General features: G+C 38.6%; 3 protein-coding genes across 4 annotated transcripts in view; 1 reads left to right on the forward strand and 2 right to left on the reverse strand.

Annotated features, from left to right (window-relative positions):
- Positions 1 to 1,331: 1,331 nt before the first annotated feature.
- On the forward strand, positions 1,332 to 42,226 carry LOC127635323 (vacuolar protein sorting-associated protein 41 homolog). 2 transcript variants are annotated; one of them, XM_052115259.1, is made up of 29 exons: positions 1,332 to 1,525; positions 1,993 to 2,031; positions 6,194 to 6,301; positions 10,145 to 10,222; positions 10,503 to 10,577; positions 14,886 to 14,948; positions 15,356 to 15,421; positions 29,717 to 29,836; positions 30,972 to 31,118; positions 31,284 to 31,350; positions 32,107 to 32,204; positions 32,323 to 32,452; positions 32,655 to 32,770; positions 32,925 to 32,981; positions 33,124 to 33,185; positions 33,644 to 33,725; positions 33,820 to 33,912; positions 34,344 to 34,471; positions 35,574 to 35,718; positions 35,946 to 35,987; positions 36,069 to 36,119; positions 36,246 to 36,383; positions 38,697 to 38,751; positions 39,919 to 40,059; positions 40,390 to 40,526; positions 40,692 to 40,791; positions 40,907 to 40,951; positions 41,469 to 41,548; positions 41,721 to 42,225. In XM_052115259.1, the coding sequence occupies exons 1-29, from the start codon at positions 1,505 to 1,507 to the stop codon at positions 41,799 to 41,801; spliced, it is 2,565 nt and encodes an 854-aa protein (XP_051971219.1). In that variant the 5' UTR covers positions 1,332 to 1,504; the 3' UTR covers positions 41,802 to 42,225. The 2 variants fall into 2 exon arrangements, with proteins under 2 accessions (XP_051971219.1, XP_051971218.1); XM_052115258.1 differs by lacking the exon at positions 1,332 to 1,525 and adding an exon at positions 4,083 to 4,186 and having other exon boundaries at positions 41,721 to 42,226.
- A 1,353-nt stretch (positions 42,227 to 43,579) lies between these two features.
- On the reverse strand, positions 43,580 to 54,659 carry cdv3 (carnitine deficiency-associated gene expressed in ventricle 3). Its single transcript, XM_052114383.1, has 5 exons — positions 54,269 to 54,659; positions 50,511 to 50,587; positions 49,479 to 49,606; positions 49,201 to 49,366; positions 43,580 to 45,204 (listed from the first exon to the last, which is right to left on the reverse strand). The coding sequence occupies exons 1-5, from the start codon at positions 54,461 to 54,463 to the stop codon at positions 45,078 to 45,080; spliced, it is 693 nt and encodes a 230-aa protein (XP_051970343.1). The 5' UTR covers positions 54,464 to 54,659; the 3' UTR covers positions 43,580 to 45,077.
- A 6,207-nt stretch (positions 54,660 to 60,866) lies between these two features.
- The window catches only part of LOC127635391 (transmembrane protein 108-like), a 66,100-nt gene continuing 64,654 nt past the window's right edge, over positions 60,867 to 62,312 (reverse strand). The window contains exon 6 of the mRNA XM_052115385.1: positions 60,867 to 62,312. This exon is cut by the window's right edge and continues 175 nt beyond it. The gene's annotated coding sequence lies outside the window, so the exon portion shown is untranslated.

Here is a 62,312-nt window from a genome sequence, read left to right on the forward strand (position 1 = left end):
GATGTACAGCGAAAAAGGAAACACATTTTAGTCTGTTCTCTTCCAAAACTGACTGGTTCACTTCAGAACATATTTAACCACTGAAGTTGTATGGATTACTTTTATGCTGCCTTATTTTGGAGCTTCAAAGTTTTGGTCACCATTCACTTGCATTGTATGTGTAACGGTAGCCAGCTGGTATGTGATAGCGTGCAGTATGTGTTAACCTCACTCCCCTTGCCTCAAGAGACGCACTAGCGACTGACGCTGGGGGCTGTAGCCTTTAGCCTCCTCATTAGTGTGCCTGCCTCCCATGCAGGGGATCCCAGTTCAAATACAACTCGGAGCAGATTGGTTACAGTGGTGCCATGATCCGTATGGGTCTGAGGTTTAGGAGGGTGAGTGTAACAGGAGCCAGCTTAATTGAAGACATTTAGATATGTGCTATTAAAATCTGTTTAAATGTGCATTCAGTCTTTTTTGTCATTAAATAATTTTACCTCAAATGAGATGAGATGACAAAGCATTATACCAGAAGCCTTAAGGCTTTTTAACACTGAGAATGTAAACATGTTGAAACTATATGACCTTAATGCTTACTTCATCTCTGAAGCCCCCTTGTTATTAACGGACATTTGGAATAAAGTGTCATGTAATAAATTAATCATGGTCGACTACGAAAGCACATTTCTATAATGGAGCTAGTTATCGAAAACTACACTGCCTGGCCAAAAAAAGCGACATACTCCATTTCGTTGGACCTCCTTTAGCTTTGATTAAAATGCGCATTCATCGAGGATTTGACAAACCACTCCATAAAGTGTTCTCCAGCGCATCCCTTTCAATAGGGTTGAAGTCAGGATTCTGTGGTGGCCAATTCATGTGTAAAATTTCAGCAATCATCCTAGATGTTTTCTTTGCTTGATGCTGGCCAATAATTTTCCCCTTCTGAAACACAGTAACATCTTTTCCACGACCACGGGATACATCTTCCAACATGATTGTTTAAGAAATGAGAAGCTACACACTGCATCGGTTAGGGTTAAAATAATTGTTCCCAGCTGAAACATATTAATCACTGCAATAATGATCAAATCATAGGCTCTTAAGTATCTGCTTATTTAAATCCACACAATGACTTAATATACGGAATGCAAGCAAAGATTACTGAGTTCACATTTAATTAGGATGAATATGATTTAATATTAAATAAAAAAAACAAACAAAAAAAACATGAAAATAAAAATTATTAACTTATCTTTGAGGAAAAAGCAGAACGTAGTCGAAAGAGTCCGCTTAAACTACATTTCCCATGATGCTCGAGAATCACTTCCTGTTGCTGTCATGTGATTTTCCTCAGCGTCTGTAATGAGCAATGCATGAGTAGCTGCGCTGGTTCACAAACGTTTTATTGTACAAAACAACGTATTTTAGTGTATGTAAAATTATTAACACTGGAGAAACGCAGTAGATTAATACAATACGACGAAATTTGGCTTATTTCTGCACATCTAGAGCCTGAATCATGGCGGATTTGGGGCATCAGGTAGGATTCTAAATGAAGAAAAAATCGGTTTCAAATGACAGTGTACTGTATATTATACGTGTGTTTATTTGTGCATGTTTTATTTTGAATGCATGTAGGCTAATTTAGATGTGAATGGTCTTTGTAAAGTATATGAACGAAATAAAGACGTGTTATTTGAGCTTGCAAGCTAACAGTATAGTTTGACACTTGCCAATATCATTGCTACAGCATCAAGAGTACTTTATAACAAATACATTGTAAGTAATATATAGTCTTATTCGATCATGGGCGTAACACCTTTTTGTTATCACAAGTATTTCTGTTTGACAGAAGCATTGGAATATTTGTTTCCTGTTAATACAATAGGCTTAGCAATAATAACAATGCATTGCTTTTTTCTTACTTTGAAATCACTATATTGAAAATCTGTCAGCACGTAAGATCAGTAAAATAATTTTAAAACTTGAATATGTTTTATTTTACAGGACAGAAAACCAAGTGAAGAGTCCACAGATGACTCTGAGGTAATTTCAAGATCGGGACATTGAGATCGGGACAGGCAGGACAGTAATTCAGATTTTTACTTAATCTGCTTTACTGCCATCACTACAGAATATCGTTTTACTTAAATAAGTAAAAAATTACATGTATAATATTTATGTTTTTCCTTAAATGTTTCCTTTACAAAAACAATTAGATAAATATATTTTTTTAATAATAACTGGAAAATATACAGCTGTTAATGTAACTCCATAGCAGTAATATTTATATACACACTTTTGCTGGGGGAAAAAAATACCTTATGGTACATTATCATTGATTGATTATTGATCATTGATGTTTGTCATTTTTAACCCATTCTTATTGATGCTTCTAAGACTTTCAAAAGTCATTCTCACAATTTCAACAAAACCTTGTCTGTGATAGTCAGTTTAATAACTTTACCATGGTGATTGATTCAAACTAAGTTTAAATTAGCAGAATTTGCAACATTATTCAACACCGAAAACATAAAATTTGCATTGCATGAAAAAACCCGTACTAGACCAGCGAATGTAAGATTTTGTGAAAACACAGGCAATCATATCAGTTAAAAACATGTTTTACTGGAAATCATTTGAGATTAAAGGTGTCATTATTTGATTATTCTCTCATCATTTACTCCCCCTCATGCCATCCCAGATGTGTGACTTTCTTTAATATATTTCAGTTCTGTTGGTCCAGTCAATGGAAATAATTGAGTATCAGAACTTTGAAGCTCCATACATAAAGACAGCATAAAAGTAATCCATACGACTCTAGTGATTAAATCCACATCTTCTGAAGCTATATGATAGGTGTGGGTGAAAAACTAATAAATATTTAAGTCCTTTTATTTTTTTTTACTATAAATTCTCCTCCCTGCCCAGTAGGTGGCTATATGCTATATATATTTGAAAAATCAAAAGAATGTGAAAGTGGAGATTTATAGGAAAAAAAGGACATGTCTATTTATCTGTTTCTCACCCACACCTATAATATCACTGAAGATATAGATTTAGGTGGTTTTCAAACTGGGTGCATTTGCTGCGGTCTGAAACGGGCGTGATTGTTCCTGGTGCCCCCCATCAGCTTTGGCCTGGTTTCAGAAATCTGTATGATTCGGTGGAATCCTGGTGCTTTTACGTCATCAACTTGTGTCATCACAAATGTGCACATGATGGAAAGCACAGCGCGGGTTGCTATAGTTGTGTGTTTGTTATTAATTTTGTGTCATTATGCACAACTGAGTGAGTAACGCTTGCACCTCTGTGCTTCAGTTGGACATGTCCAGAGGAAGAAGACTATATCTGAACCTCACTAACGATCTTTTTTGAGGACACAGGTGTTTGCATGCTCACTCACACATCTAAGGCACTTCACCTTTTCTGTGTCCTGCAACATTTTCCTGCCACTCATGATGGACCTGTGTTTGTTTTTGTGCAACTGATGATGTCATTATGCTTTATTCGGCAAAAACGCATGCGTAAGTCATTTTACTTCCTGAACAAGTGCAGACCCGAATACAGGTTGCTTTCTCACTCATGCGAACCGAACCACAGTCCCAGTGCAACCGAATGCAGACCACCTCCTACAGGTAGTCTCGGGTCGGTACAGTGGTGCACTTCCCGGTACGCATGACAGCTTTCACATAACCAACTTTTCATGCAAACCATGCTGTTTTGGACTAAACTGCCAGTGTGAAAGCACCCTAAACCACTGGAGTCATATGAATTACTTTATTTCCCTTTATGTGCTTTTTGGAGCTTCAAAGTTATGGCCACTATTCACTTGCGTTGTATGGACCTACAGAGCTGAGATATTCATCTAAAAATTGTGTGTTCTGCAGAAGAAAGTCATACATCTGGGATGGCATGAGGGTGAGTAAATGATGAGAGAATCTTCATTTTTGGGTGAACTATCCCATATCCCATGTAGCCTAATTGTATAGGAATCTGGTTGTCATATAAATACCCAGTGTACCATGAGTGACAATCAGCTTTAATTGTTTAAATTGTCACTAATAACTCCCTTGTCCCTCTCCTGTTCTGTCCAGATGTGAAATTTCTAATGCCTGAGCATTTGTCATGGTCTACAGAGCCATTACAGACAGGGATGGAGAGAAAGAGAGAGAGAAATCTAGACAAACTTTCTACATGGGTAGGGGTGGATAATATCACTCCTGTTTTATATCCCATAATTTCTTCCTCTTGTTAGTGTTTGCCATCGCCAAGCCGATGTGGTGGATGAGTGTTGTGCCTCATTCCCTGCTGCTCCTAATTGGTGCCCTGGGGAGCTTGGGATGAAGGGAAGTCTGTCTTTAATTGCTCCTTTTCTAGAGTGGTGTGACCATCCACACAAACTATTTTTTGTTCATCCCTCATTCTCTTCCTCTGTCTAGTTACAAACTATACTGAAGCATCGATTCTCAAAACCACAGATTAATGTCAAACCCCGCCAGCATCCTTTCTCATTTCAATGTGTGACATCACATTAAAAGGCTGTGACGTGTTCCCTACAGTTTTGAGAGGTGCATTCTTTTCTTCATGGGCCTAAATAGACCTGTGTTTGATTGTGGGGTATTGCGGGGTATAAGAAATGGAAGAATGCTTAAATCTACAACAATCTTTTTTATGAGGGCTTCTCAAATCGTTCTTTGAACTGACTGTGAATGCCCCGGCCCCAAGGCAAAATATAATGCACTACAAAAAGTGAGATGCCCTAGAGAGAGCTGCATAATTTGGATTACATAATTGCATATGGCAGATAGAAATTGTACCTTTTAGGACACGCAGACCATGAGAAGCAAGGTGTTAAATAATAGTATTCTTCTGTAGAAGATTTGAGATTCAACTTTATTGTCATTGTGCAGAGTACAGGTACAGAGCCAATGAAATGCAGTTGTTTTCGCATATCCCAACTAAGCTGGGGTCAGAGTGCAGGGTCAGCCATGAAACAGCGCCTCTGGAGCTGATAGGTTAAGGGCCTTGCTCAAGGGCCCAACAGTGGTATCTTGGCGGTGCTGGGGCTTGAACCCCCAACCTTTCGGTCAGTAACCCAGACCCTTAACCGCTGAACCACCACTGGCCCATAATCAGTGCAAATTAGTTAAATAAAATTGAATTTAACTCAAATAAAATCCGTCAGAGAATATAACATCTTCATTATGTCTATGATAACATCAGGAAGTTATAAGCTATGGGGAAGGTAGAGAGACATGCTCTACAATTATTAACTGAACAGACTGTGGCTTCTGGTGATTCCAAAGGAAAACAAAATCATGCTCTTCAAGGTGAACGGGTGCGTGCAGAAGACAGTTTGTGATTTCATTTGTGAAGTTCTTTAGGTTGATTATTTCAGTGTTAAAGCCACGATACAGCATTAGAACATGTTAGAACTGCTTATGAGAGTGATGCAGGTTCAAGTCAAAAGTAACACTTTCCAATAATACATGCAAACAAAACGCCCCAAAAAATTGCTAATTAAAACTCTTATAGTACGAGTCTTGTAATACAATACATTTACATTTTCCAATTTGAGTATACAACTTTTATTCAAAACAAGAACATTGCAGTTATTCTGTTGCAAATATAAGTAGAATTATATACTATAATAAGTCCCAACCAAGTAGTACAAAGAATAAGATAAGTTAAGATTCATCAACAGACTGAAGGTATGGGTAGAGTTTCATTTTAGCAAACATTTTCTGGTAACACTTTATTTTAGAGTGTCCTTCTGTATTGACTATAGTAATAACAGTAAATTATGCATAATGACAAAACCTAATCCAAACCATAACCCTAGAGTAAATATATGTTGTTAATTAATATTTCTCAGTACTTGGTTGTCTAATTACACTGTAAAATAAAGTTTAAGCAAAAGGTCATGCAGGTCATCAGAATTCAGTATGAAGCATTATCCCATTCGCGTTCGTGCTTGCTTTAAGTTATCTCTATTCGTTTAGGTCTTTATTTTATGAGACAGTGTTCCATTTCTAACAGTTTATAAAGAAGAGTCAACAAAATGCTAATTTGATATTTTTTGATAACTGTGAGTAGTTATGCGAACTAGTGAATCAGTCTTGCACTCTGGTACCTCTGACTAAAAGTTGAATTGAAGATGCAAAACTAATAATGTACATGCGTCTATGTTTGTGTGCTTCATCAGGAGGAGGACGCAGAGGAGGAGCCTAAACTCAAGTATGAGCGGCTGACCAATGGGGTGACAGAGATCTTGCAGAAGGATGCGGCCAGCTGCATGACCGTGCATGACAAGGTCTTTAGAACTCTTTTGCATGAATTATATAAAAACAAGAGACATTAGGTATTATGTACATTATGTATGTGTTTGTATGCCTTTCATATGGTTCATATAAAACATCTAAAATAAATCGAACTGTCAATTATAAACTTAAATCCTGGAATTTCAACTTGTATTATATATTAAGAGTTAGAATTCATAATCAGATTCCAAAATTTTTAACCACAAAACAAGGCTTACATATTTCTTTTACAATCTGAATTCTAAATACACAGCTTACCAGTTACAATTCCATGATTCATGAATTATTGAAAATACAATTATTATAGAATTATTTGTGTATCTCAGGATTTAAATGTATCATATTCCAAATGAAAACCCTTTTCAGATATTTTAAGATGTATTGATGTCTGGGATCAGTTGCATGGGATCAGTTGCATATTACCTGGTCACAGATTGGTTAAAAATAGATTTATTGCTTTTACTCTAGCACCGTATCAGAAATGAGACTCTGACCTCTCCCTTCCACACCATACCTCTCTCAGAGAATAGCTCATGCACAAACATTCACAGGCCACCAGCCTTTCACTGCTTCCTTTTCATTTCCTCTACTTTTAGATTTCTATGCCTTTTTTGCCTGTCCTCTTTCAGTTTTTCCCGGGCTTGATATTTTTGTTGGTGGAACATTCTACATGGACTGGTTAATCATCATGGCAGCCGGTTCACTCATGCAAGGACGCTGTAGACGAATAGTCATACCTAGTTATGTCTCCTCACCTGATGTTTTATTAACTGCTATTGATTTTTCCTGCTTTTTCCCTGGGGACGTCCTCCTCCCCTTCCATCTCTCCAAAAAAAGCTCTCTTTCTCTTGCATCTCTTTCTCTTTAGACTCTTCCCTTTAGTCTTTTATACATGCGTTCCTATGTACATTCTCTTACCCAGACATACATACACACTCTAGGACATGCCAGCAGCCCACCTGCCTAATGTTGCCTCATACTATAAGTGCCAGGAATCCACATTTCATTTCATTAATTTCAATTTGATAAATCCGTTTAAGAACCATTGAGGCTGGTGCGTCCACCCCTTTTATTTATTTATTTTTGGCTGATTATATTTTGGGGGATTGTGGGAGGTTCTGTTGGACATGCTCTGTTGTGCCTGTAAATATAAGCATTTCATTATAGACTGCAGTGATGCATGGGGTGGCTTGGTGTGCTGTGACAGGGAAAGGTCTGCACATGTTTAAGAAGAGGTGCATGTGTGTTTGGACACAGGCTAATCTCAGTTTAAAAGAAGAGCTCATTCTGTGTGTGTGTGTGTGTGTGTGTGTTATAGTGTGACAGGGTTTGCTAAATCAACCCTATTTGCGTTCTTAATTTATAATGTTTATCGAAAATATAATAACTTTTTCCACCTGTAAGATATCTAATGGATAAAATCAGGTCCTGTTCTACTTTTGTCTTATTGAATATACTGTTTCAGACCAGACTTGTCTCACAGTGAAATCAGAAACATTAGGTTGACTTTTCTTTAGTTAAATTTGGTCCATGCTTACCATAATGTGAAACACTCCCCCAGTTGCCAAAGCAGTAAGTGTTGTTGGGCGAATAGGCACATGTGAATGCAATTTACCGTGTGTAATGTCCATGGAGAGGCTCCAAAAGCGAGTTGTGAAGTGTTTTGTTTTCGGCTGTACAGGCTGTAATACAGTGAAGATTTTTTTTCATAGACTGAAACCCCCCAACCCAGTCCCCAAACCTAAACCTAACTATCAGTGGAGTAAAATGTAATGTTAGAGGGGAGGGGGGGTAGCAACCTCAGAATTGCACTTGTCAGTGATTATGTAAATATGATTACTTCCTGGTTTCAATGTGGTTATGAACATGGGTCTCCCATGCTGCTGACACAACTTGCTTTTAGTTGCGCCATAGGGGAACATAATCACGCTGGAGACAATGCAAGGATGTCTGATGGGAGATGCCGCTTGTCAGTAAGTTGGCATAATGTATCTGAACCTAGGGTACTGGAAGTATCAGAAACAACATGCCGATCTCCCATGTAATCACCATGATTGCTCAAATATGTCACAAACAACTCTGAAATATGGCTGGGCGATATGACGGTATATGTCGTGGCAATGATATAAAGTGTCAATCGACAGAGATTTCGCTATATCGTGAAATGTAGATATTCATGTGCGCAGCGTGACCATATCTATCAGTGGGCACACTTCACGTGAAACTGAAACCATGCTTGAGCGGGGAATGAATTCGATGGTTATTTGCCCATGCTGGTTTAAAGCCAGATTCACTACAGGAATCATGCAGATCAGGCAATGGCGCAAATGTGCCCACAAACTTGTGGCTGATTATTAGCTATTCTGATTTCCGCTCTACCAACTGAGCCACAGCTGCCCCAGGGGTGTGCTGAGTGACTCCAGCCAGGTCTCCAAAGCAACCAAATTGGCCCGGTTGCTAGGGAGGGTAGTGTCACATGGGGTAACCTCTTAATGGTCACAATTAGTGGTTCTCACTTTCAATGGGGCACATGGTAAGTTGTGTGTGCATCATGGAGAGTAGCATGAGCCTCCACATGCTGTGAGTCTCCGCGGTGTCATGCACAATGAACCAAGTGATAAGATGCATGGATTGACTGTCTCAGAAGCAGAGGCAACTGAGGCTTGTCCTCTGCCACCCGGATTGAGTTGAGTAATCACACCACCACAAGGACCTACTTAGTAGTGGGAATTGGGCATTCTAAATTGGGAAGAAAAAGCGGATTTAAATATATATATAAAAAAAAAAAAAAACGGATGCAACCTCTGGTTCACAAAAGCCGAAACCGATTAGAAAATGTTTATCCACAAACCGTCACGTGACTATAATCACTTCTGGTAATACAAACAATGTTTTAATGCCTTAAAATAAAGCATCCTGAAGAATGTTATGAAAGCCAAAAGATTTTAATTAATTAATTTTGCATTAATTCCATCTTTTTTTAATAATACGTTTTTATAAATTTATTTTACATTTATTTTCTGCAAGACGTGTTATTTTCGTTGTGTATTATCTACCAAAGTCATGTAATATTTTCTTTGTTACTTTGCTTTGAAAAGATTAGATAAGTTTATAATAAAACTGGTCCAGAACATTTTAGCATTTTGGCATAATGTGAAATTTTGTATTATGGTAAGGTTGATTTTAAAACAGAGTGTTTATTTTATTTATAACTTTGTTTGTCAAGTTCTAAATAAAGAGAAAATTATGTAAGAGGAAGTAGTTTTCATTAAAAAGTATTTATTTCACTGACTATTTCCAAAAATAGGCATTAAAATATGTGTTATTTATTATGTTAACTGATTTTTATTGGCTTTCCAGAATAAAAATTACTATATATAGTGATATATATTGTTATCGTGATATAAAATTAGTGATTTGATATATTATTTTGGTCATAATGCCCACCCCTACTCTGAAATATAATTGCATTAGTCTGACAGGAGTAGAGATGTGTGATCTGTGGCGCATATATTATGTTGAAGCATTTTGATATGTTGGGGAAAAAAATGCTATTTCACACTGGGGCGCTCTGATAAAGAAGCTTTTCTGTCCTTCAGCAATTTCATACTGTTTGCCCTCGAGGGGACCGGTCGAAAACACACACACACACACACACACACTCACTCTCTCTCTCTCTCTCTCTCTCTCTCGTACAAGCACAAACACCTCACAGCCATGCCTGGTAAAAATCATTTTAAATACCTCCGCCACAGCTTTTAAGTCCATATAAGTGCAGGGTGTCCTGTGGTTTTGACTTGTATGTCTGGCATGTTTGTGTCCCCCGTTGCTTTCAGTTCCTGGCTCTTGGGACACACTTCGGGAAGGTTTACCTCCTGGATATCCAAGGAAATGTTACACAGAAGTTTGAAATTGTAAGTCTGAAGTCATGTCAGGGTGATGGTTATCCACTTGTTATCTATGTTTGAAGTTTAAAGCAGGAAGCAAATTATATTGTGACACTTTTATTTGAAATTGTAACGTAACCCTTTCTAAACATATTTGTTCAGTAATTTCTTGTAAATTGTTGTTTTTATATGTCTGTTTATAATATATTTTATAAGCATTTTAACCTTGTATCATAATTTATAAGTAGTTATTACTATGTTACTGCATTGCTGTAACAGTTTTTAATGTTTTGCCCCCACCGCCTAGAGTCCAGTGAAGATAAATCAGATCAGTTTGGATGAGAGCGGTGAGCATGTTGGCATCTGCTCTGAGGATGGAAAGGTAAGAATTCCACGGTCACTTTCAGATCCTAATACAACAATACTATCAACCAAAAATTGCCCTAACCTAAATCTAGGGGTCGCGATTTGTTGTTATGTTGTGCTGGGGTTCGGCCACTTCGGCCTTGGTTGCCTGTTTATATGTGGCCGAACCCTCACACAAATCTCCTGTCTTGTCTGCCATTTGGCACGAGCGCATGTTGCCATTGTCTCTAGCGATATGCGCTCGGGTCATTCGGGTGTTGTGTCTGTGTGAGCGAGGGGCACTGATACCCCCACGTGGCTGCATTTTCTATTTCCCTTTTTGATTTGTAACTAGTATCAACTAATAAACAAGCCCAAAAAAAACAAATATATATATATACACTACCTTTCAAAAGTTTTGAAACACTTGCCTGAAATGTTTCTCATGATCTTAAAAATCTTTTGATCTGAAGGCATGCTTAAATGTTTGAAATTAGTTTTGTAGACAAAAATATAATTGTGCCACCATATTAATTTATTTCATTATAAAACTAAAATTGTATTAAAAAAAAAAAAAAAGTTTTTGAAATCGATGACTTGGACCAAATAATAAAGAAAAGCAGCCAACAATTGCCTTCAATACTGTTTAAAAAGCATCCCAGGGTGATACCTCAAGAAGTTGGTTGAGAAAATGTCAAGAGTACATGTCTGCAAATTCTAGGCAAAGGGTGACTACTTTTAAGATGCTAAAATATAACCCAGTTTTTATTTTTTTATTTTTAGTCACAAAATAATTCCCATAGTTCCATTTATGTTATTCCTAGTTTTGTTGACTTGAAAAAAAATTATAAAAAAGAATAAATGTGTTTCAAAACTTATCAGATTATTTTAAGTAATACCAAGCTATAGAATGTCTTTCTTCATGATATAGTTTGTTTTCCAGGAGTGCTGTTATTATTAATTATTACATTAGTCATGTTTTTGAGATGTTACAGACATTACAGCTGATTTTCTATAAATCTGAATAAATATTTCTTATTTAAGTAATGGCCAGCATCATCAAATCACTGCCAACCATGTTAAAATAAAATTAAGCATTATAAATTCTGAATCTATGTATTGACTATCATTGTCTTATGTCTGCCGAACCTGTTGAGTTGTAACTGAACTTTGGGTTGGATTTTTGGATTGAATGCATTTAGCTGCATTGAAAGCTATAGGGTGTACCCTTGCTACCTTACTCCCTATTTAGGGAATTATTTAACCTCATGTGTGCTGTCTGTCTGCACTGATCTCAGTACAGTTCAAAATGCACCTTATTGTTATCCTTATATAAAACCTCTGAAATCAAAATCTTTCAGTTTTTGGATGAATACATTTATTCTTGTGAATCTGAAAATGCACAGTAAATATACAGGAATGCATTTATTAATTTTAATGAATAGAACAGTATTGTACAGTGATAACAAAATAAAATATAACAACATTTATATTAAAATGAAGTGAAATGACCCACAGATGTATTAATGTTGAAAATTATTCAAAATAACAAACATGTTTTTGCAACTTTTGTTTGAACACGATCCTAATTTATCATTTATCAGCACCCTGATGCCCGGGAAAATGAATGGATTTTTTAAAGTGGCATATCAAACTAAACTAGAGACGCTAATCTTTACAACCAAATAGGTTTCTATCAAAAAACTTTTTTTGGGCCATTTTTTTTGGCCATTCGCCGGTAGTAGTTTTAATTCATTTAAATTATACATTGCGTATAGCGAAGCCACAATACAACAAGTGTGGACGTGGAGTCACACAAGGATAAAGCAGCCCATACGACGCGTACGACATATTCCAATCTTGAATGCATCCGATCCCGTTATGTAATTTTTCTGTGAAAGTTTTAACGTCCGTTGCATGTCATGGGCGATACAAGAGAAGCCATTTACATTTCCTGTCTGACTATCATTGATCATGAGCTGGCTGTTATCAGTTCATGGAGGCTAATCATCAGCACCTTGTGGGGTTTCTCAGTCTGATCTGTGCTCTGATAAACTGTGCCTTCCTCTGTTCCTACGGCAAAAGCAAGATCTTGTCTCGCTTGCAGCACTACACCAATTAAAATCGATGCAGAGGCCATTGTTTGCTCCTGTGCACCGTTAATCCCATATCCACTTACCGGCTGCTTTGGTACCAATGTTACGCAAAATATGTCTCGTATCTTGTGAGGTTAAGTCTTTGATGTGTTGAGAGCATCGTTTTTTTGTTGTTGTGAAAAACATGGCATAACTTTGGTGTCATGATTTACTCACCCTCATGTTGTTCCAACCCTGTATAACTTTCTTCCTTCTTTGGAACACAAAGGGAGATTGTTTCCAGACTGTCCGAGCTTTCACACAATAAATTAAGGCGCTGTCAAGCTCCTAAAAGTTTTAAAAATGCATTATTATGCATCATAATTGTAGTCCATATGACTTTTCCACTGTATTCAAGGTCTACAGAAGATGGCACTGTGTGAGGAGCTGACTGAATTCTGTCATTATTCACTGAAAATCTTGCTTGACAGTCGTGAACACTTTTAACTTTCATTGTATGAAAAAGAATAGCCTGAACATTCTGCTATAAATAAGTTATTTTGTGTTCCATGAAAGACATAGGGGCTTGGAATGACATGAGAATGAGTAAATGATGACCAGATTTTTTTATTTCTGAAGTGTTATTTTCTATGCTGCCTCTCCAGAAAAGGTAACATATACAGTTATAATTTAGATACGCTTAGTTTGAAGTCATTAAAACTCGTTTTTTTAACCAATCCACAGATTTCATATTAGCAAATTATAGTTTTGGCAAGTCGTTTAGGACATCTACTTTGTGCATGTTTAACTTTTAATTGACTATCACAATTCCAGTGGGTCAGAAGTTTAAATACACCAAGTTACCGGTAACTGTGCCTTTTAAGTAGCAAGGAAAATTCCAGACAATTATGTAAAACCTTTAGATAATTAGCCAATTAGCTTCTGATAGGGGGTTTACTGAATTGGAGGTGTACCTGTGGATGTATTTTAAGGCCTACCTTAAAGGCCAAACTCAGTGCCTCTTTGCTTGACAGCATGGGAAAATCAAAAGAAAGCCCTCAAAAAAACAATTGTGGAATTCCACAAGTCTGATTCTCCTGGGGAGTCATTTCCAAATGCCTGAAGGTACCATGTTCATCTGTACAAACAAAAGTACGCAAGTATAAGCACCATGGAACAATGCAGCCATCATAATGCTCAGGAAGGAGACAGATTCTGTCTCCTGGATATGAACATAGTTTGGTCCCAGAACAACAGCAAAGGACCTTGTGAAGATGCTGGAGGAAACTGGTAGACTAGTATCTATATCCACAGTAAAATGAGTCCTGTATCGACATAACCTGAAAGGCTGTTTGGCAAGGAAGAAGCCACTGCTCCAACGCTGCCATAAAATGCCAGACTACAGATTGCAAGTGCACATGGGCATAAAGATCTTACTTTTTGGAGAAATTAGGAAAAGGGGTGAGGCTTGCAAGCTGAAGAACACCATCCCTACTGTGAAGCATGGGGGTGGCAGTATCATGTTGTGGGGTGTTTTGCTGCAGGAGGGGCTGGTGCACTTCACAAGATAGATGACATCATGAGGATGGAAAATGATGTGGATATATTGAAGCAACATCTCAAGACATCAGCTAGGATGTTAAAGCTCAGTCGCAAATGGGACTTCCAAATGGACAAGACCCCAAGCATACCTCCAAATTTGTGGCAAGGACAACAAAGTCTACTATTCTGACATTTCACATTCTTAAAATAAAGTAGTGATCCTAACTGACCTACGACAGGGAATGTTTTCTATGATTAAATGTCGTCAATTATGAAAAATGTATTTGGCTAAGGTGTATGTAAACTTCTGACTTCAACTGTATACAGTTTGAACTGTATAGTTTTCTTACAGCCACCATCACCGGAATACTTAACTTTCAGGTAGTGTTCTACTAGAGACCTCACACTCATTTTAAGTTCATCTTGTTTCACTCAGACTGGTGTAGGTGAAATGTTTTGCCAAGGCTTGTTTTTAGCTACAGCGCATCTAAAGATTAAGTCAGTAGCATAAAGGCATACAAGTGTAGAGTGAGTTGATCTTTCCACTAATTGGGAGTCTGGCAGTTGGTTAACTAGCCGACTGGAAGACCTGATGCTTTTGTGATACTTTGCCCGAGTCAACTGTTATCACCGAAATGTACCTCCAGACCACAGTGGTTTTAGCATTAAAAGACATCTCTGTTTGTCAGCTTCACTCTCTCTCCATTTCTCTTTCTCTTGTTTTACAGGTGCAAGTGTTTGGTCTGTACACCAGGGAGGGCTTCCATGAAAACTTTGACTGCCCCATCAAGGTAACTTATTGCCAATAATACGAGTGTTCCCTATATTTTTGCTGCCTGATGGGAAGTAGCCCTTTGATTTCGATTTCATGTCAGAACAAGCATTGATAATTCTCAAAAAAAAAAAAGTAATTTCTGCCTGCTAGTCTTAATTGATTTCTCTTGGGCATTTCATATCATGCATGAGCCGCCTGTTTGTTGAGCATGAGTGGTGTCACCTATGCCACACATTAAAGAGAACCAGTGCTGTGAGGATCAATACTTTAACTTTTCCTGGGTTAAAAGGAACTTATGTTTTCAGATTGGATGCTGGCAAACCTCATCTGAGCCATGATATGCCGCTAGAAATACTGTTGATTCAATTTATGTTAAATTGGATATTGCCACAAATCTGAATTGAATCTCTTGTTTAATCCCAGGTTGTGGCGCTACACCCTCAGTTCAGCAAATCCAGCAATAAACAATTTGTGACTGGAGGAAATAAGGTGAGTTTGGATTCTAAAGCATCCAATATTTTAAACGCACATCTTTGTGTTGAAGCTGTGTTCTAGTGCACTTTCTAAGTTAATATTGAGCCTTGGCGATCATGTGGGACACTCAGAGTTCGAGTCCGGTCTGCACTATTTCCGAATCCCATTCCTATTTCCTCTCTCTTCCCAAAAAGCCCACAAAACAAAAAGCTTGGTTAGTCCTTTTTCTTTTTTGCCCAGAGAACACGATGGCTGTTTTTTCCAAAAGCAATTTGAAATGTGGACTTGTCTGACCACAAAAGACTATTCCGCTGTTGTACTTTCCATCTCAGGTGCGACCGAGTGCATGGAAGTCATCTGCACTTCTGGACAGTGTTGATGTATGGCTTCTGCTTTGCACAGATAAGTATTAACTTGCATCTGTGAATGCAGCAGCAAATAGTGTTGACTGATAAAGGTTTACCAAAGTATTCCCGAGCCCATATCAAGATATCAATTGCTGACTTATGATGGTTTTTAAGACTATGACGTCTAAGGGATCAGAGATGACGTGCATTCAGAAGTGGTTTTTGGTCTTGCCCTTTTCACACCGAGGTTTGACTGGATTCCTTGATTCTTTTAACTATGTTGTGCACTGAAGAGCATGAAATGTCCCAAAAAGTGTCTTTGGGGAGCATTATTCTCAAAGTGCTGGATTATTTGGTGACGCATTTGTTGGCAAATTGGCGAACATTGACTCATCCTTGCACTTGAAGGACTAGGCTGTTTTTTTTTTGGAGGCTCCATATATATATACTGATATGGTAATGATGGAAAGTAGGTGCAGAACTAAGAAAATGCTACAACAAAGTACTCACTGAGATGTTGAAGTTGCATGCCACGATGGAAGCTAAAATCCCGGATGTAGAAGGCTGCCTCAGCTGCAACAACATCAGAAAATCTTGAGTTCCTGAAGGCGTAGAGAAAGACTTTCTGACGATGGCCATGTTTTAGTTTTTTTTAAGGAAATCTCGACATACCAGGTGATGTGACTTTTCAAATTGAGAGAGCTCACCAGGCTCTTGGCCTACAGCCACTGGCGGATGCAAAATCAAGATCAATCTTGATTAAATTCCTCAGATTCATAACCAAAGAACAGATACTTTGGCAGACCTGGCAAAAAAGAGGGTTAACTTGGCAGGGAAAACAAATCGGTTTTGACAACGATTATGCTCCCTGAGTCCTTCAGATGAGGAGGGAGTATGCTGAAGTACGGAAACCTCTTGAAAGACGGAGAAGTGAAGTTTAAAACGTTATATCCCGAATCGGGACAAGTAAAGGTTGTGCGTATAAATTGATCACTGCCTCGATGCTGTCCTCAAGGGCCCCTTCTACAGTTCCAGGGAGATGGGTTTTTCCCTTTGGTGCAAAAATGTGCTAGCTCATTTATGGTCAAGGGACCATATTGGAATTTTGGAAGTTCAATTTGCATTTTTCTTAATGTTTGTTAATTCTTTTGAGTATTTTGTGTTTGTTGCTGTTCGTTAAAAGGAAGGGGAATCTACTAGCAGCTAAGATGTCTTTATTAATATCACTTTGCAACAACGTAATTGCAGAGCATGATTCTATCCAAATTAAAGAAGGGAAGAGCAGATGGAGATATCTGAATAATTCTGAACATTCAAAATAATACAAAATGGGCTTCAAATATGTATGCTTGGCATATTTCAAATATGGGCATAAGAGGGGTGTGGCCATACTTGTATCAAGAAAAGTAAATTATGAGCATATTACAGAATTTAAGGACAAATTAGGAAGATTTGTAATGATAACAAGGAAAATATAGGGATATAATGTGAGTTTTCTGAATGTTTATGCCCCGCCTGGTAGTGACTGGAAGTTTTATAGACGACATGATCGACTTGATGGTAACCAAAGCACAAGGGAATATCATTTGCGTAGGAGATTTTAATATACGCTTAAATATAAGATTGGGCTGTTCTGAATTAAAACCAGTAAGTAAAAAAGGCACGATGATGGAAATGGGAATTATAGATTTTTTTTAATCCCTTACGTTTATATAGCAAATTTCTAGCCACTCAAAGCGCTTTACATAGTATAGGTGGAATCCACTCAACCATCACCAGTGTGCAGCATCCACCTGGATGATGCGACGGCACCCATTGTGCACCAGAATGCCACCAAACACCAGCTATTGGTGGAGAGGAGAGAGGAGAGCTATAGACCCAATTAATGAATGGGGATTATTAGGAGGCCATGATTGAGAAGGGCCAATGGGGTGATTTTTAATGACCACAGAGAGTCAGGACCTCTGTTTAACATCTCATCCAAAAGACTGTGCTTTTTTACAGTACTGTCCCCGTCACTATACAGGGGCATTATGACCCACACAAACCTCAGGGTGAGCAGGGTGATGTGTGGAGAGTAATGAACCTGACAGGTCGGGATTATACTCATTCTCATCCTCATACAATGTATTCTATAATTGATTACTCTTATTTTCTTATATTATTTTTATTTTCAGTAGAAATCTACATTTGGTTGTACATAGTGATATTGGACTTCAGTTTAAACAAGGTTTAAAAAGTGAGATGACAATGGAGAGGTTGCACCGTCGATGCTTTGGGATGCACTTAAAGCAGTAATGAGGGGTGAAATTATTGCCATCACATCTTGTTTAAAAAAAAATGTAGGAGACTGGGATTGCAGCAGTTGGAAACTAAATTTAAGAGGTTACAGAGTGAACACATGGATATATGGAGCTGCAATGTGAAGCAAGAAATAAATCAAATAAGAACAGTACGAGAGAGAGACTAAATATATGCACAAGAAATGCAAAAGAGACTATTATTCTTGAAACAACAATATTATGTAGCAGGTGGGAAATCTTTAAAATTGTTATCCTATACTGTAGATTAAGGAAATAACAAGCAGATAGGGCCATTTAAAAAATTAGGAATTCTGATATCGAATGTAGATTAGACAAATACAGCAGAATTGTGAAAAATGTTATGATTAATTAATTTTACCCCCTGTCTCAGAGGAACAAAAGAAAAATGTAATTGCTGAAATTACAATGGAGGAGCAGAATGTAGCAGTTTTAAAGGCATGTAATTAGGCATGTAATTGGGTATTACAAAAAAGGGAAATTTTACCTTCATTGAGAGAAGCGATCATTTCAGTCATGCCAAAGGTGGGAAAAATAAATTGGATTGTGGTAATTATTGGCCAATCATTGTCAATTCAAAATTATTTACTTCCATTTTGGCACAAATACTGGAAAAAATCCTCCCTGGTCTCATTCATTTAGACCAGAGAGGCTTCATTCGTCAAAGGCAAACACAAGAAAGTATTAGAAGAACTTGTTATTGGACACATTTCAGAGCACAGAGTGGAGGCAGCCCTGCTGAGTTTGAATGCAGAAAAATCTTTTGACTCGGTCAGGTGGAGGGTTCTGTACAAAGTGTCAGCTAAACTTGGTTTTCATGAGAGTTTTACTTAAGTAATCAAAGCTATATACAATAGGCTATTCGCAAGAATAAAAATGAATGGTGACCTATCAGATTCCTTTGAACTGGAATGTGGAACTAGGCAGGGATGCCCTATTTCCCCCATGCTTTTTGCCCTGTTAATTGAGCCAATGGATTAGACAAAATCATTTAGATAAAGCAAAAACTAGATCGATTTGCTGATGATATACTGATGTATCTGGGCCAACCGAAACGAATCGGTTACCTTACGTAACCTCGGTTCTCTCTAGAAGAGGGAAAAGATTCATCTTTTCTGAGATATTGAAGCCAAAAAATTATCCTTAATTTTGTATCCATTGTCAACGCAGTGCAGCAACTGCATACCTTGAGCGGGCTAGCTAGCTCCTTCCCTCTTCTTCTAGAGAGAACCGAGGTTACGTAAGGTAACCGATTCGTTCTCTTACGAGAGGTTCTCTCGTATTGCGTAAGCTAGCTTACGCTACGGGAACCCATTGTCAACGCCGTGCGCGCCAAGCATCCACTGCATGAGCCCCGGGGGTGGGGGGACCCGGGGGAACCCTTGTGAGTGGGGGAATAATATTTGGCCGGCAAGAGTGCGGGCCAGTGTGTGTGTGTAATACATAAGCACATAGTGGGAAGGAAAAGACAGAGCGGCGGTGCCGGTCTGTGTGGAATGTGTCCCATCAGTGCAGCTCACCAGGGGAGCTGTAGCGTATTAAACCGCTAGTAGTTTCGCCTGCAGGGCAGGCACTTCCAGATTGTAAAATCTGACAAAGGTGGAGGGGGAAGCCCAGCCCGCTGCCACACATATGTCGTGAATGGAAATCCTGCTGGACCATGCCCACGAGGAGGCCATGCCTCTAGTGGAGTGAGCCCTAATGCCTAACGGGCATGGTAGGTCCTTTGACGCGTACGCGGCAGCAATAGCGTCCACTATCCATCTAGACAGTGTCTGTTTCGAGGTGGCAAAACCCTTGGTGCGCCCTCCGAACGAAACGAAAAGCTGCTCAGAGTGTCTGAAAGAGGCGGAGCGCGCAGTATACAATCTCAGTGCTCTGACTGGGCAAAGGAGATTGGCGTCGCGTTCGCTATTGGATGCTGGCAGCGCCGATAGGGAAATGATTTGTGCTCTGAAAGGAGTACCGATCACCTTGGGGACATAGCCGTGTCTAGGCTTTAAAATGACCTTGGAGTCACTTGGTCCAAACTCAAGACACGCAGCGCTGACAGACAGCGCGTGAAGGTCTCCCACACGTTTAAATGATGACAGGGCAGTCAGAAAAACGGTTTTGAGTGAAAGGTATTTCAAATCCACGGATTGAAGCGGTTCGAAAGGGGGGGCTTTCATAGCTTCGAGAACTACGGAAAGATCCCAGATAGGAACCGATGGGGGGCACGGGGGGTTCATCCTTCTAGCTCCCCTGAGGAAGCGGATGACCAGCTCGTTTTTTCCCAGTGACTGGCCGTGCAGGGGTTCAGCGAACGCCGCGATGGCCGCCACGTACACTTTGAGCGTGGATGGGGATCTGCCCTTATCCAGCAGCTCTTGTAAAAACACGAGCAGCGAAGACACCCCACATGTCCGTGGGTCCAGGTCTCTGTCGGTGCACCATTTTGAAAACACAGACCATTTGGACGCATAGAGTCTTCTCGTGGAAAGGGCTCTAGCGTGTATGATAGTGTTTATTACTCCTTCTGGCAAAGCGACGGGTAGTCGTTGATCACCCACCGTGCAGCGCCTAGCGCTCTGGGTGGGGATGCCAGATCGTGCCGCGAGCTTGAGAGAGGAGATCTACTCTCACTGGAATGGGCCACGGGGCTGTCAGTGACAGCCGCGTAAGCTCCGGGAACCATGTCTGATTCTCCCAGCGCGGGGCTATGAGGAGCACCGAGTGACGCGTTTCCCTGATCCTCTGCATTACCTGTGGCAATAGCGAGACGGGAGGGAAGGCGTAAAGTGGGCGGTTGGGCCAGTCCTGGGCCAGCGCGTCCTCGCTTTTCGAGAAAAATACTGGGCAGTGAGAGTTCTCTTCTGACGCAAAGAGGTCTATCTCTGCTCTGCCGAATATACTCCATAACTTCTGGACTGTTTGAGGGTGCAGGGACCATTCCCCTGGGGAAATATTGTCTCTGGACAGTCTGTCTGGGCCGTCGTTCAGGTGGCCTGGCACGTGCGTCACCCTCAGCGAGCGCAGGTGGCACTGGGACCAACTCAGTATGCATTTTGTCAGATGGAAGAGGTTCCTGGATCTGACACCGCCCTGACGGTTTAGATAAGATACCACAGATCTGTTGTCCGAACGGACCAGGACGTGGTGACCCTGAATGACCGGGAGGAAGCGCACGAGCGCGTACTCGACCGCTATCATTTCCAGACAATTTATGTGAAGGAGCTTTTGATACCATTCGGCCACTGCCCAGCGCTGCAGAGCTGAGATACAGGTCTGAGTCACTCTGATCGGCTGGCGGCCCGTGGCCCAAGCCCGGCGAGACGCCGGGTGTTTAGCCAATGCTGAAGCGGGCGATGCACAGTAAGCCCAGCTGAAGTACTGCTGCGGCTGAAGCCATGTAACCTAGCATTCTCTGAAATTTTTTCAGAGGCGTGAGGCTGTTCATCTGAAAGGACGCGGCTAGTCGCTGAACACGGCGCGTGCGCTGTGTAGATAAGCGAGCCGTCATCGCCATGGAGTCTAGTTCTATTCCAAGGAAGGAAATTGCCTGACTGGGCTGTAGTGAGCTCTTGGTCCAATTGACTGCAAGGCCCAAACTGTTCAGATGACTGAGGAGAACTGTCCTGTGAGACAGAAGCTCCGTATGTGACTGTGCCAAAATCAGCCAATCGTCCAAATAGTTCAGAATTCGTGAAAGTACGGGGTGCTAAAGACAGGCCGAACGGAAGGACGGTGTATTGATAAACCTGGCCGTCGAAGGCGAATCTCAAGAATGGCCTGTGACGGGGATTTATCTGAATCTGAAAGTAGGCATCTTTCAGATCGAGAGAAATAAACCAGTCCCCCTGGCGCACATGCGCGAGGAGTTTCCTGATTGTAAGCATTTTGAACGGTCTTTTTGCAAGCGCTTTGTTCAAAACCCTGAGATCTAATATTGGTCTGAGGCCGCCATCTTTCTTGGGGACAAGAAAATAACGGCTGTAAAACCCCGACTCGCTCCGAGAAGGTGGCACTCTCTCTATGGCCCTTTTGCACAGAAGGTTTGCTATTTCTGAACGAAGCATGCAGGCTGCCTCCGTGTTCACAGTAGTTTCGAGCCGCGCTCTGAAGCGGGGAGAGCGGCGATCGAACTGTAGCAAATAGCCCTGTTTTATTGTGCTTAACACCCATTTGGATATCCCTGGGATAGCTTTCCACGCTTTGAAGCGTAACGCTAGAGGGTGAATGGCCAAGTCGCCCTGATTGCCGCACACAGCGAGCTGAACAGAATGTGTGAGCGCGCTTACTGTGCTTATGCATGACTGCTCGCAGACAGCAGGGACAGGCTGTTCTGTGAGTGACTTCCCGATTGAGGTGAATGGGGAAAGAGTCACATCTGTGAAGTGATGCGCGAGCATAGTCACGGGCATGGGACTTACATACAGAGAGGTGTTTGCTGGCCGTGTGACAGAGCGGGCAGAGAAGGGGCACGCACACGGATTCGTGGGCGCGTTTATTGACTAACACTCGAGCTGGCTGTGCCTGCTTTATGTGAGTGGGCTCTGATAGGGACACGGGAAGTGTAATGCTTGTGTGTAGGGGTGAACACTGGATTGTGGGCACATTTTCTACACATAAGGCATGTTTGCTTTTCACAAAATTTCTTTTGTTCGCCGTGAAAACGGCATTTGAGTGCAGGCAAGCGGGCAGTATCACCGGCTTGTTGGCTGCTGAATCCACCACTGCAGTAGCCTGAGAGAAGGGGACTGACAGGGGGCGAAGCTTTTACGGTGGTTTTTACTGAGCCGTAGTTTCCTTAACAAAGCTAGGAGGACTTCGGTTGCTCAGGTTTCAGCGCAATCTTAGGCCGAGGCCCGCAGGGGGGCGGCGGTCTGCGGCGGCTGTCTGAGCGCGTTCTAGGGCGGCCGTCCTGTCGACGCTGAGAAGTCTGGCTTTGCTGAGCTGGGCGCTGTGAAGAGGCTCGTGCAGGAGGCTGGTCACGTGGGCGGCCTGCAGAGGAGCTAGCGCGACGAGGCAGGGAGAGATTCATGGCTTGGGTGGCTTTCTGGACTTCCGAAAAACGGTCAACAATGCCACTCACCGCGGAACCGAAGAGACCGGACGGAGAGAGCGGCGCGTTGAGGAACGTGGAGCGCTCAGCTTCTCCCATATCGGCTAGTGTTAGCCATAGGTGTCTCTCGGTCACAGTCAGCGCGGCCATGCACTTCCCTTGGGCTTGAGCTGCAGCTTTGGTGGCGCGAAGGGCGAGATCCGTCGCGCTCCTTAGATCTGAAACAGCCTCTGGGTGCCTGCCTTTCTCATCCCATTCTCGGAGAAGGTCCGCTTGGAGGATCTGTAAAACGGCCTTGGAATGCAGAGCAGATGCGGCTTGGCCGGCGGCGGCATAGGCGCGGCCAACACAGGTGGAAGTAGTTCTGCAGGCCTTAGACGGGAGCACTGGCTTAGACCGCCATCTCACGGAGGGCGGGCAAAGGTGTGCTGCTACCGAATCCTCGACCGGGGGGATGGAAGAGTAGCCCCTCTCGGTGGCCCCGTCCACCAGAGCAAGAGAGGTGGAGACGTGGGATCGGTTCCTGGCCAAGAGAGGCGCGTTCCACGATTTAGAGAGCTCGGCGTGGAGTTCCGGCAGAAAGGGCGCGGCCCGGGCCGCGTGCACCGCGCGGCGACGGCTCTGAAGAAAGCAGCCGTCGAGTCTGTTGGGAGCCTGCTCAGAGGGCGGTGACCACTCGAGCCCGAGGCGGTCGACGGCCTGTGTGAGGAGGCGCGTTAGTTCTTCCTCGACTCCGACGCGGGTCCTGCTGGATTCCTGGGCCGAGGAGGAGGCTTGGGAGCCTGACCACTCCTCGCTGTCCGAAGCCATGATGGAACAGCAGCCCTTATCCTCCGCCTCGTCATCCGAGATGGCAACAGTGCGGCCGCTCGGCGGCAACTGCGCGTCCCGGGAGGGCGGGGAGGGTGAAAGCGAGGCTCGAGGGAGAGGCTCCGGCGAGGTAGTTGCTTCTAACACCGGTTCCGGCAGCCTTTGGGAGCGGCACTTCTTTCTGCGCGGCGAAACGAAAGGTGGCGCGGCGGCTTCGGTTTTGAGTGCTTCGAGTCGAGCCCGCAGGGTCGACATCGGAAGCTCCTCGCAGAGGTCGCATCCGCCGTCAGCGAGGGCGAGCTCTGCATGTTCCAGTCCCAGGCAGAGAGCGCAGATGAGGTGGCGGTCTCCGGCGCTGAGAGGGGCGCGGCATGAGGCGCAGGTGGTGCGAGGCATCTTAAAAAAGACGCTCGTTGCTCTTTTTGTGAAGTTCGCTGAGGAACTTGCTTGCTCTAAAAAGGATACTTCGCCGGATGGCGTAGCTCGCTGGATGGCTGAAGGTGGCGAAGACCGCCGGCTTCTTCGAGCGCTGTCCAAGCTTGCTAGATGCCCCTCGAACGGCGACGCAGCTTCTGCAGTTCAGAGATGCGAAGAGCTTCGCTGAATAGATGAAAATCAGGGTTCCAGCCTACGAACTTACGCTTATATGCACTCTAGCCACGGCCATTATGGCGGGCTTTGATGCAGTGACGGCGCGGGCGCCTGTCATTGGACGCAAGTTCACTCAAGTTTGTCTATAGGCTGCAGCAGTTGCCGCAGAGCAACCTATGAGCTCGCTAGCTAGCCCGCTCAAGGTATGCAGTTGCTGCACTGCGTTGACAATGGATACAAAATTAAGGATAATTTTTTGGCTTCAATATCTCAGAAAAGATGAATCTTTCCCGTAGCGTAAGCTAGCTTACGCAATACGAGAGAATCTCTCGTAAGAGAACTGTTGCTACCAATATGATTTGAATATCTAGATGTTATAGGGCTTTTTCTGGTTATAATGTTAACGTATCAAAGATTCGATTATGAACCACCTTTACAAATGAAAGGGAAATACACTTTGGATTGGGATGCAGGATCAGTTAAATATTTGGGAGTCAATTTGTCTAAGGAAGTTTCAAAATTAATTGATCTGAATTATTGTAAACCTAATTCCCTTTTTAAGTTTAAGTTCTAGATTTGAATCAGTTCAAATGAATATTCTGCCTAGATTGTTATATCTTTTCCAGACACTTCCAGAACAAATATTGACTCAACAATTCATGGAATGGGCTAAATTAATATCTAGATTGTAGGCAGGGTAAAAAAACAAGAATAAGATATAAAACAATATAATTAAAAAAGAAAATAGTGGATTAGGTATTCCTTGCTTGCAACATATCATTATGCAGCCCAATTAAGGCCTTTAGTCTGCTGGAGTTGCCCAACATATTCAGCTAGATGGAAGGACATTGAAAGCGCAATGATAGAAGGAGTTCCTTGAGCAGCTTTAATTGCAGATAATAAATTAAAGAATAGATTGCTTGATGAAACAAATCCATGGATTAACATATCATTACATGAGACCGTGAAATAGAAGATGCATCTAGAATTTTAAGATGGTGTGCATTTGACACTGATTTTGTCCCAAATAGAACAGATGATAGATTTCGTACCTGGGTTAGAGAAGGCATTTCAAATTATTTGACATTTTTGTATTAGGAAGTATTTCAAAGCGTTGAATCTTTTAAGGAACTTTATGCACTAAATCAAATTGATTTCTATAGATACCTTAAAGTATGATATTATTTCAATCAGGATGATAGTTCATTATTAGAAACAGCCATGAGAGGAATACTGAATGTGTATATATATCTCACTCATTAAATAAGATAATTCCTAAATTATAGAATTATTTCTCCAGACCAAGCCTGACAATATACATTGTATGTTAAAGAAAAATGGGAGAAGGAGGGAAATTTGTTTTTATCATCTCAGAAATGACATCAGGTGTTAGGTACAGGCTGCTGGAGATCATTTAAGGAAAATGATTAAAAAGATTAAAAATAATGTGGTAGCTGTTTTCAGGGTGGAAATTCCTTTCAAATGTGAAACAATATACTAGGGTAAAATAACTTTTGAGGGATAACAATGATAAGAAATTAATGCAGATTCTCCTGGTGGCTAGTAAAAAGACAGACATTAAAATTGTTAAAGCCAGAGTCACCTACTGTGGATGAGTGGATGGATATAAAACACTATATATGTGACAGAAAAACTTTCATTTTCTTTAAATATTCAGACAGGAGAATTTTTTTCTGATTTGGACCAAATGGACGGAGTACACGAAACCCATTCTGTTAGAATTTTAACTGGGAAATTTATGGAATGTACATTGTATTTTACTCAGGATTTATAAAGTGATAACTCCCCAGGTTATATTGTATATAATGTTTGTTAAATGAGGTGAAGAATTTTGAAAACTATTTCTTATAATGTAACAATTTTGCAACCAGTCAGACTTGTTGTATTATTGTAGACGTAATGACAACCTTGGTCAATGTAAACGTTTTTTCCCTGAACTATAAAAAATAAATTGAACAAACAATTGTATAATACTTGTGCTTATTATTTTGGCTTGACAAAGACCTTCAGACTGATCATATTAAGATTTTCCCGTAATCAAAATCTGAAAAATTCCATAGACTTTTGTTGACAGAATGTTCAAATGGGTCAAGACCATTCAAACTCCAACTTTCAAAAATGTAAATGTAATCAAACCCACACAAGGCCTTTGATCTGCTTTAACTCTCTCTCTCTCTCTCTCTCACTCACATACACACACCCACACACACATAACCTTCTGTAACCTTCAAACATAAATGTTTTGAACTAGTTTACATTTTCAGACTAAGCTTCACATTTCTAGTCTTATATATTTTTTATGAAGCCATACAATAGTTTTGTGTGAGGTACAGACTGAAATCTTATTCTTTAAGTTTGAGGTTTGAATGCCTTAATAACCCCCCACACTCATACTTGAGGTCTAAACCTATATTTAGTTTTTGTGGTCTCCAATATATCATGCTCTCTAGATTTTAGCACTCAGGGTTAAGCTAAATTATTAGAATAGAATCATTTTTGTCAAGTTGAGTGCCATGTATAGTGGTTACTCGAGCTTTTTGGCATGAAACGCTCTTACCGTCTTGGCCTTATACCAGGGTCAACATCAGGGAGAGAGAGAGTGGTCCATTTTCTCAAAAGTGTTGTTCACCAGAGAGATGTTGTCTCTTCTTGCACAATAAATAACTGTCATTACGCAGAGTGCCATAGTGTTCGCAAACATGTAGAACACTCTTTGACTTATGGACAAAACAAATACACACAAATTTTTCAAAAGACACAATGCTACCAACGCAAGGCGCCATAGTCTGATACTCTCTCGTCTACGTACATCTATAGAAATGAAAACCGGGTCCGTGTCTGTCTTAAAAGCACTTAGAAGTTGATTTGTTTGCTTGCGCTGATGAGCCATCTTGTAGCTGGAAAGAACTTCAATAGAAAGCCGAATACATGAAAGCTGAATTTGAATAAATGGTAGTGGTTCTTTATAAATTGAACGGCTGGAGATGTTGCAGAGACATTTCAATCTTGGAGTCTTCTCAATGTCTGTAAATCATAGATATTTTTATTCTCCTCACCACGATTGATTCTCATAAAATAGCTTCCCTCCTTTACAGGAGCAATTAATGGCAGCTATTGTCCTCCGCCGTGAACAAGTCCTCTACGTTTTCCCTCAATTTCTGCTTGTTTCCTTTTCCCTCTCTGGCTTATGGTGCCCATAATGCAGCCCTGCCATGAAAATCAATACGGCTTCCACTGAAGACGCATCTTGTCAAAGGCAATTCAATTCCGTCTCCTCGCCTCCTGTAGTGTCATCTCCTATTGCTGCGCTGTGATCTGTTAACATAGACAAAAGTGTAGAACTGAAGCGACATTGTCTTTTCTTTCATTCGCTTTCTTCGCAGTCAGGTCAGGTTGAATGCGTGTGATTGTGTGTGTCGTTTTTGACACTTTTGATTCAAGGTTATCCGCCAAGTGTGTTGCTGCTTTCTGCGCATTATTATTATCACACGCACCCTCAGAAAATGTTGTTTTGTGCCAATAATGTCTAACAGACACTGTTTACTTCAAAACAAGTTAAATGAAAATGTTTAACAGAATTCTGTTGTATTCTCTCCAGCACAGGGTCAAATGTGTTTATTTGAGTTAGGTGTCACGCGTCTTTGTTGTCTTCTGATTTTTGATTGTTAAAAGTGCATCATTGGGTTGTGTTGTGTACAAAAACACATAATGGAACGATTAACTTTAAAAAGCTTTATAATTGTCCCATCATGATCTAAATGTTTGACTGAATGTTACCTTTTATAAAGGGATTGGTGAGCCTGCTTGTGCTATGAATTGTTATAAATGTTGTGGCTGAATATGAAAATAATAAGTGCTCTCTGCCCATGAACCTGCCCAATACAGGATCTTGTGTAGAAGAAGTTCTACACCATAGAAGTTGTTATAATCAACGTTAGATTATTGCAATATTGGAGAAAAGGGATAATAAGAGAAATAGCCTAAATCAGAGTAAAAGTACTTGTAGCCACACTTACTCTGACTCTCTTGTGTGATATTTGTTTGTACACTGTTCTACTGCCCTCTGGTGTTACTTGTGCTCCAGTCTGTTTGTTTATGTGTTGGTCTTATTGTTCACAAGTGTCTGAAAAATCGCCAAGTCAAATCTCAAGTGTTAGTCTTTTGCCATGAGTCCAGGTCAGTCTTTAATCTCTTTTGGTATTAAAAATGCTTAATCTCTATTGGTTCTCTTTTTATATGATGCAGGTTACTTTTAGAAACCCTGTTGCAGGGCAGTTAAATTACAGTAAATGTGTTCCTTCTAGGTATTTTCACAAAAAAAGGGAGCTAAATATGGACATTTTCACAGAAAAAAAGCAACAGAGGGAGGCTCCCTTTTAACAAAACAGTGTCACAATATTCCGAGAAAATATTTCTCCTTGTTGACAAAGACTTGTTAACGAGTCTCTAATTTGGAGTCCAAGTCAAGTCTCGAGACACACAAGTGATATTTCACCTTAAAAATCCAAATTGTCTCATCATTTACTCACCATCATGCCATCCCAGATGTGTTTGACTTTCCTCCTTCTGCTGGACACAAATTAAGATTTTTACAAGAATATCTCAGCTCTGTAGGTCCATACAATGAAAGTCAACAGGGTTCAACTTCAAAACTTTGAAGCTTAAAAGCATGTAATGGTAGCATAGAAGTAATCCATAATGACTCCAGTGGTTAAATCTATATCTTTAGAAGCAATATAATAGGTGTTGGTAAGAAACAAATCAATATTTAAATCCTATTTTACTATAAATCTCCTTTTTCAAACAGCTGTTTTAAGCACTCATCTTACCTGGAGTTCTTCCTCTTTTGTTTTCGTGTATATAGGTAAAACATTTTTCTAAAAAAGGACTTCTCTCCCACACCCATCATATTTATTCAGAAGTGTTTTTTTTTTTTGGAGCTTCAAAGTTTTGGATCCTGTTAACTTGCATTGTATGGTTGTACAGAGATGTTCTTCTAAAAATATGAATTTGTGTTCTGCAGAAGAAAGTAAGTCATACACATCTGGGATGGCCTGAGGGAATTTTCATTTTTGGGTGGACTATCTCTTTTAAGTGGTTTTGTCTTTAGAGTTAGAATGATCTATCTCTGTCAGTGAATGCTCATTTATGTTGCATAATTGAATCTGTCTTGCAGCTGTTGCTCTATGAGAGGAACTGGCTGAACCGTTGGAAGACCTCTGTTCTTCATGAAGGAGAAGGCAACATTACCAATGTGAAATGGAGAGTCAACCTCATCGCCTGGGCAAACAATTTGGTACGGAATAATATAATGCACTTAAATATCCAAAGATTCTCCCACACTTAAATTTAAAACATCTTATTGTTAAGTACATTTTGTTATTAAATTATGTGAATTAGGGATGCTCCGATACATGGATCGATATCGGCTCAGATACTGAAGATTTTAGACGAGCCCGATACTGTGTGTTAGTCATGTTTGTTACTGTCAAGCTCCAAAAATTTGATAAAAGAACCATAAATACACAAAGTAGTTCATATGACTTGTGCATTTTATTCAAAGCCACTTGAAGATGTGCGATAGCTCTGTGAATCACAAAAGGCTGTGTTTAATAAGTAAATATATATATAATGCACGTGCAGCTCCAGCGAGTCAGTGAATGCCGCTGCTCTGTTTACACACACACATACACTCTCGTGGCTATTTTTAGCATTCACACTGTGCGCAACATATCACAAACAACATATCAGATGTAGATGCTCAATAGTTTGGTTCACTTATAATATGCATTTAGAACGGCACTGGCACAAATTTTGGATTTGACCAGAATTTGAATAAGAAGCAAATTAAACTGTGAACTTACCTACAAACAGACACACAGGATTTCCTGGAGAGTTCAGAATGCCAAAATAAAAGCATGAGGGTTTAAAAGTTAAAGGTGCACGATTGCGATATATTAATATTATAATATATTATTATTTGTTTACAAATTATAATAATATTTAATTTGAATGGGTTCCAAAAAATAACTGTGAATGATAAGTGAGCTGATATCTTACTGGATTGAAAAAACAACAACAAACGGCTTCTTCTCTACTTATGATTTATACAGGAATTACTGTTAATTTTGCTGCTACATTATCCAGTATACTAGTTAATAATAAAGTGTTTCTTAATAAGCTTATACATTTATATGCATACATTTATATTGAAATAATGTTTAGTTAAGTTTGTGTTTCTTTACATATTAAAGAGTACAGCCAATTAGTTCCACACAATAATGTGTATAAACTATTATAATATTCTAAACTGATTATGCAAACAAACAACACTGTTATCGGATCGGGATCGGCCGATACTGAGATTATCGGATCGGAAGACAAAAATTTGTATCTGTGTATCACTAATGTGAATTATTTATGTATGTCAGGGGGTAAAAATATATGACATCAGCAGTAAACAGCGCATCACTAATGTGTTACGGGACAGCACCAGTCTAAGGCCGGATATGTACCCCTGTAGTCTATGCTGGAAAGACAACACCACACTGATCATTGGCTGGGGCTCTTCTGTCAAGGTAAACTGTATAACACAACTTCTGCAAATGTATATTAAATGCATTGTATATTAAATACTCCGGTATTACATCAGGATAAAAAAAAAAAGCACAAATTTATTTTATTTTGTTACGTAATTGTTCAAATGTAATGTTATTTGATTCATATGATTGTTTGTTCCTCAGATATGTGTTGTTAAAGAGCGTGACCCGATGGAGATGCGAGACCTACCCAGTCGTTACGTTGAGATTGGTACTGTCATTATCACTAAAGCTAACACAGTCATACACAGAATCAGAATATTAAAGAAATAGTACATTCAAAAATTAAAAATCTCTCATCATTTACTCACCCTCTTGCCATCACAGATGTTTTTTTCTTGTGCAGAACATAAATTAAGATTTTTATTATTATTTCTCAGCTCTGTAGGTCCTCATAATGCAAGTGAACACTGGCCAGAACTTTGAAGCTCCAAAAAGCACATATATAATCGATATGACACCAGTGGTAAAATCTGTCTTCAGAAGCAATATGATAGTTGTGGATGAGAAACAGATCAATATTTAAGTCCTTTGTTTACTATAAATCTCCACTTTCACTTCCACATTCTCCATGCATTCTTCGTGCATATCGCCACCTACTGGTCGGAGTTGTTCAAAGGTGGAACATTTTTAATAAAATGTGACTGTTGATCTGTTGACCTATCATATAGCTTCTGAAGACATGAATTTAACCAATGGCGTCATTTGGATTACTTTTATGCTGCCTTTATGTGTTTTTTGGATCTTAAAATTTCTGGCCACCATTCTCTTGCATTGTATTTACCTACAGAGCTGAAATAGTCTTATAAAACCTTAATTTGTGTTCTGCTGAAGAAAGTAAGTCATACACATCTGGGGTGTCATGAGGGTGAGTAAATGATGAGAGAATTTTCATTTTTGGGTGAACTATTCATTTACATTGTGCCAAAACATTGCTTGATGTAGTTTATTATTTGATTTCTTGCAGTGTCTGCATTTGAGACAGACTTTTTCATCAGTGGACTGGCTCCTCTGGCAGATCAGCTGGTCACACTGTACTATGTGAAAGAGAACACAGAGCACATGGTAATATTACTCACTCTCACTAGAGCTACTTCCGAACTCATATTAATGGTAGATTACAAACCATTGTAGAACATTTGTATTTAAAATATTAATGAAATCGTTTATTGAAATGTGGCAGGAGGAGGAGTTCAGAACACGGCCTCGTTTAGACATTATCCAGCCATTACCAGAGGGCTGTGAGGAGATCTCGTCAGATGCTCTCACCGTACGCAACTTCCAGGAGAACCAGTGCAGGGACTACAGGCTCGGTATGAATACAGAGTGAATCAATCTATAGAAAGACATATCGATAGACAGCGGGATTTAGTTGCCCTCGATCCTTCTATTGAGAATTGAATTACCCAGTGGCCTAACACCGCTGTTAACAACTAATCAAGATTTGTAGTAAAACTTCCCTTTTGATTTTGCATGCCAAATCTGTCTGATTAAAAGTCTGGGTTGTGTCTGTAGAACACTCAGAAGGAGAGTCTCTGTTCTACATCATCAGCCCTAAAGACATTGTCGTGGCTAAAGAAAGAGATCAAGATGACCACATCGACTGGCTCCTTGAGAAGAAGAAATATGAGGTTCATGTTCAACTTGTATTCAATAAATCCATCCTAAATCTTTCATCTGTTTAAGGCAGCATTTGCACAAATGTGCAAAGATTGTAGGATTCCTTTAATAAGCTATAGTACAATGAAAGGGTACTTTTCAATTTGATTTGAATCTTTATTGCAGGAGGCGTTGATGGCTGCAGAAATCAGCTTCAAAAACATTAAACGACATGATGTTCAGGTAAGAGCAAATGGAACTTGCTAACGCTCAGATAAAAGTTTAGAACTCACTCTATTGGATCTTGTGTTATGTAGTGTGAGGATTTTAAATTTGAAGCTGGAATCACTGGTTGATACTCTAGTTCTGTCTGTTTTGTGAATAGAAAATTGGAATGGCTTACATCAATCATTTGGTGGAGATAGGAGATTATAATACAGCTGCCAGGTACAGTTTAAGAATTTGTTTATTGGCCAAGTAAGTTACACTTATACAGAAACTGACTTGGTGCATTGTTTGAAAAATCAGTTAAAATGCCATAGTTTTACATCATATACACATTATATGCATGTATACACCGAACATACTGTACAATACAAGGTGGAAGAGTTCACCCATGTTGTTCCAAACCCATATGACTTTCTTTATTATGTGGAACACAAAAGGATTTATTTTACAGAATGTTGCATTCACTGATTTCCATACAATAGCAGTGACCCATGTTAGAACTTAAAAAGCTCCAAAAGGTGTCATAAAAATAATCCATTTAACTTGTGCATCCTATTCCTAGTTTTCTGAAGGCATACAATCATTTAGAATAATGAACAGACTGAAATCATACATAAATTCCAATACCAATATCAGTTAATGTCTTGATATCTGTCTTTTGCTCTCCTCATTGACAGAAAATGTCAAAAAGTGCTAGGAAAGAACATGGACCTATGGGAGAATGAGGTGTACCGGTTCAAAACCATTGGACATTTAAAGGTGATTGTTTTAGACATAAACCAGCATTTCTTATTGCTTTGTGTCTACATAATGCCACATCTAGATGACCAAGCATCTTACTTTTCCCTCCCAGGCCATCAGTCAGTACTTACCTAGAGGAGACCTGCGTCTGCGGCCAGCCATTTATGAGATGATCCTACATGACTTCCTCAAGACTGATTATGAGGTACATGTTTTACATAAAAAAATGTATATTATGGCAATGTATGATGATGGCCTTTGTATATCCAGAGTTGAAAATAGATCAAAAGAAATGTCAACTTTAAGGGGCGGTTCAAGAACATGATTTTGCATCAGTCTGTGCTGTTTTTAATCGTTTTTGTATGTACTTTAAGCTTTAGCTAGACAGACGTCTTTGACCACTGCTTTGCATCTCGCTGTTCTCGCTGAGTCTTGCGCCAAAGCACTGTTTGTTTAGCTGCTGTGTCAAGTGAAAAGAATGCCACCTTTTAACAACGCGTCTCTAGACACTTGTATTCTGTTATATTTGCTGTGATGTGTCAGGGGGGTTTTTTGCCCAAGAATGCATTCGGTCTGAACAGCCCCTAACACATCTTTTGCAGTAGACTTTCCAGTTCATTGTTGTTTCTTGTGCAGGGCTTTGCCACATTGGTCCGTGAGTGGCCTGGTGAGCTCTATAATAACATGGCTATAGTTCAGGCAGTGAATGAACACCTGAAGAAGGACCCCAACAACAGAATACTCCTCACAACACTGGCCGAGCTGTGAGTGCTGTCTGCCCTTTGCAGCATTCCACACATTTAATTTAGTACCATATGCATTAGATGGCATATGAATGTTGTAATTTAAGGCCATATTGACTTTCTTAATAAATGTCTCCGTTCTTGCGTATGATTTAGCACTGCAGATGGGAAAAAAAGTGTATATAATTTGTTAAAATGTAACCAGTTTCATTTGAAACTGGTTACATTGTGTGCACTTGACCCAATCCTGTTAATGCACCTACTGTCTCCTTTCTTCTTAAACATTCTCACACGCCCTCAGAAATACCTAATATTATTGAAAGTGAATACTTGTGCATTAAAAATGCAATGTTGTCTTAAAGGTATAGTTCACCCTAAAATGAAAATGATCTCATCATTTACTCACCCTTATGCCATTCCTGATGTGTATGGCTTTCTATCTTCAGCAGAGCACAAATGAAGATTTTTATTGAAGAATATTCCAGAATCAGCTTTGTAGGTCCATACAATGCAAGTGAATGGTGATCAGACCTTTTGTAACTCCAAAAATCACATAAATGAAACATAATGTAATCCATATGACTCCAGTAGTTAAATTCATATTTTCTGAAGTGATATAATAGGTGTGGGTGAGAAAAAAGATCGAAATGGAAGTCCTTTTTTTACTCTTAAATCTCCACTTTCACTTTTACATCTGTAAGTCATGTAGTGCCTGTTTAGATTCACTTTTGTATCTGAAAGTAAAAGTTACAGTGGAGATTTAGAGTAAGAAAATACCTAAATATTGACCTGCCGCAACCATACCGATTACATTGCTTCTGAATATATGGATTTATACACTGGAGTCATATAGATTACTTTTATGGTTCATTTGTGTGATTTTTGATGCTACAAATGTCTGATCACCATTCACTTGAATTGTGAGTACCAACAGAGCTGAAATATTTTTCAAAAAATCTTTGTTTGTGTTCTGCTGAAGAAAGAATTTCATACACATCTGGAATGGCATGAGGGTGAGTAAATGATTAAAGAATTAACATTTTTGGATGAACTATTCCTTTAAAGAATTAACAAAATCTTGGTGCAACACTGCACAAGTATGACTGCATTTGTGTGTTTACAGGTACACATATGACCAGCGTTATGACCGCGCTCTGGAGATCTACCTAAGATTGAGGCACAAAGATGTTTACCAACTCATTCACAAACACAACCTCTTCTCCTCCATCAATGACAAGATTGTCCTGCTCATGGATTTCGACAGAGAGGTCAAACATCTATTAAACAAAGATTTTTTTTTGTTTTTTTGTTGACCTTATTGTGGACTAAGACCTTTTATTTAAACAAGAAAATTGTCAAGTGCATAAGTTCAGAAAGTTACAGATTGTTTTGCTGATGATATTATGGATGGCTGTTACAGAATTTGATTTATAGACAGAGATCTGTCTGAAGGATATGTCTACCTCTTTCTGTTCCTTTCTCTTTTTTTTATTAGAAAGCTGTTGACATGCTGCTGGATAATGAAGATAAAATATCGGTGAGTTCACAGCACCGGACTCTGTTGGAGAAAACTCACACAAACTTTCTAAACAAATAAGTTTCTGTTTCTCTCTCCTAGATGGACAAAGTAGTGGAGGAAATGAAAGACAGACCTGAGCTGTTACATGTGGTGAGCAGATCATCATCTCTGCATTAAATATTAGTTTTTTTAATTCCATGCAAATTTGTCTCAAGCATCGAAACTTTTGCAATTATCACAGCATTGAATACATCCTTTTGCCTGTTTGTCTTTTAGTATTTACACAAGCTGTTTAAGCGAGACCACCATAAGGGGCAGAAGTACCACGAGAGGCAGATCAGTTTGTATGCAGAGTTTGACCGACCCAACCTGCTACCCTTCCTCAGAGAGAGCATGCACTGCCCGCTGGAAAAGGTCTGGACAAAATGTATTTGGCTTTGGTTTAGCATGCTAAACAGGGAATAATAGATTAATACGTCAATGGCAAATAAGAATGTTGTAAGATAAAAATAAACTTTTACAAATCTAGTTTTAAATGCAACTTAAGAATTACTATTACAATTTGGGAAAAAAAATCAGAACTTCTTAAACTAATTCAAAGTGTTCTGTTAAAGAAATCCTCCACGTTTGTCCATGTTCTCTGTGACATTTAACACCACGCTTCCAGTCGCACTTTCCATAGATGTCTTGTTGGACACTTTTCACACACCGTAAAGTCTAGCTGATCCACAAAAGCTCAGTGGATCCATAACACTCTTTTCCAATTATCTGTTGTCCAATGTCTGTGTTTCTTTGTCCACTCTAAACTTTTCTTTTTGTTTTTCTGTTTCAAAAGTGACTTTTTCTTTGCAATTCTTCCCATAATTAAGTCCTGCACCCCTGAGTCTTCTCTTTACTGTTGTACATGAAACTGGTGTTGAGCGGGTAGAATTCAATGAAGCTGTCAGCTGAGGACATGTGATGCATCTATTTCTCAAACTAGAGACTCTGTTGTACTTATCCTCTTGTTTAGTTGTACATCTGGCCTTCCACATCTCTTTCTGTCCTTGTTAGAGCCAGTTGTTCTTTGTCTTTGAAGACAGTAGTGTACCTTTGTATGAAATCTTCAGTTTTTCTACAATTTCAACTAACGAGTGTCTTGAGAAAACGTTTTCTTTTTTGACCTTAAGACATGCCAGTCTATTGCATACTGTGGCAACTCAAAAACAAATACAAAGACAATGTTACGCTTAATTTAATGAACCAAATAGCTTTCAGCTGTGTTTGATATAATGACAAGTTATTTTCTAGCACCACATTAACAATTTAACATGATTACTCAAGGATAAGGTGTTGGAGTGATGGTTGCTGGAAATAGGGCGTGTCTAGATTTGACCAAAAATGACTTTTTTCACATATTGATGGTGCTGTTTTATACATCAGTAATGTCCTGACTGTACATTGTGATCAGTTGATTGCCACTTTGGTGATTTTACCAATTTCCTTCCGAAACAGCAAAATCTGTACATTATTCCAAACGTTTGGCCACCAGTGTAAATGTATGTATTAATTCATGCAAAAGAAGCCCCAACCAAGTATTGACTGCATAAATTAACATACTTTTCAGAAGGTCGACATTTCTGTATTATAAATTCTTTATTCAAATATTTTGAGATACTGGATTTTTGATTTCCATGAGCTGTAAGATGTGATCATCAAGATTACAACAAAAAAAGGCTTGAAATATTTCACTTTGTGTAATAAATCTAGAATATATTAAAGTTCCGATTTTTGAGACGCATGTGTGTGTGTGTATAACTTATTATATAATTAAATATATTATAAATAATAAAATAATATGCATATTTTTTTTGTCATGTTCTTTAAATACTTTAATAAAGAAAAAATTTATACCTCTTAACAAACTATCAAGTGGTGATACATCACCAACATCAAACATAATATATACTTTACACACTGGATACATGTGCGTACACATCTCAATGTGATGTTCATGCTAAAAAGTATTTGTTTTTTAAATCATACACTTAATGATGTTTTCTCAGGATTTTAGCCGTTGACAATCTGAACTAATTTTGCCTCGTCACAAAAAGGTCAAATTATATGATATGATCTTGATGCACAGTCATGTGGGTCTACAGAGGTCCTAACTGTGATGTAATTTCCTGTTTTGTAGTTCCTCATGTTGGTTATGCCACATTGACTTGGTGGTGTTGATTTGGCAAACAAACATGTATGTAAACATAAATAAAACTGCTTCATTAACTCAATAATAAAAATAAGTAATTAAAATAAAAAAAAAGAATAATGAAAGATTATGCCAAGCTAGTAAATTTTAAGAATTTCAGCCTTCTAAAGAGACTTTTTTTTCTTGACTTTAAGCCCCACAAGAAAATATCACAAATAATATTAATTCACTAATTAACTTAATCATCATAGAAAAGGTAATTGTATGAAATACCTTTTTTTTTTTCTTTCTTTTTTTTTTTTTTATATTTTTAATTTTTTTATACTCATTTGAATTTTTAAATGCATAGGTTCAGACACAAACACGACATTGACCCTAATATTGTCAATACTATAAGTTTTGATGAGTATAATTTCTTAAAAGTTGCTCCAGGGGGATTGTCAGTGTAATAAATGCACTGTTAGTCACTTTGGATAAAAGCGTCTGCAAATGCTTAAATGTAAATATCTAAAATAGTTACTGTGTCTTGTCTCTTTCAGGCCCTGGAGATCTGTCAGCAGAGACACTTTGTAGAAGAGACAGTCTTTCTGCTCAGTGAGTTCTGAACATGTCATCTGTTTCATGTACTGAACATTCATCTGTACATTTATGTCATGGATTAGTCTTTAAAAATCATAATTTTCACAAATCACAAAACTTAGTGAGAGAGCTTCAGACATCCTGGGCTTTGTTTTCGTGAGTCCGCAAAGCGCAGCACTACATGCAATGGCAATTTTCCTGAGAATGCTAATTCAAGCACAATCTTTGTGTCAGAGCAAAGTGCAAGTGGTCGTGGGTGGGAGTGTTTGCGCTATCTGTGGGTGAATGCACGCAAACTATGGGTGTATCGTATGTAAATGAAGTGGCATGAAGCGCAAATTGCTTATTTCCTAAGAAATGTATCATTTTGCTAAGTTTGAGAAGCATGTACTGTATATTCTAAAGTCTAAATTCAATTCCTGCATTTCCTGCGTTCCTGCATCCCGTTTGAAAAGTCCACCAGCAGGTGGTAATAAAGTTATTGTTCAAATTCATGTTCATGTTCAAATATAGTAGAACATCAAATTAGGTCCCTGACGATCACTGCTGTAGCCGTTTACTGAAACAAATATAAATTAGATATGTGTAAAACCTTCTAAATTATTATTATGTTTAGGCTATATTCACAATTATACTTTTGATCTAACTTGTATTGGTATTTACCAACTTTGGAAAATTTGCTGGTGGAAGTTGGATAGAGTAACATTTTTGGATTTGGTATGATTTTTTTTTTTTGTACCACTTCGTTATTTTTATTATATTAAAATGTCTTTTGAAGTGTAACTTGAATTTAGAAATATTTGTATTTGTTTCAATAAATTAATTAAATATTTCAAGCAAAATCGACCAGTTGAATTGAACTGCGTGCAAAACAAAAACCCTATCCCTCAATCCATAGCCTAGCCTGGAAGGCCGATACAATAACCGTTAATACCTGACATTGATTACACTACCATCTTGTAATAAATGTGCTGTCTTTTTTTTGGAGAAGATTGCGCCTAGATTTAGCACATGCTTGCACGAAAACACCAAAACATCATGGCCATGCCCATTGACTTTGTGCATATAACTTAAAGAATAGCGCTATGCTAAAGAACTTGCACCCATCATGTCAAAAAGTTTAATTAGTTTGAAAGTGAACTGGCTGTAGTGCTTTCTGAGAGGTGTTGGTTTTCCACCCAGGTCGCATGGGAAACTGCAGACGGGCCCTACAGATGATCATGGAGGAGCTAGCGGATGTAGACAAGGCAATCGAGTTTGCCAAAGAGCAGGATGACCGAGAACTCTGGGAGGATCTCATCACATACTCTATAGACAAACCACGTAAGAGAACCAGTGTTGAGGAGTAACTACATTAAATTAAATCATCTGATAGTTTGATATTTAAAACAATATATACAGACCCCTGAAATAGCTGCAATTTCATTTTTGCTACTTTGGGTAGAGCTTTACCCTAGTTAAACTTAAACTTGACCTAGTTTGGAGTAGCTTTTATCTTGATAAACTAGTTATAAAGAAATTTTCCTGACACTGAAGAGAACTGAATTTATTTTACAGCAGCTAACAGCACTACTACTGTTCCTTATTCTTCTAAACACGTGAGAGAAAAGCCTTTGTTTACCTTTTAGATGATATTCTGCTCTTTCGTTCTAGCGTTTATCACAGGCCTCTTGAATAACATTGGGACCCACGTGGACCCCATTCTGCTCATTCACCGGATTAAAGAAGGGATGGAGATTCCTAACCTCAGAGACTCTCTGGTCAAGATCCTGCAGGACTACAATCTACAGGTGTGTGACATGCTGCTCACTGACAGTGGAACTCATGTTTTAAGAAGTGTCATGCTATGCATCTAACACCATTTTAAACAAAACATTTTCTCATTGATATACTATTATAAATGCAGTTTATTTATTTTTTCAAACACGTTCAGAGCATCTTTATTGTCTCTGTAGATCTTACTGAGAGAGGGTTGTAAGAAGATTCTGGTGGCAGACTCCCTATCTCTACTGCAGAGGATGCACAGGACGCAAAATAGAGGAGTGCGGGTGGATGGTAATTTTTTGTTGTTGTTATCTTCCAGTCAAATTCTTATTGTATGTAACATCAAGTTGGCTATTTTGTCCACTAAAAATCCTGGAAATAATGCTGTTGTTCTCCTTTCCCATAGAGGAAAACATCTGTGAATCTTGCCACACTCCCATTCTACCATCAGGTATATCATTACTGAAACAGCATATTTATGTGTCTCATTGAATGGATTGAGCCTACTGATTGTTGTTTACAACTAGTGGTCAACCGAAAGGGTTTTTAAATAGTCAATGCTAGTTTATACAATGCTGGTACACATATAATGTATTATGTATTTTTATAATAGTATACATGTGATAATACAATTTAGTGGTTGTGGAAGAGATTAAATGAACCTATTTTACACAATATTTACTCCAAAATATTAGAAAACAGTGCACTCTGAAACTCAGACTTTCGGTAATCTGCAAACCAGTTGGTTAGCAAACAATATATTAGTTTATCACTTCCTATCACCCACTATTTTATTCTCTTAGGTTGGGAAATGTCCATATTTCTAGTAATGTCTAGTAAAACCTCTACCATAATGCTCCTGCTTTTATGGTCTGTTGTACTGTATGTACATGATGCAAGAGGTAAGAGTTTGTTTTCAAAAAATGTTTTCTATTCAAGCTTGACTGAGATGCATTTTCTTGTTTCAGACACAGCCCAGGCATTCAGTGTGGTGGTGTTCCACTGCAGACACATGTTCCACAAGGAGTGTCTGCCGTCAACAGGCACCGTAAGTCTCCTGTAATCTTTAAGAATAGCCACATGTTTGCTTGTTTAACCAGTCTACCACTCTAGAGTCTTAACCAATTCATCTTAAAAATGTCAAAATATTCACTTTTGTGTGCAGAAAAATGGTTATGCTGTGTGATCATTGACTTCTTTATGTTCTCTCATTCTGACAGGTCCCAGGAATACAGTATTGTAACATATGCAGCGCTAAGCGAAGAGGGCCAGGCAGCGGTATGCTGGAGATGAAGAAATAATCATTTCTAATTTAATGTACATTTACACACACAACTACCACTCTTACCATTGGCTGTTAAAGAATGAAAGTATCGGCATTTTACTTCCATTGTATTTATTAATGCAAGCTTCTGTTGCTCTTCACACTAGATTGTTTTTGGGGGAAATTACCAATAAAGCACTTCCACAATTCACTTAAACTTTTTGGAAATGTTATGTTATGTTGCAACAAAATTCCACCTTACCTTAGTAAAGTAAAAATTGTGTGTGATTCCTGATGGCTTTTTGCTTTTGAGTATGAATACGATTTTTAAAAAACACCTTTCGCTAAGGCTACAAATTATATTTGAATTGTCTCATTACATTTTTTCGAGGGAATCTGTATGAAAAAAACAGTATTTTAATGCACCGAATATTCATACAAACTCAATGTCATTTTTTTTTTTTTTATGATCAGACGAAAAATTACAAATGTATATCCCTCTAACAGGATAGACAACTGATACTGAAATAAAATGGAAATTATACAGTATGGAAAATGCGGTAACACTTTACAAGGTTCCATTCGTTAACACATTAGGTATCATTACCAAAAATGAACATATATTTTATAGTATTTATTCATCTTTATTTGTAAGTTCATAGTGGATTAATGTTAAATACAACATTTGATTTTAAATATATATTAGTATATGTTGAAATGAACATTAAAATTATTAAATTCTGTGAAAGTATTGTTGGTTCATGTTAACAAATAGAACCTTATCATTACCGAAAATGCTAATATTGCTAACACCCTGTGATATATTGAAAGCGTTACAACAAACTTGGTTTTACCTTGTATATTTGTCATATTAATATAATATATATATATATACACACACACACTCCTTTCAAATCAGATGATTGCAACACACCAATAAAGTAGGGACAGTCGAGTGTTTACCACTATGTAATATCAGCATTTCTTCTAACACTCAAGTGTTTAGGCACTGAAGACATAGTTTAACAAGCAGATTTTTCATCCATTTTGCAGGTCTTCAGCTACACAATTAAAAGGAGACAGGTCAGGGCTGCAGGCAGGCCAGTACAGCAGCCACACTCTTCTTATGTAGCCATGCACTTGTAATCCAGGCAGTATGGTGTTTGGCACTGTATGTTGTGTATTATGTCCCTGGAAAAGATGGCATCTGGATGGCTGCAATGTTGTTCCCAAATTTGTACATATCTTTCTGCATTAATGGTGCCATCACAGATTACCCATGCCATGGGTATCGACACCCCAATACTATGACAAACACTGGCTTTTGGACTTGACACTGATAACAGCTTGGATGGTCTTTTTCCCCTTTGAGAATATGCCCCAGAGAATATGATGACTCATCTTCCACAAAACGGGTTTCCACTATTGTACTTTCCATCTCAGATGCTTCTGGACAGTGTTGATGTATGGCTTCTGCTTTGGATAGAAAAGCCTTAACTCGCATCTGTGGATGCAGCGGTGAATGGTGTTGACTGACAAGTTTTGCGAAAGTATTCCTGAGCCCATGCCATGATATCAATTACAGATGCATGACGGTTTTTAAGAAAGTGGCGTCTTGAAACCGGCATTCAAAAATGGTTTTCCAGCAGGATAATGGCTGTATATTTTCAACACACAATATTTCACATGGTAAAATATCAAATAATGTGTTGTTCTAATGCTTTCAATATAGCACAGGTTAAAGAGAATTTTACCTTTTTATTTATTAGGATTTATCATACTGTCCCAACTTTTTGCAGAGTTGGGATTGTACATAGCTTTACAAAGTCTTAATACATGATGGTCAGTAATGTTATTTGAAATCAGCTGACATTTTATATACCAGCCTGAATTGCACTTTATAAGATTATAACCACTAAATAATTCTGCAGAGAATGATGTAACAATGAAAAACTAAAATTGAGACAGCAAACATTTTGGGCTAATTGCCAATGTAGAATGGCCAGTAAAGTTGAGAGTCCAATATAACATTTCAAATGGACTTATCAGCTGTGATCTCCAGTTTATCACACAAAATAAGCTGTAACATAAAACTGGAACATCAACTGCCAAGTGTGAATACAAATGACAATATCGCCCTCTACCGGCAACAGCAAGAAAAATAATCACAAATCAGAAACCATATGAGATTAGAACAGTTAAGCTTTAATAATGGTATGCCAATCATCATGGAATCAAATAAAATGAGAGAATTAAAGGAACATTGTTAGGGAATATTATTTTACTACAGTTTAGGACTACATTCTCACAGAGGGATGTAGAGGTGGTTTTTCCTCAGAGTGGAAAGACACAAAAAGCAGGCATTTGCCAACAACACGACCAGGAAGCATCTTCCAGAGCAATATTTGTCGAACTCTGTCTAAATATATAGCTATCTCTCCCATCACATTTATACTTTTTCCACAATAAGGCCACTTTAAATAGTACATTTGAAGACTTTAAACCTCTCGTGCCTTGTCGACAGATCTTGCAAAAAGGCCAGCAGAAAGGGGAGAAAAATGTTCAAGTTTATGGTGAAACGTTAAGTGTTCCTCTTGTGGCCAATCAGAGCCCAGGACCTGGTCGACATGGTAACAACAGATTTGAAACTGAGGTAGTCCCCTCTCTAGTGCCCAAACTGAAAATTCCCAGCTTTCTCTCATCACAATGTAAAAGAACAAAATCCAAAAGGTTTGGGAGCTACTGATGCTGCTTTAGTGAAGAAAAAAAACTCCACAGCAGTTCTTAATTTTTAATTCTCACCCAACATCTTGATCTTGATCCTCAAAGTGGCTTTTCCCATTTACTCAAAGTTGGCTGATGTCAAGTGGCTCTGCCAGGCAACAAACCAACCTTATGAGGAAATCCACCATAATAAACATTTGGTGCCTTGTTCGTTTGATGCAGTGTTATTCGCCTTGGTGTACGGTGTCATATAAAGCAGTTTTTAAATTTTACGTTTCAGTTCCTGTTGCTGCAGCATGTTTGAATGCAGTTGATAAGGGAGTGCCTTTATCAGCCGAGTCCGTGTATGAGTGGATTTCAAAGACTATATGCGGGCAACTGTCAAAATGTTAATTTGTGGGGTGTTGCTTTGACAGGAATCTATTGTTGGCATTGTGTGTGTGTGTGTGTGTGTGTGTGTGTGTGTGTGTGCCGCACAGGCATCTCCAGCTCGGTCAGGACTGCACCAGACAGCTGCAGGTCATCTTCCCCCTGCGAGTCTTACTCTACCATCGGTGGTAGGCTTGGGGGGGAAAGGGGACCGATGGCTTTATTTGTCCCCCAAGATGGCGTACTGGTTATCTAACTGTAAATGCTGCATGGTGGCGGGGCCTTCCCCTTCTCTGACCCGGTTCTTATGCTTGACCACCTCAAAGGTCTTCTCCATCTCTCGGTCCCTAGAACAAGACAACAATTTCTCTAATTACCTTCATATGGATTGCATGTTTGACATTGACCAGAATGGAATACTTGTGTATACTGCATACCATCCAGTATATACTCTAAACTGCATGCTGAAACACTATAAATGGCATACCATTTATTTATTTTTAAATAGTATTTAAAACCATTGCTACTGTGCAGAATACAATATAAACTGCACCATATTTTATATAGCAGGGGTATTAAACTAAAGTTCCAAGAGTTCCGGTCTCTACGTTTCCTTCCCAGCAGAGGTCCGGATAATAATATGTAGCTTACATGGAGTCTGTAGTCATATGGCAAGGAAATTATATATCTTTTCTTGAATGGTTTATATAACTTGCCACATTGGCAACAATAGTACTTGGATATGAATATTAAATGAGATCAACAGTTTGTTTTGAAGGTGAATGACAGCAATCCAGTTGTGTGTTGAAATACTTTTACATTCAGAATATATGAATGGGACATAAGACCCAGGATTAATGTGGGGTTGTGCTTTCAATATAACACAGGGTGAATTGAACTTGCATATCATTTATTTCTATTAGCAATTTACATACGGTCACAAATCTTTCAGAATTGGGGTTGCAAGTACTATTTTAAAAATAGTATGAGAAACCTATCATACTGTGCAGTATACACTATAAACTGCATACTATTATTTAAAAATGTATAACACTTCATACTGTGCATTATAAACTGCACACTGTCAAAAATTGTTTGACACCCTTCATTCTGTGCAATATACACTATAAACTGCATACTACAGTATTTGAAAACTGTAGTAAGTGAAATCCCTCATCCTGTGTAGTATACACTATAAATTGCATACTATTTTTAAAATGTAAAAAGACTTCATACTGTGCAGTACACATTCTAAACTATTTTTAAGCAATACAATGATAAATGTTTCACACAATGGTATGCATGACAAATTGTAATGATATTTGATTGGCAGTCCAATCAAATAAAACAAATCACAGTTAGTAGTAGATATTATGCCACAAAAGCATAATTTTCACACCAGTGAGTTCATGTTCAAACCAACTAAAACCAGCATTACCGCTGGTTGGATGCTATGTTGTACAATGGGGTAATTTCATTAAACAATAGACTACACCTGCGGTCAGGAACCTTTTTTTCACCAAGGAGCCATAAAAACAAACTAATAATTTACTATTTAAAAAAAACAATGTTTTTCAATAAAATTAAATATTTATATTGCCCATAGACTACTAAAAAACAAACAAATATGCAAAAATTATTTGGTAACAAGTTGCAATATGGAATCGAGTACATGCGTTTGTGCGGGTCTCCATAAAATTACTTTTTGGGCTGGGCTATATGTAAAAAATCATTTTAATAATAATCGCATTTAAAATATTGCGGTATCCGATTATATGGTCAACCCAACAAGGTCAGTGAATATTTTTGCTTTATTGATTTTGCTTTAAAAATTACATCAATTTATTGAAACACAAAAAACTTAAGACACTTCTAAATTCTAATTGCACTTTAAACAAAACGAAAAAAGCAATTAAAACTACTAAGTGATTAAAAAAAAAAATAATCTACTATATAACCACCTCCCCAAATCCGAACATTTACCATCTTCAACAGCCCCATTTGCCATCACACAAGTATCAGTACGCAGCAACAGGTGAAAAATGACTAATAGCCTACAAATTAAGAACTAAAGACAATTATAAATGTAAAGATTATTATAATAATCATCATAATAAATAAGCCTAATAAATTCCCTTGTGTTCACAAAAAATGCTGCCAAATGTGTGTTCTTATCAAATGTGTTTGTTAATACAGTTTAAGCTGCCTAAAGAAAAGAAAATGGAACAAAATTTTTGTCTTGGTATAACTTAATGATATAATCATTTTAGTCTTTGCAGGTTCAGTAGGTATCATTGTGAACACAACTCTGTCTCTTTAATACAATGTATAAGAGCGAAATGCTCAGTGGAAATAAAGCAAAACTCACAGTACCTCACGAGATGATCTGAGATTATTTGCAGCATTCTCAGACTACATTATTCTTGCATACAGCTTTCAGAAAGTGTGATAACTTTTTACATACGCTTGTTCACACGACAGGCTTGCGCTGCACGCCTCTGAACAGAGAATCGGACACGAGCACTGACAAATTAAAATTGGTGTTGTGCTTTCTGTTGTGGCTTTAACAGTTGTGAAGGGCAACATGTTTTTGGCAACGAACCTACTTCATCCGTGCATTCTCTCCATTATGTGCAAATACATCACTTATTGTGGGTTGTTGCGGGTTTAATGTTGGTGTCTCATTACCTTTTGTCCCAGGACCATGTTTAGCTGATTTGGAAGGGTAATGACTGATATATAAATCATGGTTCAAGGTGAACATGTTTTTTTATTATTTTATGATTTAATCACAGATATATCGGCTATATATAAAGTGACCCTGCAGAGTTGCGCTCAAAACAAACTGCTCTGTGGATTCCTGCTCAAATTCCTCCAGATGGATACTACACTTTATTCCAGCTTTGCACGCATTGCCTCTCTCCCCACTATAGATATGATGTGCCGCATAAAGCCTGATTTAATGTATGTAAAGTTGCAGGCGTGGTTATTTTAACAACAGTAGTGGAGACGCTGCTACAGATACTGCCATCTTTTGCTTACACACTGCAGAAAACAAAAATGAAGAAATGAAACCATCTTCATCTGTTTGATGTGTGATTCAGGTGGTTAACGTGCCAAATAGATGCCATCTATTTTGTCAAGTGCACCAGTCCCTCCTGCAGCAAGGCACCCCCACAACATGATGCTGCCACCCCATGCTTCACAGTTGGGATGGTGTTCTTTGGCTTGCAAGCCTCACCCTTATTCTTCCAAGCATAACAATGGTTATGGCCAAACGGTTACATTTTTGTTACATCATACATTTCTCCAAAAAGTAAAATCTTTGTTCCCATGTGCACTTGTAAACTCTGGCTTTTTTATGGTGGTGTTGGAGCAGTGGCTTCTTCCTTGCTAGGCAGCCTTTCAAGTTTAGGTTGCTATGGGACTCATTTTACTGTGGATATAGATACCTGTCTACACGTTTCCTCCAGCAACTTCACAAGGTCCTTTGCTGTTGTTCTGGGATTGATTTGCACTTTTTGCACCAAACTACATTCATCTCTAGGAGAGAGAATGCATCTCCTTCCTGAGCGTTATGATGGCTGTGTGGTCCCATGGTGTGTATACTTGCGTACTATTGTTTGTACAGATGAACATGGTACCTTCAGGCTTTTGGAAATTGCTACCAAGGATGAACAGACTTATGGAAGTCCACAATGTTTTTTTGATTTACCCATTATGTAAGCCCATCATTTACCCATGAGGTAGTGAGTTTGAAGGTAGGCCTTAAAATAAATTCACAGATACACCTCTAATTGACTCCAATTAGCCTATCAGAAGCAAACTGGTTAATTGCCTAAAGACTTGACAATTTTCCAAGCTGCTTATAGGCAGAGTTAACTTACTGCATGTAAACTTCTGACCCACTGGAATTGTGATATTGTCAATTCAAAGTGAAACAATCTGTCTGTAAACTATTGTTGGAAAAATTACTCATGTCATGCACAAAGTAGATGTCCTAAACAACTTTCCAAAACTATAGTTTGCTAATATAACTATTAATAATAATGGCCTAATTGTTGGCTGTTTGTGGTAGCGTAGAGACTTGGCATGTTAATCTAGAATGTAGTATAATAATACAGAATGCAGTCATCGCAGTATATCATATCTAGCAAATTTGCACACCGTATACCATGCACATACTGAAGAAAAAAACAACTAATAATATGACAGTCTTTGCCTTTATGATCATATCCTTTGTGTATAAGGAAAAATTAGGAAGTTATGGACTCCAGTTGTGGACTGGATAATCTGGTTTAGCAATGCACAACACACAGGCTATTAAAAGAGTGACGTATTACTTGCGAGTTTCCACATGTCTGGCAGTGGAGAGAAGAGAGGGGAACTGGGCATCGTTGAAGATCTCTGGAGGCCCTTGAGCTGGACCTTTCTTAGTAGTTGTTAACCGAGCCCCTGGTGGTCGATACACACCAGGTGCCTTGGGCTCAGGAACCTCAACTTCAACCTCTGCATGCAGACAATGACATTTGTTAAGACAGATTACAGACATTTTAATAAACAACACACAGAATACCTCTTAGAGTGAAAGGGGCTATTTATGCAAATATTGCCCACTAACCAGGAGCAGCTGAAGCAGGGGCGCCCGATTTGTTCCAGGGTCCAGAAACTTTATCACCACTGACAAGAATGATCTCACCATCCTCCCCCACCTCCTCCTTCTCATACTCTTCCTCCTCTTTCTCATCACTGTTAAGACAAACCAGACCACCATTACAATTTTCAATAGGAAGCACACTTTTGTGTCAAGATTTGCTCCAACAATACTTTGTTTGCATTAATGCAGAAAGGTTTGTGAAAGTGTTTTGAAAAACAAGTTCAAAATGTAGTATAAAAGCTGCTGTCTAAAACGCTAGGGGAAAAAAAACATGCAAAAACCACCAGGGCAAACACGAAAGCACCAATGACATCATAAGGTGTCACGGTTAGCCATGATTTCTTAGACGACAATAATCGAACTATTAAGAATTTTCTGAAGAGGACTGTGGAGATGGGGGGCATGGCCGAGCAACATCTGTGGAGAGCGAGAGCGGTTACTATTGACACCTGTGGGAAATTATTTTTAACAGCTATTTTGAGTTGCAGTGAGAACTGGAAAGGGATATAAGGGCAGTCCAGACCACCGGATGGGGGTAAAGAGAGAGACGCATGCAGCTGTGTTCATGTGGGTGTTAATTTTGTTAAGCTGAAAAGAAAACCGCTTTGCGTCGTCACTGAAAACTGAAAATAAAAGTATCAAGTCAACGGTTTACCTGGCCAATGCTTCTTCCTTCACAACCGAGCAAGAGAGTTATCACAAGGACATTTCCATGTAAATAGCAAGATATTTCACAGTGGCCACCAAAAAGTATCTGGACTCTCAATTCACACTAAATGTCCCAATTCTGAACAATATACCTACTTTTTAATACTCGGAAATCTAACAAATTTCTTTTTGTGAAATGTTGTGCTTGAAATGGTGTTTGTGCTTTATTTCTTTGAAATGAATTTCTCCTATATTCATACATTTGTAAGTCTGCCTCAAGTGTCAAAATAGCCTTTATGTTACTGTATCAGCACAAGCCTAAATGTGTCAAATGTTTGTGCTTCCTACCTCATCTGCAGGGCCTGGAGTCGGAGTCCACTGTAGTCCACCTCCTTCTGCTCAAAGTCTTTCCATTCCTCATCCTCCTGGAGAGACAAAGATACAGTTAGAAAGAAATAAGGAGATAACGCCAGTGAAACTACTTCATTAAAATTAAATAAAAAACCACAAACTTTATGATGTATACAATTTGAAACCATTTTTTCAAGTGTGCATACATTTTTCTGGAACTAGTGTCAAGACATTTTGTTCCTGAGGGTACTCTTGCTATTAATGAATCAGCCACACAAAATACTGTAAACTTCTTTACTGAAAAGAAGGGCAGGACTAGAACTTTTATCCTTACAACTTTTTCTTTTGTCCAGATAAGCACAAACTTCATCAGAACTGTAATTCAGAAACACATTGCTCTTTCTCCCTCACAGAAGGCTTATCTAAATGAAACAGACCTATTTAAATAAAAGCCTAAATATAAAGGCACCAAATACAGTCAGGATTTTCAAAAACTCGAATTCCATTAACTGCATCCTTAAACTTAGTTTATACCGCTTCCTCTCATTTAATCTTGGGAGGCGCTGGCTTGTCTAATGGTAAATGGGTAGCTGACATCAAATGACTTTGTTTTTTAGATTACGTTTTATGACCTCATATTAATTGAGACTCCATGGAACAGGCCTTTTTGGACTTTTAAAAAATTATTTGTATAACCGCATGACTATAAGTGAACTGAAAATACCTAAAAGGTGATTAAAAATGGTGGGGGAAAAATATATTTAAACTGAAATCTCAAGGTTGGGAGGAAATGCTCCTGCTTAATTTCAAATTATGTTTTTGATCTACAAAAAACAAACACACCAAAACCATGTGGTCTGTAAAGCAGCACTGTACAGGATTACAGTAGTCTGATGTCAACTCGTCAGGAAAAACAAACTCTCAATCACATACACTTACTGAGATTCAGCACTATTTATTACTTGACATGCCTACTCGGCATATAACCGTGTGCCTGAAAAAGAGAAATGGGCATATGGTGGTGTTGAAGGGCACAGATACATGCGCAGTTATAAAACCCCTGCATATTGACAGAAGATTGATTCAACATGGAATGAATGTCAGTATGACTTCACATCACATGCATCACTTGACCAAAAGCTACTTCACTACTTCTTAAGTGACAGCACTGCTAATACCGGTGACAACAATAAAGTGTTTCTTCAACTTCGAGCACTTTCATGTCCCAGGTTGATTTTTATTCAAACATTTTAACTTTTGTCTTTTTGTTAGGCTAGGCCTAAATGAAGTTCACATTACAAATGACTTGGACACATTTTACCAAGCCTTCAAAAAAAACCGTAAGTGTCTTTAATATATATATATATATATATAGATTTGATCGTTTTAGCCTCATCCTAGACCCAGACTTTCAATAATAATGAAAATTCAATATAAAAATACAAATTATTACAGGTTCGTTTCAGCGATGCATCGTGATTCATACTCAAATGATTCTGAATCAATTCGGAGTTCAGTTTAAATCACGGCAGGGCAGTGAAGCACGGCAAAGTAACGGGAGAGTTTATTCATGATAAGAAGCCAATAAACAACATGAAAGACCATCTCGCACCCATAATTGGGGGAACACAACGGGGGAAACACAGAAGAAAATAACGACGAGGCAGCAGTTTGTGAGATTTTGGTGATGTTTTCACTTAACTATTCCCCAAAGAGAAAAACTAGAGAGTAAAAAAATACATTGTGGCAGGGCGACGATATAAATAATATTTTAATGAGCAACTTAAAAGACACAAACAAACACATGACGGACATGTCCATAAACGATCTATCTCTCGTCGCACCACCTTCTGCCATCGGCCTTTATCCCTCTCCGAGGCTTAATTAGCCTGATAAGGGACACCGCCCTGCCACACACATTTTGAAGAAACTGAAAAAAGATATTGACGGACAAGATGCATCGTTTTATAATCGAATCACTACCCTTTGAATCGTAATCGAATCGTGAGGCCAGTGAAGATTCACACCTCTATTTAAAACTATGATAATGTAAACAAATGTTAATATTTAATGTGGGAGAATGATTTCTATCAATGTTTCAAAAACTACAACTGTCCCAGTCGTGGAGTCATTTCCAACACACCAAACAATTTTGCCCTGTGTCATTTTTTTCAAAAAGTGATGTTTGATGAAAAAAGAAAAATCAAGGTAAATATAAAAAAATATTTTCATGATTGTAATTTCCAATCAAGCTGTACAAATTGACTGGTTTGCCAAATTAGGCAAGGAGTATATAATAATGAAAAGTTAAAATAATTAACTAATTGTATTTAGGATACATATAATTTATGAATTGAGCTATGAATTTAGCCTTAGAAAGACAAATTTGGCCATTTCATTGCAAAAACATAAAAAAATGGCATCATGGAATTCTATTGAACACAATATAAAATTTGAAATGAGGTGGAAATAACATGGTTTTTGTGGGATTATGCATAACTTTCAGGGAAAGGCAAAAAAACATATCTCTTGCAATGGATGTATGTTCACTGTTAGTCAAAAAAGAATGTCTTGAAGAAAAAAAAAAGTTAACAAAAGTTATCAAGACTACTTCCTGGAAGTTCACAATGTTAAAAGTGCATAAAAAACACTAACATTACCACAAATTGTTGTCAAAAGAATAGTTTCCCCAAAAACTAAATTTTCTCATCATTTACTCACCCTCATGCCATCCCAAATATGTATGACTTTCTTCTGCTGAACACAAATGAAGATTTTTAGAAGAATATCTCAGTGCTGTAGGTCCATACAATGCAAGTGAATGGTGACCAGAACTGTGAAGGTCCAAAAAGCACATCAAGTCAGCATAAAAGTAATCCATACAAATCCAGTGGTTTAATCGGTGTCTTCAGAAGAGATATTATTAGGTGATCAAGAAACAGATCAACATTTAAGTTTTTTTTTTTTACATAAATTTAAAAAAACATTTTTACCAGTAGGTGGCGATATGCACGAAGAATGCAAATCACAAAAAAAACAAAAGAACGAGGAGAGAAAATGAAATTGGAGATTTACTGTTGGGAAAAAAAAAATTACATATTTTTTTCCCGTTTCTCATCCACACCTACCATATCACTTCTTAGGATATGGATTTAACCACTGGAGTATTATGTATTCCTTTTGTACTGCCTTTTTGTGCTTTTTGGAGCTTCAAAGTTCAGGCCAACATTTACTTGCATTGTGAGGACCAACAGAGCTGAAATATTCTTCTAAAAAATCTTCATTCGTGTTCTGCAGAAGAACTGAAGTCACACACATATGGGATGGCATGAGGGTGAGCAAATCATGGGAGAATTCTCATTTTTGGGTGGCAATGTGGACAGGATCTTACAGTAACAGCTGTACTGGACACAAATAAAAACAATTGCACAATATCAACGCACTCACCTCTCTCCCTCCCCCTCTCTCTCTCGCTCTCTTCATATACGCATTAACTTTAAATTATAGGCTGGATATAAGATTGTTTAGCTGTGCCACCCAGTAAACTACCAACATAGACAACATGTGTTGGTATCTTTGGCGCATTTGAAAAGCATTTTGAAACGTTCGAACGATTTTTGAACATCGAAAATCAAAATTTTCAAACGCGTCTATAATGTTACAAAACAACGCTAGGTCTATGTATATCACTCCCTAATTTTGACACACAGCTTTTCAACGTTGTCTGATGTGGAGGTCTGCTCATGCTGCGTTACCATCTCCATCTGTGCGTCCGGATTCTCACTCTTCGTCGACTTCTCCTTCTCTTTTTTCGTCTTTTTCACCATAAGCGCGGCTCCTCCGCTCACTTGTTCCTTCCCTTTGCCCTTCTCCTTCTTTTTCTTCTTGTCTCTCTTGGCGAAGAAGTCATCCAGACTCTTCTCCACGCCGGCCGGAGCCACATCCGCCATCTTATCCACAAATATCTTCAACAAACACCAAATAAGCTCAGAAATATCAGATCGGCGTCTGAAACCACAACAATCGAGTCCTTGCGTGCGTGTCTAGGCAATAGCCCGTGTGTTTCATGTGTGTCCGCAGGTTAAAGATGTGCTGGGAGCAGCATGACACATTACCCAGCTGAAAGTGTGACACACTCGCCCAACGAACCGGATACTGTTGCGTAGTACGCGTACTCGATCAAGTGAACCGGATGGGAAAGCAGCCTTGTGATTGACAGCGGTAATGTGTTGCCTACTGCCTTCCACCAATCATATCGCAGCATTATGATCAGCGCTGGTTTTGTGATTGTGCAACTACAGTATTTAGTCATTGAGTCTAAACAGTAAAAAAAAAAAATAATAATAATAATAATAATAATAAACATGAAAGCCAAGGAAACGGTGTCATTATTAAATTAATTTGATATTTGTTTGTGATGCCATTTTAATTTTAATTTCTTTGATTTAGTTTGTATTTGTACTGTCTGTGTTGAAAGTTTATCCCACACCAGAGTATGAGCAGAGTGGAGTAGAAGCGGAGCAAGGAGTGGAGCGGTGTGTTTTTGCCTGGAGCGAGGAGCGGGTTTTTACATCATCGGAGCGTAATGGTTTCTCTGGCTCCAAGAGAGCACCACTAATGCTCCATCACAGGCACAACACCTGTTAACGGCCCTTAATGCAATCATTTACCATGTGTTAAGCAGTGTTAAACACTATTGGCATGAAGGAAAGATGGAATTTCTGATATAACCACAAGATGGCCCTCTGTCCCTAGAGCAGCTTTGGGACTCTGATCATAGTCTGGTTCATCTTCTTCCAACCTACAGGCAGAAACTAAAATCTGTTAAGCCTGTAGTAAGGACTGTGAAGAGTTGGACCAGTGAAGCAGCTGGAACTACAAGCCTGCTTTGACTGCACTGATAGGAGCATTTTTGAGGCTGCAGGCACAAATCTGGACGAGCTCACAGATACTGTGTCATCAAATATCAGTTTCTGTGAGGATATGTGCATTCCTACTAGGACTTATTTAACATACAACAACGACAACCCGTAGTTTACAGCAGAACTCGGGCAGCTTCATCAGGCCAAAGAAGAGGATGCTTACAGAGGTGGGGATAAATTCTTGTACAATCAGGCCAGGAACACACTGAATAAGCAAATCAGAGAGGCTAAAAGAAGATACTCTGAGAAGCTGAATAACAGGTTTTCAGCTAACGACCCTGCATAAGTGTGGAATGGCATGAACCAACTTACGAATTACAGGACTCCAGCCCACAACACTATAGGACACCAACATCTGGCTGACAATTTGGATGTGTTCTGCTGTAGATTTGAAAGGCCCAATCTCACACCCCACACCCGCTCTGACCTTCACATCATTCAAACACCAACACCTCCTGCAACCCCCCTCCTCCCCCCTTCCTGCTTCTCAATCTGCACTTAAAGGAATGGTTCACCCAAAAATGTGTGGAGGCAGGAAGCGCATCATTTTTTACAAGAGAAAGAGCACTGTACAAAAGTTTAATTTTATTTGCTGTAGATTTGTATTTGTATAAGTGTATTGTTCAAAATATTCATTTGGTGTGGGTATCCTGGATGCTTCAACCTTCAGAAACCCCAAAGAAAATGCACGGCGTTAAAAATATTAACTTTTCATTGATAGCCTATACATGATCATGAGCGATTAAAGCTCTTGCTTATCAAGCTGAACCTGGATATCAGTACACACCTTACATTCTCTCAAAATATTAGAGGGTGTACAGTGAACATTTTACCCCTGTGGATTTTAGAACATCATCTACATTTATGCATTTGGCAGACGCTTTTATCCAAAGTGAATTACAGTGACTTTATTACAGGGACAATCCCCCCGGAGCAACCTGGAGTTAAGTGCCTTGATCAAGGACACAATGGTGGTGGCCGTGGGGATCAAACCGACAACCTTCTGCTTCTGCTTCCCAGTTCAGTGCTTTTGCCCACTATGTCACCATCACTCCATCAAAAGAAACAAAGGGTCTAAATATGAATTTATCCGCTGTGCCCGTGCTGTTTTTCCAGCAAACTCAGTTATGTGTGAAAACGTTGTCATATAGCATATATTTCTATATAGTAGCTTTACAAACAAAACATGATACTTACTCTACAGATAGGGTGCCATTGGGTCCTTCTAGCCTTGGATGGTGCTTCCAGATTATTTGTGGCAAACAGAAAAACACCTCTAAAATGCTGGGGCTCAGTAATGTTGGAAAACCATTATGTTCAGTAATGCAGTTAGGACTAGGAGTGTTCTCACTGGCTGCCTTGCTAATTGTTTCCAATGGCGGGATTGCTATGGTCCAATCGTGGCAGCACAAGCTTTCTGCCTCTGTTGGCATTTACTAGATGTTCACCACTATGTCTCCATAGAACTCTGCCTCCCTGAGACTTATGATTGCCCTCCATCTCCCTCTGTTCCTCATTGGTGTATTCAGGCTCAGATGGGTAGGGTTGGATTCAGAAGAACTTTATTTGTCAATTGGAGTCGTGTGGATTATTTTGATGCACCCTAAATATGCATTTTGGACTGTACATTCACTTGCATTATTTAAAGGAGGAGGCCTGAAATGAAATCCTAAAACAACCAGTTATGGTTGTTTCTCTCAAATTATGTCATGAGGACAGATGTCAGGGCAATGGTCTGTAGTCATTAAGTCCTGTGATTTTGGGTTTCTTTGGGACAGGAATTATGACTGAGCATTTGAAGCTGCATGGGACTTCACACTGCTCCATTGATCTACTGAAGATCAGTGTGAAGATGGGGGCCCGCTGGTAGGAACAGGATCTAAGACAAGTGGGTGAAACACCATCTGGGCCCTGTGCTTTGCTTGACTTTTGTTTTCCGAAGACATGGCACACCTCTTCTTCACAGATCTTCCAGTTTCATCAAAACAGAATCACCTGAAGGACATCACTGGACCCTTTCTAGATCCCCTTCAGTTTGCTTATCAAGCAAATGGGTCTGTGGAGGATGCAGTCAAAATGGGATTGCATTATATCCTGCAACATCTGGACAGACCAGGGACATTTTTGTGGACTTCAGTTTGGCTTTCAACACCATCTTCTCAGCTATTCTCCAGACTAAACATCAACTCTCTGTTCCCATGTCTATCTGTCAGTGGATGAAAAACGTTCTGACGGACAAGCAGCAGCTAGTGAGACAGGGGGAATTCACTTCCAGCACCTGTACAATCAGCACTCAGGCCATCCACCTCATGAACAGTTAAAACTGCCCCTAAATAATTTCCTTTGGTCAATACAACCATGTGCAATATTCAATCCACCCACTCCTTATGCATTCCTTATATATAATCCATCCATATCTAATTTTTATTCTTTAACATATCCTACCTCTTCAATACATTACATCACCTGTATATAACTGTATATTTGTAGACAAAATATTCTAACAAAATGATTGCTCTATTGTATATTTCTCTATTTTTTATCTGTTATATCTTATTAATTTGTTTATGTCACTATATGTATATAAGTTTATGTTTATATGTATGTATATGCGTTGCATTCTCTTGCACTGGAAGCTTCTGTCATCATGACAAATTCCTTGTGTAAGCATACTTGGCAATAAAGCTCATTCTGAATCTGATCATTGTAATCTAATGCATCGCAATCTTAACTGTAGGCTATTGTGTCCTGCATTAAATAGAAGTGAACTTTTAACGACCTAAAACACCAACTGAACTAATCAATATGTTAATATTGCATATAGCTTGACTTTAATTGATTGCTATCTAAACACAAACAGAGAGAGAATCGTTGAAAAATAAAAAAACTAGTATTTCTAAAAGTGAACTCTGCATTAAACATGTGACGAGGCAGGCAAAGAATGAGGATCCAAGTGCAGCTTTAATGAAACAAAAGATAAACAAGGTAACTCAGAATATAATAAAATGCAGGAAACCAGGCACAGAACATGACACGTGAGAACTAGAAACAAGGGCTTAAATATACAAAGGAACAAATAAGGGAATGAGGAACACTTCTAACAATCAGGGGAAAACCAATCATAAAATGAAACCACAAAGGACTACAAAAACTAACAGGAAACAGGAACTAAACAAGAATTTCAACATAAAATTTAATTTTTTCAATTGCAGAATTATAGGGCAATGTTAATTATTAAAAGTGCAATAAAATAATATGCAATAATTAGGCAAGAATACATAGGCCTAATAATAGAAATATATATATATTTGCAAATGTATTAATTTAATTTAATGTTTTCGTACTGGTAATTTTAGTTTTTTGTTTAGTAATGTATATTTTTAATTTAAGGTTTTTTTCCGTCTAGTAATTTATTTAATTTATTAAATCCAGATAATTCTGCTGACACAAATAATACAAATAATTTAATTTAGTCTTGTTGGCTAATGTTAGTGTTCCAATAATTCACAATGTAGCTTTTCTCCAATTATTGTGAATTTATTTTTCATTTAATACACCTTCTGTATGGTGGGTTGTGATATTTCCAAGCATACTGAAATAACTTTACAGTGGAGAGGTAGTTAGGCAATAATTTTGCCATGCAGCAAACCCAGAGCATGGTGTCTCTAATCCAGGAGCGCAGAGCGAGCGAGGAGCGGGAAATGGACAGCCTGGAGTGGCGCTGGAGCGGAGAGGGGAAATTGTTTCCGCTCCACTCCACTTATATTTTCTGTCCCACACCTGTTCCAAACCCTTTATTACTCCTGTGAAATACAAAAGGCAGAATGTTAAAGGCCCTTGAACACTGCCCAAAGTAAGAAATGCCTATCATCATTCTTTTGTCTGTATTCTACCCATTAACACATTTATACACTTTTATACACCCATCTTTGCAGATGTATCTATGTCAACATAAATATCAATAACAGACTGTTATCTGTGTATATTATGGCCACATATCTAAAGTCTTTTAGTGCATTAGCTTCATGAATTCACAAGGTAAACATTGCAAATTACTTCATCATTGAGTGGTTAAAACAGCTTCTTTTACCGGTCTCTTGTAAACTCTACTCATAGAATGAAGTATAAAGTCATTGATAACACATTTTAATGTCATACTAGTTGATGTTTTAGATGTAGTATTGAGCATCACCATATTTAAATGTACCTCTTAACGCCTCCCACAGTGGTGTGGTAGCAGTCTGAATTTTTGCGAACAGCATGTTGTTGCTCAGCTGTTTTGAACTTTTTTTGGCTCTGAGCGAAGAACGAAGAAGCTCTTCTCAATGAGTATGCTGGGGCCTTTAGCCTCAGTCACCATTCACTTTCATTGCACCTTTGTCCATATAATATATAACATCTCCTTTTGCATTCCACAGAAGAAAGAACATCTTACAGGTTTGGAACAACATGAGGTTGAGTAAAAGATGTTTTGGCTGAAATATTCCTTTCATTTTAGTCAGTAAGGCACTCTTAGGACCCTTGGTGTGTAGATAGCAAAGAGAAAGGACTGTTTATTGTGGCATCATAATGGCACATCGCACCCATTTCCTTTTGGGTTAAAGTAAAAATCTACACTGCTAATTTGATCTCTCTTGAATTTCCCTTAGATGAAGACAGCTCACACATCACCTAGACATCTATTTGATGTGTGTTTACATCTGGAAGATGTCTATTTTACATTGTTTGCTCATCTGCAATATGTCAAAAATTGTGTCTGAGATGTCTTTGAGAGGTTTATGATTTAGAAAGTTTGTTAATCTGATCTTTTTAAGATGTTTAGCAGATGCTTTAGAGATGAAAAGATCTAAAACAGACATCTCTGAGATGTAGCTGTGGGATACAAGCTGTACAGACCTAATATTTGTATCATTCCATATTTGAATCATCTATATTTTTTTAATATCTCATGTCAGAATGTACTTAACTACAGTACAAAAGAGAGGCTATAACAGCTAACTTAATTCTAACATGCAGCCATGTGATCCAGAGGCTTTATTAAAGAACTTCAAACATCTGCTGCTATGAATGAATGAATGTTGCAGGCTGTATGTCACACACTGAACAGTAGTGTCAATAAAAAAAGCTGTGGTGGTTGTGTAGTGGTCTAAAGCACATAACTGGTAATCTGGTAATCAGAAGGTTGCTGGTTCGATCCCCACAGCCACCACCATTGTGTCCTTGAGCAAGGCACTTATCTCCAGGTTGCTCCGGGGGGATTGTCCCTGTAATAAGTGCACTGTAAGTCGCTTTGGATAAAAGCGTCTGCTAAATGTAAAATGTAAATGTTAACTGTTTGTTCAGGCTGAACAAAACATTGGAATAAATGATTTGTTCTCAATATTAATATATTTTTAGATAGATCACATCAGTTACAGACAGAAGAAGCCTTCAAAGCTTTTTATTTGTATTGCTCAGCAGTAGAAAGTACAGTTGATGTGCTACAAATGATTAGACAATGATTCATAATATATGAGAGCAACTGAACGATTATCTCCCTTTCCTTACACAATTAAAACTCATGACAGCACACAAATAAAACAAAAAAAAAGAAAAAGAAAATGTACGGCAATGGAAAAAATGGAGAATGTCTACAAATGCATTTAAAATCACAATTAAAAAACAATTAAATTCTACTAAGCACAGACAAAATGTGATATGTAAAGAAAGGGTGATAATATGAACTTAAAAGTACAGTATGTTATCAAACTCAGTGGCATGAAGAACAAAATAAAATAGTTTCTCTGTACGTCTTTGTCATTTATATCTAACACGTACTATTACATCCAGTGATATTTTCAACATTCCTCTAAAAACTGTACAACTGTACTGTAAGCACTGGAGAAGCAAAGAGAAATATAAGGATTTCCTTTTAGTCTCATTTATTCTCTTAATGCTCACATGAGGACAGAGACACACAGAACCTAAAGCACACTCATTCAGCCTTCACTAAAAAACACATCTGACAGAATATGTATTTAAGCCAACCCATGAAGCAATAGTAGTGCCATTTTGTTCAGAGCACGACTTATTGAATAAACAAATATAAATGGTTTAATCACAATGCGTAGCCCTGCAAACAAATGAACAGGTATATTGAGAAATGTAGAGCACAGTAACATTACCATGCTTTGTATGTAGGCATTTCATTGGCATTTAAGCAACGGAAGTGTTTTAACAACCAAATTATATTTATGTAAATGAAAACCCATTTGATATCTAGTCTAAAAAGACACACATACACCTCAAATCAGAGCAGATGCATGCAGCAAGACATACGCACACACAAACATCTTGGAACATCTAAGGAATGGGACATTTTTTTCAGTCTTCTGGCTGGTGACATAACTGAGGGAAACCATCTTGGAATTTCTATATATCACGACACATCCTGTATTGAATTCAAATAAGAAATCTACGTAATGGTCTCTGGGAGTGAAGCAAGGGTTGCCGCGGTAAACAGCTGGACCTATTCCAGAACCAATGCTCTTTCAGGGATTCACTAAGTTTGTGTGTGCCGCCGTTACAATCCCCTTTCATACAGAATTCAAGTCTGGCAGGCTTTTTAAAGTAATTGTTTTAAGTGTTTCAGGTCAAACAAACATTCTTACAGCACACATTTTATTTTTCAACACTATGTGCACCACCAAAGCCACTGGAACATAAGAGAAACCAAGCTCACTGTTTTTATTCAAAAAGACATAAAAACCCTTATCACAATTAAGCGTCTGTAGAAAATCCTCATCAGAAAAATATGCAGGGTCTCTCCCTCATTGTAAATAGCATTTGCTCTTTTTTATATTCTTATAGCTTCTATATATTCTTAAAAAATACAAGT

The sequence above is a fragment of the Xyrauchen texanus genome, chromosome 42 (genome assembly GCF_025860055.1).
Source record: "Xyrauchen texanus isolate HMW12.3.18 chromosome 42, RBS_HiC_50CHRs, whole genome shotgun sequence".
Classification (NCBI taxonomy): domain Eukaryota; kingdom Metazoa; phylum Chordata; class Actinopteri; order Cypriniformes; family Catostomidae; genus Xyrauchen; species Xyrauchen texanus.

What these genes read in the sequence shown, in the direction of transcription:
- LOC127635323 (XM_052115258.1), top strand. Translation starts at nt 4,097, where the DNA reads ATGCCTGAGCATTTGTCATGGTCTACAGAGCCATTACAGACAGGGATG. An exon ending in TCTGCTCTGAGGATGGAAAG is followed by an intron (nt 10,578 to 14,885) that starts GTAAGAATTCCA and finishes CTTGTTTTACAG; the next exon opens with GTGCAAGTGTTTGGTCTGTA. An exon ending in CTCACAACACTGGCCGAGCT is followed by an intron (nt 34,472 to 35,573) that starts GTGAGTGCTGTC and finishes GTGTGTTTACAG; the next exon opens with GTACACATATGACCAGCGTT.
- cdv3 (XM_052114383.1), bottom strand. Translation starts at nt 54,463, where the DNA reads ATGGCGGATGTGGCTCCGGCCGGCGTGGAGAAGAGTCTGGATGACTTC. An exon ending in CTCCAGGCCCTGCAGATGAG is followed by an intron (nt 49,607 to 50,510) that starts GTAGGAAGCACA and finishes TTGTCTTAACAG; the next exon opens with TGATGAGAAAGAGGAGGAAG. An exon ending in AGACATGTGGAAACTCGCAA is followed by an intron (nt 45,205 to 49,200) that starts GTAATACGTCAC and finishes GTCTTGTTCTAG; the next exon opens with GGACCGAGAGATGGAGAAGA.